The sequence below is a fragment of the Nicotiana tabacum genome, chromosome 18 (genome assembly GCF_000715075.1).
Source record: "Nicotiana tabacum cultivar K326 chromosome 18, ASM71507v2, whole genome shotgun sequence".
NCBI classification, from domain to species: Eukaryota; Viridiplantae; Streptophyta; class Magnoliopsida; order Solanales; family Solanaceae; genus Nicotiana; species Nicotiana tabacum.
In genome coordinates, this window is record NC_134097.1 from 56,366,335 (window position 1) to 56,438,423 (window position 72,089).

A 72,089-nucleotide genomic window follows, 5' to 3' on the forward strand; every position below is an offset into this window, starting at 1 on the left:
GTGTTTTTTGGAGAAGTGATATTGCTTTTCTATAGTCTTTTGCGACTGATTTTGTTTAGTTAGAATACATTGTAGGTATCTATTATAGATGATTTTGTTAGTTTTGGTTGAGTTATGTATTAATTGTTTTACAAAATTCTATAACCGTTCATTCATATAATTATTTTTTTTTAATTTTATCATTCAACCTAGTTTCAATTGAGAAATAGATCAATATGAGAAGAAAAAATCGTTCGATGAGTTCATCTCCTTATTAAAAGAGCCGGTTTCAATTGAGAAAAAGAGCAACATAAGAAGAGAAACTCAGTCGCTGAGTTTATCTCCTCATTCAACCCTGGTTTTACTTGATAAATTTATTGGTGAATGAAATATGAGAAGACAAACTCATTCCCACAGTGTTAAAGTGTTAGAATCTCGAAAGGATGTTATTGGACAATCTGAGAAAAAGAAGAGCAAAAGGGTTAGAGTGAATGATATTGAAAGTAAGAGAAAACATGTCGTGGAGGATGGAGTGAATTTAGGTGTCAAACCAAAAAAGATGTCACGGCCCAATTCCCACTATAGGCCGTGATGGCGCCCAACGTCGTCGCTAGGCAAGCCAGTGGTGACTATCCATTTAATTGTTCATTTGATATTTTTAAGTCAATGAATTTTATTTAATAAAAGTAATAAATAGTAGGTGATCGTATTAATGTAAGGCATAAACTAAACCTAAAAGTGAAGGAGTAAATTTAATAATAAAAAAACCATGAATATTACTAGAATTTTCCAAAACTCGATGTAACAAGTGCACGAACAAACTAGTAGAATATACAAAACCTCATATACTACTATCTGGAGTAAGAAAGACAAAAAAATAAATACAACAAGGAAAAGACTCCGGGTGCTGCAGGACGGAACATAGGAAGCATATCACCATTAAGTCTCTAGGTAACGGGGATACGTGCTTGACTGTCCACCAGATATACCTGCCTCAGACCCTATGCACGAATAGTGCAAAAGTGTAGCGTGAGTACATAAGTAACATGTACTCAGTAAGTAGCTAGTCTAACTTCGAAGAAGTAGTGATATGGTGTCGACATCGACACTAGAGGTCAATAAATAAAACGTGAAAATCAAGTATGCGTGAAATACAACAATAATAGTGAAATAAGAAGCAGTATATAATGATTCTTGAACAAGATATCAATTTAAAGTCTCCAACTATCACAGGCCAAGTCCTTAACACATAAGAGACACCAAGTAATTTTTCAAGTCTCAATTCAAGAAAAGAAATATCAAATATAATCGGACTCCGAACAATATCACACACGATTTATGCCGAGGTCGTACGGCCCGATCCGGAATAGTGTGTACACTGCCGAGGGTCGACCAGCGCGAACCATAGATGCATCTAATATATTACTGAGGCATTCAGCCCGACCCACAAGAATATAAAATACTTTACAAACTCCGATTAATGACTACTACATAAGAATAATACTCAAAGAAGGCATAAATTCCGCTAACAATCAAGTATTCCGCCAAAACTTAAAGTAATGAAGCTCACTCTTTACAAAACTTTTATCCAATTTCAATTAAAAATTTAGGTAATTAAACTGACAAGTTGAGTGCAAATAATACAAGTAATACATATTAGAGTCCTATAACTACTCGGACATAAGCATGATTTTTAGATACGTACGGACTCTCATCACATCGTGCACACGTAGCCCCCACTATAGGAATAATTCCCTCTTATAAAGTAAGGCAAGAGACTTACCTCATTTTCAAGTTCTCTTCCCGGTCCACAATTTACACTAAAAGCCTCAAATCAATGCCACGCAATCCGAAACTAGCAAAATATTGTATAAACTAATTAATATATGCTCAAAAGTTTGCAATTTCACTATTAGATTAATTACCCAACCCAAATTGGAAAGATCCAAAAATTCCCCATCCCCCGGGCCTACGTGAAATCTAGAAATTTTTGTAAATAAATGTTACCCATAACCTCACAAACACAAATATATAATTTCAACTCAATTCCATAATCATTTTCGTGGTCTAATCCCATTTTTCGTGGGCTAATCCCATTTTTATCAAACTCTAGGTTTTTCAACGAACTCCTAAAATTCCATATTTTACATGTTAAAATCTACTTATAATCTATGTATCTAACTTATGTTTGATACAAATCACTCACCTTATAATGTTTGATGAAAGACCCTCTCAAAAAAGCTCTAAATTTGAGCAACACAATGAGAAATGGGAAAAATAATCCTAAGTCCCGACTTTAAATCAAGACACTGCCCAATTGACCCTTCTTCGCGATCGCGACAAGGGTCTCGCGATTGCGAAGGCAAAGCTTACCCGGTCCCTATAGGTCTTCATCGCGAACGCGAGGGCAGTCTCGCGATCACGAAGGCTTGCACCGCCTGAGCATCGCTATGACGATGGTACCTACGCGAACGCGAAGGGTACTGGGTGATGGCCCCTCCCAGACCCCTTTTCTCTACGCGCACGCAGGACCACTCATGCGAACACGAAAGCCACCAATCCCAGACCTTCGCGAATGGGACCCTCTGATCATGAACGCAAAGAGAAAAATTCCTAGTCCCCTGATTCCTTCTCCGTGAACGCGACTCCACCTCCATGCTCATGAAGAGGGAAACCAGAACCAGCAACAGCAGAATTTTAAATTTAGCTCCGGATGGTCCGAAGTTCAACCAAGTTGCCCAGGACCCGTCCAAGCACCAACAAGTCAATAAACGTAATACGGACCTGATGAACCCCCGGAACACGTAAAACAACATCAAAACTAAGAATCACACCCCAAAAACAAATTAAATCAACTTTTATAAACATCAAACTTTTCAACTAGCTTCGAACGTGTCGAGTTTTACATAGACAACTCGGAATCACACCAAATTTTGCGCACAAGTCATAAATCACATGCGAGATTATTCCTAAGCTCGGAATCCCAAACGGACCTCGATAACACCAAAGTCTAATTCAAACCAAATTGAAAGAACTTGAAAACCTTCAATGCGTCAACTTTAACCACTAAGCTCTGAAACGCTCCTGGATTACCCGAAACTCGATCCGAGCACATAGCAAAGTCCAAAATCATCATACGAACCTATTGGAACCATAAAATACTGGTTCCGAGGTTGTTTACTCAAAATGTTCACTCAAGTCAAACTTGACCATCTTAGGCCACTATTAAGGAACCAAGTGTTCCGATTTAACTTAAACCCTTTCCAAACCCAAACCAACCATCCCCGTAAGTCATAAAATAGTAAAATCACATATGGGGAGTCTTAATTAGGGGAACGGGGATCTATAAAGCAAAACGATCGGTCGGTTCATTACATTCTCCACCTCTCAAACAAACGTTCGTCCTCGAAGGGGTCTAGAATCATACCTGGAGTGTTGAATAAGTTTGGATATTTGCTTCGCATGTCCTCCTCTGTCTCCCAAGTTTCCTCCTCGACTGGTTGACCCCTCCACTGGACCTTTACTGTAGAAATATTCTTAGACCTCAAATGGCAAACCTGCCTACCAACAATGGCAACTAGCTCATCCTCATAACCCCAAGCTCTCATCTAGTTGAACCATGTTGTAATCTAACACATGCGACCTGTCGGCATGGTACTTCAGGAGCATAGACACATGGAATGCCAGATGAACTCCCAATAAACTGGGAGCCAAAGCAAGCTCATAGGCAACCTCCCCAACTCGCCTCAACACCTCAAATGGGCCAATAAAACTCGGACTCGGCTTACCATTTTTTTCGAACCCCATGACACCCTTCATCGGTGAGACTTCAAAGAGAACCTTCTCGCCCACCATAAGTGATAGATCATGCAGCTTCTGATCCACATAAATCTTCTTCCTGGATTGTGTTGTGCGAAGACACTCTAGAATCAACTTTACCTTCTCCGAGGCATCCTTTACAAAATTAGTGCATATACCCTTGCCACATCGGGCTCGAACCATCTAATGGGCGAACGACATCGCCAACCATATAAAGCCTCAAATGGAGCCATCTCGATGCTGGACTGATAACTGTTGTTATAGGCAAACTCGACAAAAGCAAGAATCGATCCCACTACCCTCCAAAGTCAATCACACATGCACTGAGCATATCCTCCATAATCTGAAATGTTCGTCCGACTAACCATCAGTCTGCGGATGAAAGGCTGTGATGAGCTCTACCCAGATACCCAACTCACTCTGTACTGCTCTCAAGAAATTCAAAGTGAACTGAGAGCCTTGTATACGATGAAATTGGAGAGCCATATTTCTCAGCATCGAGGCACTTCAGAAAACCATCTCAAAGTCTCAAGGCTAAGGTTATGATCGAGTCTCCTCCCTCGAGGTTTATCGAGGCTCGATCTTGGGACAACGTTCGCCTTAGCCACGGTATAAATGGGGGGTTCCCAAGGCACGTGGATAGGACTAACAGGACTACTCTAACCCTTAATCAGGATGTCTTCTAGCTGTCCTGTCTCCATTTCTTTATCATTAATGTATTTTGTACTATGTTGGGATTCCCCTCCTATATAAAGGGGTTCCTTGTCATTTTGTAAGGGTTCGGTTTTTGCTCCAATAACTCCACACGCAACATACAAGAACATTCTATTTTCTCTCTAACATATTCTCTTGATATTATTACTTTCATTTATTATATTCATATTTGTTCATCATTTATTGTTTATCATTGACCATAAAGAGCATCCATTAATTTTATTAACTGTTAGTCGCATAGAAACTGCCTTTGATATCTCGTTGTCGAGCTCCGGGATCGACCTCGAGGCCCGTAATCGATGAGCTTGAGGCCCCGATAATTGGCCTAACGGTTTGATTTTCGCCCTATTCCTAACTCTCATTTTGTCTCTAAGTCTCAAATTCATAGCATCAACTGCTTAACAAACAAGCATAAAAATAGATCACGTATTTTTAGAGTCTCATCTACAAATTTAATTGTTATTACCATTTTCATGGTAAACAAGCCTCTATCTAAAATGATTGAAATAGGCTTTCACTCAAGGTCTGAATGAACGAAGCTCGGTGGCTTCAAAACAGTTGAAATTGAATTTGATCGAGTATCCCGCTGTGACCTGGTCGTACGTCCACTGTCGAATATCAAGGCCCAAGATGACCAATTGGGAGCCCCCTCGGGCTCAGTATACCCAAGAAGGCTCCCGACAAAGGAACCAAAGCCAAACAAAGAGAGATATCAGCCATACACCAAAGATAGGAGAAACACCCCAAGGCACAACCCACCTCGCAATGATCGAAGGATAGACCAAGGACAAGATCCTCGGGGACTCATCAACAGATCCAGATTCGATAGGAACGCAGGGCTAAAGGGGGCACCTCACATATCAGAATACAACTTCAACGTCGATGTATCGGATATTGTATTCGCCATCAGTAAAATCAGAGATTCTAGGTGGCCCAGGCCTGTACAATCAGATCCTTCCCAATCCTTCACAAAGGAATCATAACTTATTGTGTGATTTTCACAACACGCACAACCACAGGACCGAGGATTGCTATTATCTCCTAGAAGAGGTAACTCGACTACATAACAAAGGTCACCTCTGGGAGTTCCTTGGTGACCGAGACAAAAATCAGTTCCGAGAAAGAGAGGTGGACAAGAAGAACGAAACAAACGAGCCACAACATGTCATCCACATGATCTTGAGAGGCGTCGATGCCCCGCAGGAAACTGTGATGAGAAGGACAAAAATATCCATCACAAGAGAAAGGCGAACCCGAGGGTATATACCCAAAGATGCACTCACATTCAGCGAAGAGGACACCATGACCTTGTCTTAACATCACAATGACGCACTAGTTACCTCCACCCGAGCTTTTAGCTCATCATGCTCATGCCTAGCCCGGCCAACTTTATCTCGAAGGTGCTCCAGGGCCTCCATCGTTTTCTGCAACTAAAATAAACTAAACGTTATCCTCAGGAACCATGAGGCAGAATGCACGCTCACCCAAGATAGAAATTTACCTGCTCCTTTAGGTGGTTCTCGTAATTCAAGCTCTGACCCACCTCATACTGCAAGCGTTCCAGCTCGGCTTCCTTTTCATCACAAAGGAGCCTAAGGGATCTCTCCTCATCTAGAGCTTTCCGTAGCCTGGCTTCACAAAGAAGCAGCCCAGACTTAAGCTTCAAATGCCTGTAAAAGAAAACCCAATAAGGAAGGCAAGGCGCGAAGCTCGAAAGACCTGTGCCGGAACTCACCACAAAGTGAAGTCGCTGGGCTTCCTCAAAGGCCGATCACACACCTGCCAATCCAGTTCCTTCAGCCCTGACAGAATCGACCCCGATTGAAGTACAGTCGCTCTGTGTATGCGACCCCGATTTTCTAGTATCTCCCTAAATACTATCAATGGAGAAAGAAGGCGATAGCAATGGAGAAACCCTCTTTCCATAACTAGGAACCACGGACACGGCAGGCCCAGATGATGCTTTTGCTCCAAAGCCCTGGTCCCGTTCTATCTTATTTTGAGCGCCATCGCCTTGTAAAAGCATCTCTCGCTTATTGTTGTCATTCTTCAGCCCGGGAGTTGGCAACCCTTCCCCCTCTCTAGAAGAGCACGACCTCACCTCGAAAGCCTCTTCAATGCCTACAATAGAAAGCTTAATACGCATAAAGGGAAAAATGCCTCTCCAAATGAAGGAATGGAGGGGAAAGTATAACACAGCACTCACCATGATGTTTCGCTTCCCATCTGCCCCGGGACACAGCTCGCCACTTGCGCTCATCACAGGTCGAATGGGTCGCCAACTTTTGGACCCAATCTGAAAAATTAGTAATGTCGCTTGGCGCCCATGAAACTGCTGCGGGAAAAGAAAAGAAGGCACGGTTACTCAACCAGGCCTTCACCATAGATGGAACTAAAAAGGCATGAAATGCACCACTTACGTGTATAGTTCCATTCCTTAGGGAATGGCATAAGCTCCATGTGGATAATGTCAGCGGTCCGCACTCGGACGAAGCGACTCATCCACCCCCGTCTCCATCTTCCTCATCATCAATGATAAAGGGCATGTCGATCAGCATCGCAAGGTTAGAAGACCTCGATAGTGGAAGAGCCGGTACAGCCTGACAAGATGACTAAGAGTGAATTCAAGCCCCGCCTTCTCCGCAAAAAAATCTCACCATCAATACTATTCGACAAAATGACAGATGGATTTGCACCAAGGTAACCCGATACTCTAGGCAGAAATCGAGCACAACCATGTGAAGGGGTCCCAGTGTGAAAGGATATGTGTATACATTCAAGAATCCATCGGCACGATCCATGATATCCATGATGCCCTCTCCAGGGGGAAGTATCTATAACATTACCTTTTCCCCTATCTGCAGTCCTTTTTCACTAACCCAAGAAGTTCTTCTCTTATCGAAGAAGCAACCTTCAAGGCATACCCTCGTTGGTCCTGAGTGCTGGAGCCTGGGCTCCCCCCTCTCTGCTAGGAAGACCCCGATGCAACAGTCATGACTACAGCAAAATTAGAGAACTAAAGCGAGAATCCGTGCAGGTATGTTAGTACTGAAATAACAAAAGGTTTGACACGGAAAGAAAAGGGAAACTGCTTAAAATGGTGGGATCTCCAAAAGGCAAAAACATCCTTGTATATATATTCATGGAAAAAATGGCGATGATCCGCCTGCCTCAAAGCCGATTAAAAGCACCATCGCCAGCCCCGAGGTAATACCCGACCTCGAGGATCTCCATCAGGACAAGGCTAGGCTCCAGGAAGACAATAACGCCTTCGCCAGTCCCGAGGTGGTATCCAACCTCGAGGATCTCCATCAAAGAAGAGTTAGGCTCCAAGAAGCCAACAACTTTGCTAGTCTCGCGATGGTACCTGACCTCGAGGACCTCCATCAAGAGCAAGTTAGGCTCTGAAAGGCCAACAACATCATCGCTAGTCCTGAGGTGGTACCCGACCTCGAGCACCTCCATCAAAAGGGAAGGTTAGGCTCTAGAAAGCCAATGACATCAGTGTGATACCCGAGGTGGTACCCGACCTTGGGGGCTCTTGTCAAAAAGGGAATCATGCTCCAATGAAATAAGCATTTAAACTCCACCCATATGGGCTTGGCTCGGGACACCGCCTGAGCTCGGGTAAACACTCTTCCTGGATCTATTTACAGCGCCTTAAGGTTATTTACACTAAGTTCAAAGCAAGTTTCCTGGTGGTCCGGATTTGAACGAACTTCCACTCGGGGACTGCCCTCGAAAGATCAAAGGCAGTCCCTGTCCACGGGCCTCCGAGCAAAAATCTTCTCAAAGGCTACCACATAGCTAAAGTAATAAATCATGGTTTCAAGGCCCAAAGCGTTACTCTCATTCTACTAAAAGTAAAGGTCCTGGCGACCCGAGTTCATCGGCCCGATCAAGGCTGGATCCAAGGGATCGCAAAGGGTTCTCCGTGAAGCCGTATTAATCGATCAAAGGACGGGAAAAATGCTCGCATCTAGGTTTGATGTTGGTGGTAGCCGATAAATTCATGTATTCAGAATCCCACAGGGGTCATTACATACAATTAACAAAGCCCACGAGGGGTCATTACATATAAACAAAGAAGCAAGAAGGTGTACATATAGTAAAAGCCTGAGAGCCTACCCTATCCTCAAAGGTGCATCCTCGGAAGCAACATCTTTGGGAATCATCTCCTCGGTCATGCACCCTCAAAGACCATATATTCCAAGCACAATCCCCTCGGGAGTCTTGTCTCGATCCTCCAGAATGGCATCTTCAAAAGGGGAGACAATGAAGAGGAAAGCGATGGAGAAGAGCAAAGTGACGCGGAAGAGGCAGGAAGGAACGAAGAATTAGCTGGGTGAAAAATCTGGCTTGTATGGATTTCGCCAGGCTACTATTGTAAAGCCACTTCTTGGGACGTTACCTCGGCGAGGGATGCAACAGTTAGTAGATAATACCACCTCACTCCATGGAAAGCAAAGGGAGTGAGGCACCGTACTAGGTAATAGTGGGAGGTGAGCAGTGGTGTATAGTCTGAGCCCCCTCTTGAGCAGCGGTGTATAGTCCAAGTATTTCTTTGGGTCGATAGAAATCGGTCCTCTACTTCGTCGTCCCGATCCAATGATGACAGCCACGACAACAACAACAACAACAAAAAAAACGTAATCTCGCTCGGCTAGAGAAGATCCAGGAGATAGGCCGCGACATGGGTGATAAAAGTACCGCCATACAATCTTGAGGCCATGGTCCTCAAACATGGTGAACGACAAAGAACAAAGATAGTGAGTAGGGAGGAATGGATAGATACGGGAGGATACTTGGATGAAAGGCTGATCCCAGGAGGCTCCCATTTATAGAAAAGGAGGTAGTGTAACCGACGGCACCATTATTGACCTTAAAAGATATAACGTCAGGCGCATTTAATGCGTCCTTGGGAGCTGAATCGGTGGTGGCATTATGGCTTTGAAGAATGAGAAACAACAATGCTTTGAATGATCCTAGAAAAGCAAAACATTGAAACATTTCGGTAATCACGGAGGCTTGCATCATCAGTATTACGTCATCATGAGAAGCCCAAGAGGTCGGATGTCAAGGTCGTTTCTTATCGCTCCTCTCCAAGAAATACAGGGGCTATCTATATACAATGCAATCGGAGAGCCCGATTTCTCAACATCGAGGCACTTCAGAAAACCATCTCAAAGTCTCAAGGATACAAGGTTATGATAGAGTCTCCTCCCTCGAGGTTCGTCGAGGCCCGATATTGGGACAACGTTGGCCTTAGCCACGGTATAAATGGGGGGTTCCCAAGGCACGTGGCTGGGACTGATTGAACTACCCTAGTCCTTAATTAGGATGTCTTCTAGTTGTCCCATCTCTGTTTCTTAATCATTAATGTATTTTGTACTATGTTGGGATTCCCCTCCTATATAAAGGGGGTCCTTGTCATTTTGTAAGGGTTCGGTTTTTGCTCCAATAACTCCACATGCAACATACAAGAACATTCTATTTGCTCTCTAATATATTCTCTTGATATTATTGCTTTCATTTATTATCTTCATATTTGTTCATCATTTATAGCTTATCATTGGCCATAAAGAGCCTCCGTTAATTTTATTATAATTGTTAGTCATATAGAAACTGCCTTCGATAGATCGTAGTCGAGCTTCGGGATCGACCTCGAGGCCCCGAATCGACGAGCTCGAGGCCCCGAAAATTTGCCTAACGGTTTGATTTTTGCCCTATTCTTAACTCTCATTTCGTCTCTAAGTCTCAAATTCATAGCATCAACTGCTTAACAAACTAGCATAAAAATATATCACATATTTTTAAAGTCCCATCTACAAATTTAATTGTTATTACCATTTTCACGGTAAACAAGCCTCTATCTAAAATGATTGAAACAGGCACACCATGCAATCGGACAGTCTCCTGAATGTAAATCTGGGCCAATCTCTCTAAAGATTACGTAGTCATCACTGCAATAAAGTGTGCCGACTTGGTGAGCCTATAGACAATTACCTAGACGGATCAAACTTCCTCAACGTCTGCGGCAACACAACTACAAAGTCCATAGTGATGCACTCCCATTTCCACTCCGGTATAACTATTTGTTGAAGTAGGCCATCTGGTCTCTGGTGTTCATACTTAACCTGCTGGTAATTTAGGCATCTTTCTATAGGCTCAACTATGCCCTTCTCCATCCGCCGCCAACAATAATGTTGCCTCATGTCGCAATACATCTTCGTAGTACCTAGATGAATAAAATACCAAGAACTATGTGCCTTTTATTGAATCTTCTCCCTCAAGCCATCAACATTAGAAACATATAGGCGACCTTGGAGTCGTAGAACACCATTATCATCGATAGTAACCTCCTTGACACCACTGTGTAGCACTGTCTCCCTAAGAACCAGCAAGTGCGGATCATCGTACTGACGAGCCTTGATCCGCTCAAATAATAAAGATTGAGCCACAACACATGCAAGAACTAGACTGAGCTCAGAAATTTCCAACCTCACAGGTATGTTAGCCAAGGACAGAATGTCCAATGCCAATAGTCTCTCCTTTGTTGAGATGAATGCCAAACTACCCATACTCTCGGTCTTTCTGCTAAAGCCATCCGCAACCACATTAGCCTTGCCCAAGTGATAAAGTATGGTAATATCATAGTCCTTCAGTAACTCAAGTCACCTCCACTGCCTCAAAATAAGATCCCTCTACTTAAACAAATGTTGCAAGCTGCGATGATCGGTTTAAACCTCACAAAACACCCCATAAAGATAATGTTTCCAGATCTTGAGAGCATGAACTATCACGGCCAACTCCAAATCATGTACGAGGTAATTCTTCTCATGGGGCTTCAGTTGACCTAAATCAAATGCAATAACTCGCCCCTCCTACATTAATAGACAACCCAGGCAAATGCGTGAAGCGTCACAATACATTGTATATATCCTTGTACCGGAGGGCAACCCTAACACCGGTGTTGTAGTCAATGTGGTCTTGAGATTCTAAAAGCTCGCCTTGCAATCATCAAACCATCGAAATGGAGCACCCTTCTGGGTCAATCTAGTCAAAGGTGCTGCAATAGATTAGAAGCTCTCCACAAACAGATGATAATAACCTACTAACCCCTAGACACTCCAAATCTCAGTCGTTGTGGTAGGACAAGGCCAACTCTAGTCCACCTTGATCTTCCTGGGATCTACCATAATACCCTCACTTGATACGACATGTCCCAAGAATGCCACAGAATCTAACCAAAACTCTAACTTTGAGAACTTAGCATATAACTTTTGTTCCCGCAAGGTCTAAAGCACAACTCTCAAATGCTTCTCGTGCTCCTCCATACTACATGAGTAGATCAATATCTCATCAATGAAGACAATAATAAATGAGTCAAGAAATGGCATGAACACTTGGTTCATCAAATCCACCCGGGCGTTGGTCAAGCCGAAGGACATCTTTAGTAACTCATAGTGCCCATATCTAGTCCAAAAGGCCATCTTCCAAACATCCGAAGCACGAATCTTCAGCTGATGATACCCAGATCTCAAGTCGATCTTAGAGAACACCCTAGCACCCTACAACTAGTCAAACAAATCATCAATATGTAGCAACGGGTACTTGTTCTTAATGGAAACTTTGTTCAACTAGAAATAATCAATGCGCATCCGCATACTCCCATCCTTCTTTTTAACAAACAATACTGGTGCACCCCAAGGTGACACACTCAAATAGATGAACCCCTTTGCTAGCTACCATGCAAGTTGTTCCTTCAAATCTTTCAGAGCCATGGGGTACGGTAGAATAGAGATAGGTTGGGTACCTGGAGCCAAATCAATACTGAAATCGATATCACGATCAGGTGGCATGCCTAGTAGATCAGAAGGAAACACATCAGAGAACTCCCGCACCACGGGCACTGAATCAATCATGGCAGTCTCTGCAGTAGTATCACGAACATAAGCCAGACAAGCCAAACAATCCTTCTCGACCATACATCAAGCTTTCAAGAAAGAGATAACCCGACTAGATGTACTGATACATGAACCCATCCACTACAACCTAAGAAACTTTGGCATCGCCAAGGTAATAGTCTTGGCATGGAAATTAAGAATGACATGGTACAGACACAACCAGTCCATGCGCAGGATGACCTCAAAGTCGGTCATGTCTAGCAATAAAAGATCTTCTCTGGTCTCATAACCAGAGAAAGTCACAATATAGGACCGATAAATCCACAATAATAGAATCGCCCACTAGCATGGACAAAAATACTGGAGCACCCAAGGACTCACGAGAGAACCTAGATAATGAGCAAAAAGAGATAAAGCATATGAATATGTAGACTCTGGATCAAATAGTACCGAAGCATCTCTACCGCAAATAGAAATAATACATGTGATCACGGCGTCTGAGGCTACTGCATCGGGGTTTGGTTGGAAAAGCATAGAACCTAGATGGAGCTCCACCTGACTGGCCTCCACCTATAGGGTGACCCTAGCCCATTTGCCCTCTGCCTCTTGTCGGTCGGACGCTTGGTGCGGAAGCTGGTGCGATAATCATGGGTTGATGGTCCTGCTGTATTGCCTTGCCTCGAAGCCTAGGGCAGAATTTCCTCACATGACCAAGAACACGAAATATACAAGAACACTTTATTTGCTCTCTACCATATTCTCTCGATATTGTTACTTCCATTTACTATCTTCATATATGTTCATCATTTATTGCTTATCATTGGCCATAAAGAGTCTCCGTTAATTTTATTATAAAAGTTAGCCACATTTCAACTGCCTTCGATAGCCTCCTGCCAAGCTCCAAAATCAACCTCGAGGCCCCGAATCGGCAGGCTCGAGGCCCCAATAATTGGCCCATCGGTTTGGTTATCACTTAGCTCCTCGCTTTCTATCTCATTTCTAAGCTTCTCACATAGTATCAACTTCTTAACAAACTAGCATAAAAATAGATCACGTATTTTTAGAGTCCCATCAACAAATTTAATTGTTGTTACCATTTTTACGGTAAATAGTTTGGCGCCCGCTATGGGGCAAAAAATAATAGTGATTATTTTCTTGTTGATTTCGTCACGTAACACAACTTATCTTTCACACATGTTCCTGTCCAAGATCTTTAAATTTCAGGTTGAAATTCCTAATTCATCAGATAGAGGTGAAAACAACTACCTAGAAACTGGGGAGAGAATGGTGTGTATGTTTCGACCGGGGCACAAAGAGAGATCCCTCGGCATGACGTTCATATGATTATTAGAGGGATCGACGTTCCCCAAGGGCCCATAATCAAGCGGACAAAAATATCTGCCACAGTAGAAGGGTCGATTCGAGACCACGTGGCCGAAGACACCCTCGCGTTTAGTGAAGATAATCTCGAGACCTTGACTGAGCCATAGAATTATGCGCTGGTAATCTCATTTCTTCTAAACAACGTTCAAGTTAAACGTGTGCTCGTGGATCCAGGAAGCTCGGCCAATGTAATTAGGTCAGGGGTAGTAGAGCAGCTTGGGTTGCTCGACCAGATCGTACCCGCCTCTCGAGTCCTCCACGGCTTCAACATGACCGACGAAGTAACAAAGGCAGAAATCACCCTCCCAGTCGACACGGCCAGCACGGTTCAGAACACAAAGTTTCAAGTTATCAATGGCGACATAAGGTATAATGCGTTGTTTGGCAGGTCGTAGATACACAGCATGAGGTCAGTACCGTCAACCCTGCACCAGATGATTAAATTTCTGACAAAGGATGGCATAACGACCATATATGGAGAACAGCGTGCGGCTAAAGAAATGTTCGTGATTCACCAAGAAGAGTCAAGTCCCGAGGTGCTCCCGACCTTGGACGAGTCTAGAAGCATACAGACCCCGAGGATGAAGAAGAAGATTTCCTCACTCCTCGAACTGTCATTCCCCCCAAAGAGTCTGATGCAACGAAATCAATAGTTGAAGATCTGGAGCAAGATATTTTGATCGAACACCTCCCCGATCGTAAGGTATACCTGGAATGGGATTAACCCCCGAACTTAGAAAAAAATTCATTCAATTTCTTATCAATAATATCGACTGTTTCACTTGGACCCACTTAGATATGATAGGTATTTCACCGGAAATAACCTCCCACCGACTGAGTGTCGACCCTAGGTTTAAATCGGTGAAGCAAAAAAGAAGACCGCAGTCCGAGATTAAATATGCATTCATCAAGGACGAAGTAATGAAAATCCTTAAAATAGGGTCCATTAGAGAGGTAAAGTACCCCGAATGGCTGGCCAACGTAGTAGGAGTACCCAAAAAGGGAAATAAGCTAAGAACGTGCATAGATTATAAAAACTTAAATAAGGCGTGTCCCAAGGATTCGTTCCCATTGCCTAACACAGATCGTCTGGTCGATGCCACGGCCGGCCACAAGATCCTCACCTTTCTCGACGCCTACTCGGGGTACAATCAAATCCAGATGAACCCCGAGGACAGGGAGAAGACTTCGTTCATCACAAAATATGGTATCTATTGTTACAATGTGATGCACTTCGGGCTAAAAAATGGGGGCCATATACCAGCGCCTAGTCAATAAAATGTTTGAGGATCAAGTAGGTAAATCCATGTAAGTTTATATTCACGATATGCTAGTTAAGTCCCTGCGCGCAGAGGACCATTTAACTCACTTGAAGGAAATGTTCAACATCCGCAGAAGTTACAACATGAAGCTCAACCCCGAGAAATGTGCCTTCGGGGTAGGTTCGGGCAAATGCTTAGGCTTCATGGTATCAAACAGGGGGATCGAGATTACCCCCGATAAAATCAAGGCCATCGAGGAAATCATAGTGGTAAATAACGTAAAGGTCGTGCAACGGCTAACAGGGCGAATAGTGGCTCTGGGCAGATTTATATCAAGGTCATCCGACATGAGCCATCATTTCTTCTCTTTGCTCTAAAGAAAAAACAACTTTGAATGGACTCTAGAGTGCCAACGCGCCTTGGAAGATATGAAACGATATCTAACTAGCCCACCTCTGCTCCACACGCCAAAGGAGGATGAAACACTATATCTATACTTGGTTGTATCCGAGATCGCGGTAAGCGGCGTGCTAGTTCGAGAAGAGCAAGGTACGCAATTCCCTATTTATTATGTAAGCCGGACCCTGGGGGATGCCGAAACTAGGTACCCGCACCTTGAAAAGTTAGAGGGAATATATTAAAAAATGATGAGGCAACGTCCACATGCTACCTAAAGGAGACCCAACAAGTATTCGAGATTTCTTTTACAATCCACTTCAAATACTCCCCCCCTCCCCGGAAGGCGGAAGGTCATCTACTCGGGAAAGCCAAGGCACCCCAAATGGGACCTCGATAGGGAAAGTAATGTACCGGGCCAAACGATCGAACGAGTCGTGCCCGTATATAGCAGCCAAGCTTTTAGTAGTACAAAAATGTGTGCTTGTACCAGGTAATCAAAGAACACTTTTCATCAAAGTACTTCACGCTTCAAAAGAAACTCGGTGTGGAGGAACACCATATATATGTAGGGTTGTGTGCTGATAGTGATTCGTAACATTTCTGAGTCGTTTAACACGACTACGGTGGTCGTCGTATGTATGATGTAATAAGGTTGTGCGTGGACTGTTTTGGGAGGCTCAATATGTTTATTATTGATATTGTTTGGGCTGTTTGGTGATTGTTTGGAATGGTGTGAAGTCATATATATAGGGGAGGTGTTGTCTGTTTCAACGTAAAATAGGTTGTGGTCGATACATAATAGTTATGACGCTTAAATGATAACGATAGTATCGTTTCTCTTATTGTAGACTAAGGAGTTGTGACAATTGCATAGCTTGTGATTGGGGCAGTATATACAAGGTATGTGAGGCTATCCTTTTTCTTCTTTTGCACGACTCCGATTGTACATAATGTAATGAATGAGCTTCAAAAGATACTCTACTCTTAGAAGCTAGCAGTACTTACATTGCTTTCCCTCTTATGGAACGATTGATGTTAATGTTGCTTCTCTTATTCTTATGTTATCAATGTTGTTGGTACTTCCTGATTCTTATAAGGTTCGTCATGAAGAGTTGGTCCTAATAACGTGTACAGAGGATACCGACCTTACGTCACTCCGAAAGGTTTAGAATGTGATTCCATGAGTCGAGCATGCATTATATATATGTATCTATTTTACTCTACCGAGCCATGCTATAGTTGGCCGGGTACGGCACCTATTGTGCAACCACTGATCAGTTGGGTTTTACCGAGCTCCACGTGGCCGGGTACGATTCTACCGAGCCTTATGATGGCCGGGTACGTTTTTTACCGAGCCTATTATGGCCGGGTACGATATGATGATGATGATGCCCACAGAGGCGAATGTTTTAAAAGTTTATGTATACATACATATGTATCATGCATTTCATGTCAGTAGCCCTCAGAGGTACTCAGATGTTCCATGTTGTATATTCTCTATCCCTGCTTACATTACTGTTCGTATTTATGGTTCCCTACCTTACATACTCAGTACTTTATTCGTACTGACATCTTTTTGTTTGTGGACACTGCATGTTGTGCTGCAGGCCCTAATAGATAGGCAGGTGCAGCTCCCCCACCACAGTAGGTTGTCCAGTTCAGCCGTGATTGGCGAGATCCCTTCTTCGGACTTGTCGTGGTCTTGGTATGCATTTTTGTTATAGACATTATGTGTATGTCGGGGCCCTGTTCCGGCTATGTTGCAGCACTTATGTTCATTTAGAGGCTCATAGACAAGTGTCGACTCATGTATAGTTTGGTATGCCTTGTCGGCTGGTTTTTGTTGTATAGTCTTTCATAGTAGCGTGGTAGCTCATACCTTATATGTAGTTTCTTGATTGTCTGGTCATCCCCTGCTATGTATGTTCATGCCGTCATATTTTATTGCTGGTTGTCCATGATCCAGGTCTACCATTTATATTAATCTCGTCAGCCCTAAAAGATAATAATGAAGGTTAGATGAAATGTATGTTGGTGCTCGGCAAGTGTGGTCGGGTGCTAGTCATGGCCCTCCAGTTTGGGTCGTGACAAACTTGGTATCAGAGCAAGTCTGTCCTAGGGGTTGTCTATGAGCCGTGTCTAGTAGAAGACGGTCTGGGACAACTCTGAACTACCTCCACCTTCTTCGGATCCACCTTAATCCCCTCATTAGACATCACATGGCCCAAAAATGCCACTGAATCAAGCCAAGACTCACATTTGGAGAATTTTGCATATAATTGCTTCTCCCTCAAGGTCTAGCGCACAATCCTCAAAGTGTTGCTCATGATCCTTCCGGCTTAGAGAATACACCAATATGTCGTCAATGAACACGATGACAAAAAAATCAAGATATGGATGGAACACATTGTTCATCAAGTGCATAAAGAATGTTGGGGCATTGGTAAGCCCAAATGACATCACCGAAAACTCATAGTGACCATGGCGAGTCCTGAAGGCTAGATACACATCTTTAGAGAGTCGTCTCTCTTTTTCACAAATAGAACTGGAGCACCCCCAAGGTGAGACACTCGGTCAGATGAAACCCTTATCAAGCAACTCCTAAAGCTATTCTTTTAATTCCTTCAACTCCATTGGTGCCATAATATATGGTGGAATCGAAATGGGTTGAGTCCCCGACACCATGTCAATACCAAAATCGATATCCCAATCGGGCGGCATACCCGGTAGGTTTGCTGGAAACACATCTGGGAAATCTTCCAGTGTCAGAACTGACTCAATGGAAGGAGTATTAGCACTGACATCCCTCACAAAGTCTAGATACGGGAAGCACCCCTTCTCCATCATCCGGTGTGCCTTTAGGAAAAACTCTGCCCTACTAGGAAAATAATCCAATGTACCTCTCCACTCCAACCGCAGAAACCTGGCATAGCCAATGTCACAGTCTTGGCGTGAAAAAATCGGAATAGCGTGATAGGGAAACAACCAATACATGCCCAATATTACATCAAAGTCAACCATACTGAATAGCAGAAGGTCAACCCTGGTCTCACAACCCCTGCTAGTGAACAAACACGAGAGACAAACACGGTCTACCTCAATAGAATCTCCTACAAACTTAAACAATATACAAGGGCACTCAAAGAATCACGAAATATATCCAAATATGGAGTAAAGTAATATGGCACATACAAATAAGTAGAACCCAGAGCAAATAAAACTGGTGTATCCCTATGACATACCGGAACAATACCTGTTATGACAACATTCGATGCAACAACCTCAATCCTACCTAGAAAAGCATAGCAACGAGTATGTACTCCCTCTCTAGGACAGCTTCTACCCGCCAAACCTCCACCCCTAGCTGGTTGTATAGGTGGAGTGGTAACTAGAGTAGAAACCATATCTTGTGAACCTTGTGGACCCTATGGACTTGTGGAGGTGCACCCCCTTAAGTGTGGGATAGCCCATAACCATATGCCTAGTATCACCACACTCAAAACATCCTCTCTACGGGCGTGGCTGTTGAAACTGAGTCTGATCCGGTCGGCCAGACCGGCCATTGAAAGCACCCCGTGTAGGAGGTGCACTGGAAAGTGGTTGTGCCTAATAAGAGACCGAAGACCCTGAAATAGCTGGAGCATTGTGAGTAGCTAGAAGTGTCGAATGAATTGATCGACTCACATAACCTCTACCATGACGAGCCAAAACTTCAATGCGAGAACCACTAAATCCTCCAAAATCTCGAGGCCTCTTGGCCTCTCTATCCTCTCTCTCCTGGCCACGTATACGCTCCATCCTCCGAGCGCTCTCCACAACCTATTGAAATGAAGTATCTGTCTCCAATTCCAAGCCATATTGAATCTAAGACCATAAATGAGCCCCTCGATAAATCTGCAAACTCACTCTCTCACTGTAGAAATCAAAGTAGATGCATGATGGTATAACCATTGAACCTCATGCCTACTCTAACATTGTCATAGTCCCCTAACGTAGCTTCTTGAACTATGTGCACCACGCATCTCGGATGGTCTGGTAAACAAACTCCCTCAAAAATAGATCTGAAAACAAAACCCAAGTGGGTGGCACTACATCAACTGGCCTACCTGCCTCACCAGTGTTCCACAACCTATATGTCGCCCCGTCAGCTGAAATGTAGAAAAGATGACACTGCTCACCTCCACAATGCCGATGGTGCCAAGAATATGGTGGCACTAGTCCATAAGACCTTGTGCATCCTCGATAAATGTGCCACTAAAAGTAGGAGGATATACTTCTTGAACCTCTCAAGCCTCTTTTGCTCCTTCTCTGATGCCTCTGGCCTGACCTCAGACAGAATCGGGATAACGGGTTGTGTTGACATAACTCCCCAAACCTGATCATCATGGACCCACTGCTCTAGAGTATGGGCTGCGGGAGTCTGAACTCCCCTCCCCTCGGCCTAAGATGTAGTTGGTGCAACTGGGATCAATCCTGCCTGAGCTAAAGTGCCGAACATACTAAGAAAATGTGCCAAGGTCTCCTAGAGTCCAGGGGTACCAAAAGGCGCCTTAGGTGCCTGTCCCCAAATTGGAGCTACTAGTGGCTCCTTAGTCACTACTATGGCAGGTGATTTAGCTGTAGCACATGCCGCTCTTTGGCCTATACCCCAACCCCGATCTCTTACAGCTCTAGGGACGTGGGTGTCTGCTCATCCGATACAATAGTGCATGTCCTCATCATCTGTGAGAGAATAAGGCAAAGGCTCGGATTTCAAAATCAACAAATCCACACGATAAGGAATAAAATAAGTGGAATTTTGTAATAGTTTTGTAGCCTCTTGGATCTAAGAACAGACGTCTCCGTACTAATCCACAAGACTCTACTAAACTTGTTTATGACTCGTAGAACCTATGAACCTAGAGCTCTGATACCATCTTTTCACGACCCCAAATCTCACCTTAAGAATCGTGATGGAACCTAGTCTCTAAGACTAGGTAAGCCTAGCACATGCAAAGAAATAATAGAAGAAACCAACTTAACTATTAAACATTAAACTGACATTTGAAATAGTGTAGCTAAAACCGAACAATGGTCATACAATCCCAAAACCGATAGTACAAAGTCATAAGCTCTACCGAAATACTCTAAGAATATCTATTACAATACTATTTGAAAATAAAAGCAACAATAGCATATGATCACTAGAAGGTGACTCGGAGGCCTGCGAGCGCCAAGCAGGTATACCTTGAGGTCTCGATTTACCTTGAAAATGGTAATTACAATTAGATTTGATTTAGTGGTTCTAAAAATACGTGATTTATTTTTATGCTAGTTGTTAGGCAATAGATGCTATGTATGAGCTAAGAAAGTAAAGTAAGAGTAAGAGGCAGTGCTGTTATTCAAACCAAATGATCGTGAATCAGGGTGAATTGTGGTCTCGAGTTGGCCTAAGCTAGGTCTCGAGGTCAAGCTAGAGTGCTTGACTAGGGGTGACCAATGAAGGACTAACAGTTCCAAGGGCCTCAATAATGGCTCTTTATGATCAATAATGGCTCTTTATGATCAATAATGAGTAATAAATGAAGAACAATCAATAAAACACAATAAATCAAAGGAGAGACAATGGAGAATGTTTAAGTTAGAGAGCAGAGAATGTTCTTGTTCTTGTATTCAATATCATGTATGCAAGAAATAATAAGGGTCCCCTTTATATAGGAGGGGGAATCCCAACATAGTACATATGCATTTATTACAAAGATATGAAGCTGGTACAACTATTTAATGTCACGGTATGGACTTGTACTATTCTTGTAGACCTGTTCGGCTTTAGCCACGTGCCTTTTGGGAATTTCCCGCTTGTCTGAGATAGTCACCAATTTGCGCTGCCCCGAGGTCGAGCATTGAGAACCCTCAGGGCCGAATCTCGAGCTATGCTTCAAGGCTTCTAAAGACGGGCTATGAAATGACCTATGATCACAAAATTGGACTCTCCAATTTTAGCTGTATATAGATAGTCCCCGCGTTTCTTAGAGTGAAATGATAAGAAATAGTCTTGAATTTTTGCCTCCTCAATATTCCCATTATGACGTCAGCCCATCAGAGCATTAAATGTCATGACTCAAAGGCTGCGCAAAGGTTGTTGTCGACATGATTATCGAGAAGCCATGAACTGCCATTGATTTGACTCTTCTACTTCTCAAACGTCACCCAAACGGCTTCTACAAATACTCCAATTCATTTGCCATTCGCTATTTTACAATATATTCAAGTTTTTAGAGCTAAGTTCACAACCTTTTGCATCCATCTTCTTTCAGTGCTTGTTTCTTCATCCTCTTTCTTTGAAATTAAGTTATAATCATGGTAAAAACTTCAAAAATGGTACCCTAGAAAGAGGGTGCCGCTTCTTCATCACGCCCGTCCAAGGGCAAACCAAAAATGCCTCCGAGTGTTAAGCAATGTACCCCCCATCCATTTTGATACGATCTCCGATTTTACCATAGAGGGACCTTTCTACACCAGGCTAATGCGAGCCCGTGTCTCAGTACATCAGTGTGGTACCGATACGAAGAGAGTAAAGATAGATTGTCGATGGGAAGAGGTAGTGCAAGTAGAGATAGCCAAAGCTGAGGAAAGCATAGTAGAATACAAAGCTGGCTTCCTCAACGTGTACACATACCCCTTCACTCTAGTCCCGGTATATCCTTATTCCCCATAGATAGATCCGGTGATTCTTGACTTTTGTCATGAATACCGAGTGACACTTGGTCAGATCTACCCCTCTTTCTGGAGGATTGTTTACATGCTCAAATATTTCTCCAACCGGGTCGAGGGAATGCCCTTCACCCTTAATCACTTGGTTAGATTATATAGCTCCCGTCTCTTCCGAGGTTTAATCAAGATTCATCCTCGATCCACCAAGATATTCTTTTTGAGCATCGATGAGGACAAAGACCGGGGATGGATGATCTGGTTTGTCAGAGTAAGAACCTCGGACATTATCCCTGCAGATAGAATGCCATTCCCGGAGGAATAGAATATGAAGCATAAGTGTTCTTACCTCGAGTACATTTTATTGCCCCTCCTTCCCCTCCTGAAATGATCTTTTCTTCATTATGCAGCCACTGTTTGGTACACCGGCATGGTTCAAGACCTCCCGGGATGGATCAGACAGTTAGACTCTGCTTTTCCTTATAGCTATTGTGTTTCCTCATGATTTGGCTAAAACGCAGTGGCAGGTCAAGAACCACGGTATGCTTCTCATTGTCATCATTACCAAGTTCCTTATGAGTATTCTTTGTGGCGATGAGTTTAATACATCATGCTTGTGTAGGCCTCGGGTAAGGCGTGTTGATGAGATCGCCTCCCCCTGGTGAAGAACAAGCCTCGAAACTCGGCAAGGGCAAGAAGAGGAAGAAGGAGGCGTCGACCGATTCTCCAACTAAGATCAATGCCACGATCTTGACTTCAACTGCTGCAGCAAGTCTATGTGAGGATGATGATGATGATGATCGCCCTTTGGTACAAAGGGTAAGACGGAGTGTTGAAGCTCCACAAGTTGTTGGTCGGAAAGCCAACGAATTGAGGGTGGCCGATGTGGACCAAACTCGTGCTAAAGAGACCCTCGAAGAAGGTTTGGGCGTAGTCCCCGAGCCTCAAGTTGGACATGGTACAGTCCGTGCCAGCGAACCCTCGATTGGAAATTTCGGAGGGCCTGACTCCGAAATTCTTCGGTGTTGAGAAGAGACCCCTATAGATTTTGATACCATGGGCGGCTTTGAATCGGTCCCTTCATTTTCTCCGGAGGAAATAAGGGACACGCAGAACAAAGGTGATGCCAATGTGGGGGCCTCTCAGGGAGAGGATGATATGTTCAAGGACTACTTCCTCGGCATCGATGTGGACACAGACCTCGATACCCCCGTCGCTCTCGAGGAGGTCGAGAAGCTTCAACAGCAGGTAATATTCTCAACATACCATTTGCTCTTCAAGTTTTTCCCTTGTCTTTCTAACTCCTCTACTTTTGTTGTAGGTCGAGAAATTGTATGACTGTGCATTTTCTAAGCTCCAAGATGAGCTTTCATGCCATGAGAAGGAACTCAAGAAGCTCACCTCGAAGCTAAATAAGTCGAAGGCTTCCTCTGCCCGAAAGGAAGAGCAGTTGAGTGAGCTTTGGGCAAGCCTAGAGGGGGTGCATGATAAGTTGGTATTTTACCAACTTATCTTTTCTTTAAACCTATACTTTTGCTATGTTTGAGTGATAAAATCGTGTATTTGATGTCATTTACTTCTATTTTACAGGTTGTATGTGATTTAGAGGTAATGGTGAAGAAACCAAGTAAACCAAGTCCAAAAGGAGCTAAAATGGACAATGAGAAACTGCCCAGTGGTTTACTCTTCGTGAACGCGAAGGTACTACGCGAACGCGAAGAAGCAAGCAGCTAGACCTTCACGAATGCGAAGTACACAACGCGAACACGATGAAGCAGAACATGAAACTTCGCGAACACGAAGGTGTTAACGCGAACATGATGACTGAGGAAAGCAACCCTTCGCGAACGCGAAGGCGTGACCGCGAACACGATGAAGAAACTGGGCATAAAAACTGGGCAGTTCTGGAATTTCACATTTTTTACCCCAAACCCTTTAATACCCAAACTAGCTCATTTGTAAAGGATCTTTGGCAGATCTTTGGCTTATTTTCAGTTCTTAGGGCTAGAGAGAACAAGTTTTGAATGCTAGGTCCTTGCACACACACTTTGATCTTGAAGATTTGACGCTTGTGGTTAAGATTTTCTTACCCATTTATGTTTATTTCTCCATTCCTTGCTTTGTATTGTATATCTAAGTGTGTAGTATTTTATTCAACACTTGAATCATGTTTATGGAAATATTCATGTTTAAAGTGTGGATTAAATACATTGTTGTACTTATGTATTGAATGATTTTTATCTTTTTATGAAGTGAGTTGTTGTTTCTTTAATTATTCTTGTTCTTTAATGTTTCCAAAGGGATTAGCTAACCCTAGGACTCGCCCATTAACTCCGTATTAATTTTGGAAAAGATAATTTGGGGTTGGGAAAGAAATTAACAAGAACTTGAGATTTTAACCCTCATTTTATAGATTCTACCTAGGGATATGATCGAACTACTTGTAGCCATTCTGGGTGTGCTTAATCTCTTAATTGTTTTAGGTATAATTCAATTAGAAAGTCTTGTTAGTCTTCGGGAGAAGCTAATTAAGAACTATTATGCGTGGCTAATTAACATAGACTCGCTCATATTTGTAAAATCGTGAAATACATTAGATCATTACTTGAGTGTAATTCCCGATGCATCCATAATTGTAGCCATTGATCATTTTACTTGCTTTCTAGGTTAGTTTACATTTTCGCATTTAGGTATAATACATTTTCTCAAATCAATTCTTAGTGTTTGTCATTGCGTGAAAAGTGATAATTCTCTTACATTCCTAATCGCCTAAGTATTGTTCTCTATAGGATTCAACCCCGACTCATAGTTGGGTAAATTATATTGCATGCGACCATGTCCATTTACTTTTTAGTAGTGGATTTGGACGTCATCAGAATTTCCACCGTTTCCGGGGAATAATTTGGCGTAATTTAGGTTGTTTGAGAAATAAGGGTAAGTGCTTTGGTCCAATCTTGTGAATATTTGTGTAATTATTTTTCTTACCTTGGTCTATTTTTATTGTTGTTTCTTGTTTATTTCTTAGTTTTGAAAAATGGCATCATATAATGAAAATTGGTCGGATGGTAGTTGTTCATACTTTGATAACCCTTGTCCTTATTGTGGAGGACCACACTCGTGGAAAAATTATTTAAATTCTCCCGAAGGTGGATTGTGTGCACAATCTCAAACCCATGAGTGGAGTATTTGTGATAAGTGTGGTTTTCAAAATGGTCATTGGGATGATTGCTTATTTGTCCTTCCCTTCCCCAAGCCCCCACTATGATGATTCTACCTTTTGTGATGAAAGTTATAGGGCTATGGAAGTGGAAGAAGTTGAGCATGGCCGAAATAGAGAGTTAAAGCTCATGTTGGAGTGCCTACTTGAAGGAGGAAACAAAGAACAAAGTGCCTTGGAGGAGCTTTTGAAGAGTAGTCTCCAAAATGACTTGGCACTTGAAAGGTTGCACCCCCAAATGGGGGAAATGCTTGAAGCTTTAGAGGTTCAAAAATCCTCGGAAGTTAATGATAGCCAAGAATTTTCCTTAGATGTGGAAGCCAAAAATCCTTCCTTGACACTTGATCAAAACCAAGAAGAGCTCTCAAATGCTCAAGATGAGAAGATGATGCTCATGTTGGAGACCATGTTTGAAAATGAGGAGGAGCATAACTTTGCGCTCGAGGACTTGAAACAAGGCTTGACTTACAATGATGAACATATCCGCACTTTGGAAGATCAAATGAAAATATTGGTTGAGGCTCACTATGCCCACCAACTTGAAAGTGTGGAAGGAAGTCAAGAAGAGTCATATTTTGAGGAAGAAAGTGAGCTCTACTTTGAGGAATTAAGAATTGAACATTCACCAACCGACTCCATGAGTGTTAATGAGGCCAAGAAAATATGGAATTAGATTCAACCGGTGTAAATGAAAATTTGGTTGAGATTGACTCTAGTTTGGAGGAAAAGAGGATGTCAAAATCCGAGAAAAATTGCAAGTTGGAGGTTTGAAATCACATTCCAAGCATTTTTCAACATTGAAATTGTGTGATGATATGAGAATTGAACTACACGAGTCAATAAGGGATTGCGAAGAGGAAAGGCAACAACCATACATATTACAATTTGAGGAAACAAGAAAGCAAAATGGCATTCCTCACATGAGAGCCAAGAAGTGCAAATGAAGAATTTAAGACTTGGCTTGATCATCGACTTACCACCCCCCCATCGCTCATGGTCACAAGCTTGATTCCAATCTAGGTGCCCAGTTCATCTCATCCAAGTGGCGAGAAAAGTGGTAAAGTTGACTTGCGTCGTGTCACGACGTTAAATGCAGCGCTTGATGGGAGGCAACCCATCGTTTTTTCAAACTTTTTAGTCATTTTTTTAATTTTCTTTTTTAGAATAGCTTATTATATTTTTTCTAACCAATCTGCCAAGTTTTAGATTTTTTGGAGTTGATTTGAGCAGGTCGGAGTGGTCCGGAGAGCCAAAACCAGTAGCTGCAAGAACTATTAAAGTACAGAAAAACTTAACTCTTCGCGTTCGCGAGTACCTCTCGCGTTTGCGTAGGGTAAGAAAAATTTAACCCTTCGCGTTCACGTACACAGCACTCGCATTCGCGCCCATTAACAGTCTTTACCCTTCGCATACGTGGACATCCCTCGCGAATGCGTAGGGTCGGGTAAGTGTATATACAAATTATCTACTGGAAACGAGAAAATTCACCCCTTTTGCTCAAACAACTGTCCCCTCCACTCCTTAAGCCCCAAAATCAGTTCATCCATAATCTTCATGTTTCTTGCAAATTTTCCATCTCCACTCTCAAGGTACTTTGGGCTTCAAATGGAACCGGAACGCGATGAAATTGCGCAAGAACATGTCTTTGGACCTAGACAAGAGGAAGCCTTTGATCATGAACGGTTTCTATCTGCATCATGTGAGCGGAGATATGATGAACTCTTGTCCAAAACCATCATCCGCGAAGAGGCATAAACATGGAAAAAGTTGAAGCTAAAATGTCGAGCTTCTACACGCGCTTGGTAGAAAGCAAGTGGATTTGTTTTTCCAAGCAACAAAATAATGCCAACCATATAATAGTTCTGGAATTCTATGCAAACGCCTTGAGGATCAACTTCCAAGGTGTCTTGGTTACTACTGTGCAGGGTGTGCAAGTCCACTTCAGCTTTGAGATAATCAATGATATTTATGGTCTTCCCAATGTTGATAACAAGGTCTACAGAGACAGCGCCAAAGCAGAAGGAAACCAATGGCTAGTGGATAAGTTACATGATGGGGTAACCCCGAAGTGGCTTACAGTGCACAAGGGAGTTGATTCTCATGATTTCATGGTTGAGGCAAAGACATGGCTCTCCATTATCTGTTCAAGAGTGTCGCCCTCTACAAATGACACTGATGTGACACCAGACAAGGCACTGATAATTGCTGCTATCATGGATGGACTACCTGTGAACGTGGGGGAACACATTGTCCGAGAAATTGAGGATGCCACTCAGGGGAGGTCCAAGAGCCTTTTCTTCCCTTCCTTGATCACTAGACTTTGCTATGATGTTGGGGTGCCTAAACACCCCAATGATGTTGAGAAAGGTCCAGGAAAGCCGATGATCCATCCCTTGCTGAAAAGGGGACCCGGTGACAAACAGAAAAAGAGGAGAATTGGTGTTGCTTCCTATTCATTTGGGCAGTTCTCTAAGGCCACCACTGATCCCGTCGGATCCTTTGCACCTTCATCAGGGTCTTTTGACCCCATGGGACCACTTCAGTCCGGTCCTCACACTATGCGCCACTTGTCCAGCTAGATATTTGGGGTAGATGTGCATGTTAGGCAGCTTATAGCTGGCCTTCCCACTGGCCCACCTGGGGCTGGCACATCTACTAGGACTGCTGCCCCACCATCCATGGAGGATGTGGTAAAATATCAAAAGGAAATCACGGGCAAGATGGAGGCCATTAACACCAGGCTGGAGAACATGAATCGCTGGCAAGGAAAGATTGAGAAGAGGCAGAGAAAGTTCAAGGAGCATGAGAAGAAAAAAAGCAAACTGATGTCCAAGATGATGCAAAAGCTGAGTACATTTTGTGGTTCACATGAATCAGATGATGATGATGATGATGATGATGATGATGATGATGCGGATGTGGAGCTCAAATTTCCCACCACCTCCAATTCCGACTGATGCAGTATTCAGGGAGCACTTTCCACCATTTTACTCTACCATGATTAGTTGCATTGGGGACATTGCAACATCTTTAGTTGGGGGTGGCTTCTTGTATAACTATTTTCTTGCATAATTGTGGATAATTGTGGACATGGCAGATTGGTACTTTGGTTGTTTTCATTTTGTTGTTAGTATATTTTTATGTGATGTGTGATATTATTATGCTTAGTAGCTTCTTAATTTTTTGTTTTTTTATATACATTATGTTTTAGTTACTTGATGTTTATTAGCTTTTTAATTTTGAATATTAGCTTCTTAAATTGTTTTTTCTATATAGTATGCTTTATGTTAGTGGTGATATCCTTGGTTTTCTTTATACATGGTTCTTTTTCCAAGGATGCCAATTTTCTTTTTGAACCGGGTAATTGTAGAAAAGTTTTGTCGACTTTTCCTGATGATGGATAGATAGACGACTTTCTTAAGGGAATTAGTCTTGTAGTTAGATATAGCTTATGTTAATTTAGGAAAAATAAATGGTTTGAGTTGGGGTTTGTGCCCATTGACCAAGTTGTGGCTTTCTTGGTACCAACATGATTTAAACCTCGGCATATGAATTTTTGGGTTATTGAAAAAGAAAAATAATTGAAGTAAACATGTCAGGACTTTTAGACTCAAATTTTGGCTCTTTGATTCACTAAATAGTTTCCTATGCTATATGCAACCTCTTTGAGTCATTGGTTTCAATAGGCTTTTGGATTTGTATTCCACTTGAGTGTTCGTGTGCCATGTGTGGTGAGATTTATTGTGATTTCTTTTGCATTACTTGTAGTCTAGAACTTGCCCGGAATGCGCTTCAAGGCGAAACTATAGACTAACTTGGTTTGAAAAATGATATTAGGCCTTCCTTGGACCACTATTGTGCCCTAAATTTCCTACCCTTGAATATTTTCCCTAGTCAACCCATTTTAAGCCTTTAACCTTATTCTTTGGCAACCATGTTACAAACTTTAATCCTTTGTTCTTTATTGATCTAGCTTGTGGCACCCTACCTCCCTAAGTACTTTGAAAGTGTAAACATAAGCTAAAAGCCTAAGTTTGGGGGTGAAGGTTGGAAAAGTTGTGATATGGAAGTTATTTGAAAAGGTGGAAGGTAGAAAAAAAATTGAAAATTTCCTTGATTTTGAAAAAGAAAAAAAAATAGAATAAAATGATAAGAAATTGTCAGTAAAAGGAAGACTAGGTGTGGAATGAAAAGTGAAGAAAGGATGGAGAATGTTTTCGAATGAAGTGGACTTTGATTGTAAATTTTGTAGTGCTTGGGGAGGTTTTGAGTCACTCTAACCAAAATTGTGCCCTACCTTAACCAAAAGCCTAAACTACAACCCTTTAAGTCCTAATTGATTTTGAACCAAGTTGTCTACATTAGTGGAGGAATACATGAAGGGCAAGCCTATGGTATTACTTGTATGCATTTGAACATCTTTTTGAGAGAGAGTTAATTCTTTCCATTTGATATCCCATTTTTGTTTTGAATTAAGATTTATGAGTGTGGGATCCTCTCTTAAATGTGAGGGCATATGAGATTTGAGTTCTGAATTTAATCTCATTTTCAATTGGAAGGAATGACAAAAGAAAGTTAATTGTGCTAGAGAGGCAAATTTTGAAGCTTTAGTGTCATGACTTGATTGCTACTTTGATTTGCACTAGTGTTTGGTCACTTGAAGTGTAATGGAGTTCATGAGAAGTGCTTGATAATTCATATGCTTTGAGTAATTGTTGGTACCAATCGAAGTCATGTTTTTGTGCTTATGGTAGACCTTTGTGGCTTGGCATAATATGGATGCATTGTTGAGTTAACTACTTGGGAGGAGATTTTGTCGCTTTTATTGCTTGAGGACAAGAAATAGTTTAAGTTTGGGGGTTTGATAAGTTGGTATTTTACCAACTTATCTTATCTTTAAACCTATACTTTTGCTATGTTTGAGTGATAAAATCATGTATTTGATGTCATTTACCTCTATTTTCAGGTTGTATGTGATTTAGAGTTAATGGTGAAGAAACCAAGTAAAAACATGTCAAAAAGGAGCTAAAATGGACAATGAGAAACTGCCCAGTGGTTTACTCTTTGTGAACGCGAAGGTACTACGCGAAGAAGCAGGCAGCTAGACCTTCGCGAACGCGAAGTACACAATGCGAACGCGATGAAGCAGAACATGATCCTTCGTGAATGCGAAGGTGTTAACGCGAACGCGAAGACTGAGGAAAGCAACCCTTCGCGAACGCGAAGGCGTGACCGTGAACATGATGAAGAAACTGGGCGTGAAAACTGGGCAGTTCTGCAATTTCACATTTTTGACTCCAAACCCTTTAATACCCAAACCAGCTCATTTGTAAAGGATCTTTGGCAGATCTTTGGCTTATTTTCAGTTCTTAGGGCTAGAGAGAACAAGTTTTGGAAGCTAGGGCCTTGCACACACACTTAGGTCTTGAAGATTTGAAGCTTGTGGTTAAGATTTTCTTACCCATTTATGTTTATTTCTTCATTTCCTTGCTTTGTATTGTATATCTAAGTGTGTAATATTATATTCACCACTTGAATCTTGTTTATGGAAATATTCATGTTTAAAGTGTGGATTAAATACCTTGTTGTGCTTATGTATTGAATGAGTTTTATTTTTCTATGAAGTGAGTTGTTGTTTCTTTAATTATTCTTGTTCTTTAATGTTTCCATAGGGACTAGCTAACCCTAGGACTCGCCCATTAACTCCAAATTAATTTTGGAAAAGATAATTTGGGGTTGAGAAAGATTAATTAACAAAAACTTGAGATTTTAACCCTCATTTTATAGATTCTATCTAGGGATAGGATTGAACTACTTGTAGCCATTCCGGGTGTGCTTAATCTCTTAATTGTTTGAGGGATAATTCAATTAGGAAGTCTTGTTAGTCTTCTGGAGAAACTAATTAAGAATTATTATCCGTGGCTAATTAACATAAACTCGCTCATATTTGTAAAATCGTGAAATACATTGGATCGTTACTTGAGTGTAATTCCCGATGCATCCATGCTTGTAGCCATTGATCATTTTACTTGCTTCCTAGGTTAGTTTACATTTCCGCATTTGGGCATAAAACATTTTCTCAAATCAATTCTTAGTGTTTGGCATTGCGCGAAAAGTGATAATTCTCTTACATTCCTAATCGCCTACATATTATTCTCTGTGAGATTTGACCCCGACTCATAGTTGGGTAAATTATATTGCATGCAACCGTGTCCATTTACTTTTCAGTAGTGGATTTGGACGTCATCAATGCACCAGGAACGGACTAGCTTTGCGAGCAGGTAACACGGCATTCGTGTGTTCATCTTTTCATCCCTATAACTTGATGCTTACTATCATTTTTCGCCTTTGCAGATTGGGCAAAAAGATGCCTTGGTGGGCCAACTTCGGGAAGAGGTTGCAGCCAAGGACACGGAGATCCTCAAGCTGAAGAGGCATAATGAGATTGTGACCTCGGAGAGTTATCGTTTACGGGGAGAGTTGGCCTCGACCTAGGATCTTCTTCGAAGTGCTTAGAAAGAGGTCACTGCGTTATCTGTGGCCAAGACTGAGGCCAATGAAGATGCGTCCTTATACAAGAGAGATGTCGCTACTGCAAATGATCAAGCCAGGGAGATATCCGAGAAGGTCGAGCAGAAGTTGGCTCGGTCTATTGCTTATGCTCGTCTGCAAGCTAGGAGGCAGGCCTTCGAGGAAGCAAGCACTGAAGGTGTCGATCTCTCTATTGAGATTGAGAAATCCAGAACCTTGGAGGAAGAATCAGCACCTTCAACTACTTCAGATGAGGACTCTGGAAGTGGTTCAGATGGTAGTGAGGGTGAGGAATAGTCTTGCATCGTCCTTTCTGCTTCTTCTTTTCTTCCTTTTGTGTATGGGCTTTTCGGGGGAGTTTTGTAAAGACACATCTGTAAATGTATTTTTGAGAATGCAAAGAGACTCTTTTGTTTCAAGTCTTCAAATTTTATTTTTCAGTGCTTATGTAAAGCTAGTGTGTTGAATTTTGATGTCGGCTCTTTTAGATTCCCTTTTATAGTATCAGAGATCCTCGAGATTGGGCACCATCGCGAGGCTAGATTGACATTGACGGCTCCTTAGAGCCCATAGTTATTGTAATGGAGATCCTCGAGATCGGGCACCATCTTGAGGCTAGATTGATGTTGATAGCTCCTTAGAGCCCATTTTTATATTGACAGTGATCCTCGAGATCGGGCACCATCTCGAGGCTAGATTGATATCGATGGCTCCTTAGAGCCCATAGTTACAGTAACCAAGATCCTCAAGATCAGGCACCATCTCGAGGCTTAGACTGACACGGGAATCTTGACCCCTCGAACGTTGTATGACAATCCATTTGTATGACATGGCCACGAAGTGACTGAGGTAGTCCCACCGGTACACTTCCCTAAAAGTGTTAATGGCCTAGTCTGAATTAATTAGCCTTCAAAGTAGGCGAACAGTCGCCGCTTGCCCTAGATATGAGCTTTCTTTCCTCTCATTTGAGGACTTTGCTATTTTGATCAACTATTCTTTTTGTAGGGCTTTTCTTCCTTGCATCAGTTCTTTCATCATTTTAACTCAAAGCTTCCGCCTAAGTTTTCATTTACCTTTTCTCATTTCACCATAGTTATGGATGTTACACCAGAATCCATTCACCAAGAAGAGGAGAGTTCTGCCTTTGCTTCTCGCTCGATCGGTGGCACACCGCCGGCGCCTGGTGAGCTAACTTCGAGGTGATTTTTCTCAAGGAGGGATTTTACATTAGAGAGACCATCTAACGTTCAGGGCCACTGGGAGCATGCATTGAGGTTCATCTCATTAATAGGAGAGGAACACCTAGAGGTGGTTAGGAAAGACTGCGGATGGGGAGAAAAGGTTGTACTGCAGGTACCTTCCATGGAAGAGAGCATCATGGCACATGTAGAGGGGTTTTTGAATGTATACACGTACCCCTTTACATTGGGCCCAATCATGCTTAAGTTTTCCAGCAGATATCGCGTTACCCTAGCACAGGTTCACCCATCGTTTTGGAGGATAGTATTAATGATAAGGTACTTTGCAGATAAAGTCGGGCTTGGGTTCACCCTCAGCCATCTTATTAGATTGTACCGGCCCTTGCATTACCGAGGCCTGATTACTCTACGATGTAGATCCACTCGGCCCATTGTTGCCAGCAATGAAGAAGACGAGGACCGAGGGTGGATGAGTCGATTTTTCCAAGTGCAAACTGTCAATATTATCCCCGCAGAGTTCCTGCCATTTCCTGAGAAATGGAATTTCACACGTAAGTGGTACACTTGTCTTCTTATCTTTTTTGCTCATGGTGGAGGCAAACTCTATAAAGATGCTCTCCTTTGCTTTTGCTCTTATTGATCCGGGGTCCTCTTTGTCTTATGTCACCCCATTCATTGCTTCAAGTTTTGGGGTAGAACCAGAACAGCTTCATGAGTCGTTCTCTGTATCAACTCCGGTTGGTGATTCTATCACAGCCGCGCGAGTTTATAGGAATTGTGTTGTCACGGTATGTGGTCGTGCTACCACGGTCAATCTTATTGAGCTTGGAATGGTGGATTTTGATGTGATTATGGGAATGGACTGGCTTTATTTGTGCTTTGCTAAACTTTACTGCCGAACGAGAGTCATGAGGCTTGAGTTCCCTAATGAGCTGGTTATTGAGTGGAAGGGAAATGGTGTGGTGCCGAAAGGTAGGTTTATTTCCTACCTTAAGGCTTCAAAGATGATTAGGAAGGGGTGTATCTACCATTTGGTCCGGGTGGCAGTCACCACTTCAGAAGTGTCTGCCCCCGAGTCCGTGCCAGTCGTGAATGAGTTTCTAGAAGTGTTTCCGGACGAGCTTCCAGGGATCCCACCAGATAGGGAGATTTATTTCGGGATTGATTTATTGCCAGATATGCAGCCAATATCTATTCCACCATTTAGGATGGCGCTAGCGGAGTTAAGGGAGTTAAAGGAGCAGCTGAAGGATTTATTAGAAAAGGGGTTCATACGGCCAAGTGTGTCGCCGTGGGGTGCTTCGGTTCTTTTTGTCAGGAAGAAGGATGGGTCGCTCCGGATGTGTATTGATAATCGGCAGCTTAACAAGGTCACCATCAAGAATAAATATCTTTTGCCTCGGATAGATGATTTGTTCGACCAATTGCAAGGTGCAAGGTTCTTATCCAAAATTTATCTACGGTCCGGGTATCACCAATTGAAGATCAGAGAGCAGGATATTCGTAAGACCGCTTTCAGAACTCGCTATGGTCACTTTGAATTCTTGGTCATGTCTTTTGGGCTAACCAATGCCCCGACAGCTTTCATGGATCTTATGAATCGGGTCTTCAAGCCATTTCTAGACTCCTTTGTGATTGTTTTCATTGATGACATCCTTGTTTATTTGCGGAGCCAGGAGGATCATGCCGATTACCTCAGGGCAGTTCTGCAAACCCTTTATCAGCACCAGTTGTATGCTAAATTTTAAAAATGTGAATATTGGTTGGAGTTCGTTACCTTTCTGGGCCATGTTGTTTCCAATGAAGGGATTCAGGTGGATCCCCAGAAGATTGCAGCAGTAAAAGATTGGCCTAGACCCACGACCCCGATGGAGATCCGTAGCTTCTTGGGTTTAGCGAGGTATTATCAGAGGTTTGTGGAGGGATTCTCTACCCTCGCCTCCCCTTTGACTAAGTTGACGCAAAAAGCAGTTAAGTTCCAATGGTCCGACGCTTGTGAGAAAAGTTTTCAGGAATTGAAGTCGAGATTGACCTCGGCGCCGATATTGACCTTACCGGAGGGCCCGGAAGGATTTGTGGTTTATTGTGATGCCTCCAGGGTCGGTTTGGGGTGTGTGTTGATGCAACAAGGGAAGGTTATAGCGTATGCTTCAAGGCAACTCAAGAATCACGAGAATAATTATCCGACGCATGATTTGGAGCTTGCGGCAGTTGTATTTGCCTTGAAAATATGGCGGCATTATTTTTATGGGGTTCATGTGGATGTGTTTTCGGACCACAAGAGTCTCCAATATTTGTTCAAGCAGAAGGAGTTGAATTTAAGGCAGCGGCGGTGGTTAAAATTGATCAAGGATTATGATATGGATATTTTATACCATCCAGGGAAGGCGAATGTGGTGGCCGACGCTCTCAGTCGGAAGTCCATGGGTAGTTTGGCTCATTTGGGAGCGGATCAGAGGTGTTTGGCTCGGGAGGTTTATCAATTAGCCTGTCTGGGGGTTTTTATTTCGACCTCAAACGAGGGGAAGGTTATGGTGCGTAATGGAGCAGAATCGTCACTGGTAGCGGAAGTCAAGGAAAAGCAGTTCATTGATCCAGCATTGGCACAGATGAAAGAGGCAATTTTGAATAACAAGACTTCGGCCTTTTCACTCGGTGGCGGGGATGGTGTATTACAATGTCAAGGTAGGCTATGTGTTCCAGATGTGGATAATCTTCGGGAGAGGGTAATGGCGGAGGCTCATAATTCCAGGTATTCGGTGCACCCAGGTTCTACAAAAATGTATCATGATCTCAAGGAAATTTATTGGTGGAACGGTATGAAGAGGGGTGTGGCGAACTTTGTGACTAGATGTCCGAACTGTCAGCAAGTGAAGGTCGAACATCAAAGACCTAGTGGATTGACTCAAACCATAGAAATTCCAATGTGGAAATAGGAGTTGATCAATATGGATTTTGTAGTAGGGCTGTCGCGCACTCCGCGCAAGTTCGACTCAATTTGGGTGATTGTTGACCGACTCGCAAAATTAGTGCACTTCTTGCCAGTTAATCTTCCGACATAACAGAACAATATGCCCAGTTGTATATCAAAGAAATAGTCAGGTTGCATGGCACTCCAGTCTCAATCATTTCAGATCGAGGGGCTCAGTTCACGGCCAACTTTTGGAAGAAATTTCAGCAGGGCTTTGGCACTCAGGTAAATCTCAGCACAGCTTTCCATTCTCAAAATGACGGGCAAGCAGAGCGGACTATTCAGACGCTTGAGGACATGTTGCGAGCTTGTACTCTTGATTTCAAAGGTAGTTTTGATGACCATTTGCCACTCATATAATTTGCTTACAACAACAACTTCTATGCTAGTATCTATATGGCACCATTCGAGGCGCTGTATGGTAGGAGATGTAGGTCTCCCATTGGGTGGTTCGAGGTTGGAGAAGCAGAATTGATAGGGCAGGACCTCGTGCATTAGGCCTTGGAGAAAGTCAAAGTTATTAAGGAGAGGTTACTGCTCAAAGTCGCCAAAAGTCTTATTCAGACATTTGTCATAGAGATTTGGACTTCAAAGAAGATGATTGGGTATTTTTGAAGGTTTCCCCCATGAAGGGAATCATGCGATTTGGGAAGAAAGGGAAATTAAGTCTGAGGTATGTCGGACCATACAGAATCATTCAGAGGATCGGTCAAGTGGCATACAAGCTCGAACTGCCACCCGAGATGTCGTTGGTACATCCGGTCTTCCATGTGTCTATGTTGAAGAAGGTAGTGGGAGATCCGTCCGTTATTGTGCCAATTGAAGCTATTGAGGTTAATGAAGAACTATCTTATGAAGAAATTCCAGTTGCCCTTCTTGATAGGCAAGTCCAGAAATTGAGAACTAAGGAAATTGCCTCTGTAAAAATGTTATGGCGGAACCAACAGGTTGAGGAAGCCACTTGGGAAACCGAGGAAGAAATGAGAAAGAAGTACCCACATTTGTTTGAATAGTTATGTAATAGCTTTCATGCATTTGGTTCCTATAAACTCTTATCTTTTGATTTGATCTATGTTAAACTATTCTATTTTGACTATGTATGTTGCCTATACAGCCATAGTTGGTGTTGAACAAGTTATGTTATGTCTATGGAACATGTATATACTGTTAGGATATGTATCTAGGGCCCTCTGACAGGTGGATAGTCCTAGTTACAAAGGAAACTCTGGCGAAATTCTCGAAAATTTAAGGAGTTAGCCAAATTTGGGGCTGATGATATATTTCATAATGTGAAAAGCAGAAGTTACATAAGGATGGATAATGGATGAAACTTGATCCTCATTCGAGGACGAATGATCTTAAGCGGGGGAGAATGTAAAGCCCCAGAAAAAAATTTGCTTAGTAATTTAAGATTTTGTGGTGCCAAGGTAGGCCAAATATTTTATCTTGCGTGCAAATGAGGATTAAGGAAATTATGGATATCAATTGGATATGTTAAGAAGTGTATAAGTCATATTAGAGGTGAATTGGTGTCTAAGGAGAGGCCTAAGTCTAAGCCAAGTTAGAAAAGTTTCATATTAGATGAAATCTGTAAATAAGTGCGCACAAGACCTCACTTTGAACGATCATATCTCCAGTTCTATAAGGCGTTGTGTGATGCATAACCTATCAAATTAAATCCATTTGAGTCTAGTTTCCAACGCAACAAATTGTTCGTCATTTGTAGGTGTATACGGAAAGTTATGACCATTTTACTGGGCAGGTGTCTTTAGCGCGAACATTAGCGCGAAGTCGCACATTATGCGGAGTATTCTGCCTCCCGCGCGCGAACATAGCGCGAGCTCGCGCGCCTGGAAGGTTTTTAAATATCCTAAAGACCGGAAATAAGAGAATTTGAGTCATTTCTCAAGCTTAGGGCTTCCTCTACACCCCAACTCGACCAAGGCATCCAATTGCACATCTAAGGTGAGTTTTTAAGTGTGTTTTCATGGTGATTTCACTTCTCAATCACTAGTTACAACATGATTTTGATTGGGTTTATAGGGTTTCTTCAAAACCTCAAGAACACCCCAAATTTGTCTTTCAAGATTTGGTCTACAAGAGGTAATCCTACATCTTAGACTTACATATATGGAGTTAGTGTGGAAATATGAGTATGGATTAAGTATTGTAACTCATGGGATGGGGATTTGAAGTCATAGGTGCCTAACCTAGGTTGTGTTGGTATTGTAGAGATTGTGAGGTGGGTTATTGGGGTATGATTCTTGGGGTAATAGTATTATGTATACATGCATGTACAAATTAGGTTTGTGGGAAGATTGATGAATATAAATAAGTAAAGATTGGGTTGGGGAAAGAAGAAAATCTTGTAAAAGGAATTTAAAATCAAGATGCTCAACTAGTGTTTGATAAAATGCTCAAATGAGCTGAAACCATGAATACCTTCCTAATTTGTGTTAATTTTGTTATGTCTCAAGTAGATTGGGATTGCTAGAATTTTTGAAACGTCGTAGTAACTTAAGGAAAGCTCAAACAAGGTATGTATGGATAACTTTGACCTTTGTAAAGTCACTTTGTTTGGTGTACGAATATTTGGTATGTGATATCTACGTGGATTATTTGTGGAATTCTTGTGATTGGTATGATTTGATTGTTCGTGGTTAAGTCTCCCGATATAATGGTGTACGTAATTGGCAATAAACCAGATGTGTGATTGTGAATGTGTTATGTGGTAAGAGTTGAGAAACAAATGATGGAAGGAAATCGTAAATGATGCAGTTGGAACAACTGTGGTAAGAACATATATGGCTTGTATTGGCAATTATCGCAGTGACATAAAATGCATATGAGTTGTTGAATATGATGGAAATAGTATTGATAGCTATAGAAATTCTTTGAGAATTGTTGTTGTTGTTCTTTGTGAATTGTTGTTGTTGTTGTGTTGTTTGTGAATTGTGATTGTTCGGTGGGATCGGGTTGCGCGCCGCAACACGAAGTAATAAGGTGTGGGTTGTGGTGATAAGGGTGGCCGAGGTAATAAGGGTGGCCAAAGTAATAAGGGTGGAAAAGTGATCGAAATCACTATTGAAATGAAAATATGAGAAAGTTTTGAAATCATTGATGTGAAAATGTTGAAGGGGAAATGGAGAGATTGTAACTTGTTTGGCTTGATGGTTTTCTTTCATGTGTATTTGATTGTTGGTTCCATGACTACTTGTTACTTGTGCATGGTTTGAGTTTACTTAGGGCAAGTTTGTTCATACATACCAGTACAATTCAAATGTGCTGACGTCCCTTTTGCCGGGGGCGCTACATTCGTGTTATGATTGTAGGTGGATCCATAGCAGGTACTCCAGTCCACCGACCGTAGCTCCCCTTCACTTTCAGCCAGAAGCATTGGTGAGCCCTTTTCCTCCTAGGGCCTTGCGTGGCTCATGCCGCTTTTTATTTCGGAGTCTTGTTTTGGTTTTTGAGGTAAGGTATAGCCGGAGCCTTGTTACCGGCAAGTATTGTATCACTCTTTTGTATCCCTAGAGGCTCCGTAGACAGGAAATGTGGGTTATGTACTTATGTATTTTGGGCAGTATAACTTGTAAGCCACGCTAAGTAACTATGTATTCTATGTAAATCTCGTAAGAATATGTTTAAATTTATAAATGGCTATTTCACTTGGTTAATGGGAAATGGAAATGCGGGGTAACACGTGGAATAGGAAAGGCACTCAGGTCCTCTTGGCTGGGGCTGCCCGGTCGAGCGCCGGTCGCGCCCCTCGGTTTTAGGGCGTGACAAACTTGGTATTAGAGCCAGGTGCACAGTTACCCCGCGTCCTCTACACCCCCAAGCTTAGGGCTTCCTCTACACCCCCAACTCAACCAAGGCATCCAATTTCAAACCTAAGGTGAGTTTTTAAGTGTGTTTTCATGGTGATTTCACTTCTCAATCACTAGTTACAACATGATTTGATTGGGTTTCATAGGATTTCTTCAAAATCTCAAGAACACCCCAAATTTGTCTTTCAAGATTTGGTCTACAAGAGGTAATCCTACACCTTAGACTTACATATATGGAGTTATTATGGAAATATGAGTACGGATTAAGTATTGTAACTCATGGAATGGGGATTAGAAGTCATAGGTGCCTAACCTAGGTTGTGTTGGTATTGTAGAGATTGTGAGGTGGGTTATTGGGGTATGATTCTTGGGGTAATAGTATTATGTATACATGCATGTACAAATTAGGTTTGTGGGAAGATTGACGAATATAAATAAGTAAATATGGGGTTGGGGAATGAAGAAAATCTTGTAAAAGGAATTAAAAATCAAGATGCTCAACTAGTGTTTGATAAAATGCTGAGCTGAAACCATGAATACCTTCCTAATTTGTGTTAATTTTGTTATGTCTCAAGTAGATTGGGATTGCTAGAATTTTCGAAACGTCGTAGTAACTTAAGGAAAGCTCAAACGAGGTATGTATGGCTAACTTTAACTCTTGTAGAACCCCCTTTGTTGTGACGAGCATATTGTCTGTGTACCTTGTATGAAAATATGTGAATTGATTGCCTTAGTTGATATCCATACCACCAAGTTATATGTGATTGTGAGAAGTGATTTGATGTGCCTATCTTGTTATGTGCAAAGTTTGTAAAAGCTCGAGGATGTCGACATGGAAATATGTGTTTACTTATGTGAACTATTTGTGAATTCTTGTGATTAATGTGCCTTTGACGTTGTTGGTTAAGTCTTCCGATATGATGGTGAAAGTAAATGGCAACCAACCAAATGTGGGTGTGTGATTGTGAAAGTGTTATATGGTAAGAATTGAGAAACAATGATGGAAGGAAATCGTAAATGATGTAATTGGAACAACTGTGGTAATAACATATTTGGCTTGTTGTGGGTAATTATTGGGGTGACTTAAATTGCATATGAGTTGTTGAATATGATGAAATGGTATTGATGGCTACGGAAATTCTTGTGAATTGTTGTGGTTGTTCTTTGAGAATTGTTGTTGTTGTTGTTCTTTGTGAATTATTGTTGTTGTTGTGTTGTTTGTGAATTGTGATTGTTCGGTGGGATCGAGTTGTGCACCGCAACACGAAGTAATAAGGTGTGGGTTGTGGTGATAAGGGTGGCCGAGGTAATAAGGGTGAAAAAGTGATCGAAATCACCGAGATCGGTTCAACTAGGGTCGGGGAGACCAGACCAATAGATGTACGCTCAACTTTTGAGGAGGCTCAGCGGCTTTGTTCTGTGGTGAGTTTTGGTTGACTTTGTTGGTTTTTTGGTTTTGCATTTTCATTTTCTTATTGAGCTTCCTTTTTATAGGCCTTTGACAAGCTCAAGTCCGAGTTGCTCCGTCGTGAAGCCAGGTTGCGGAAAGCCTTGAACGGGGAGAAATCCCTCAGGCTTCTTTGTGACAAAAGGGGAAAGGAGCTGAGACACCTTCGGTACGAGATGAATTGAAGCCTGACCTACGAAGGCCGCCTCAAGAGACAGGTAACCTTCGTTTCTAGGGGATGCATGTTTCTCCTCCTATTCTTTGGTGATTAATATTTTGATACTTCAGTTGTAGAGTAAGACAGAGGACTTGGAACGCCTTTGGGGCAAAGTTGGTCAGGCCGAGTACGAGTGTAATTAGCTAAGGGCTCAGATAGATGCCCAAGTTGCGGCCAAGAAGAATGCTTTAGCCAAGGCTTCTGCCCTCGAGGTGCAACTCCGGAACGCTCATGAAAATAGCTTGGTCCAGACGAGTAGGATTGCAAGGCTCGAGTCTAACCTTTTGAAGATGAAGGCCGAGGTCATGGACGCCCGGGCTGAAGCTGAAGAAATTTGGGCTAAGGCTGATAAAAAAGTGGTCGTCTATTTAAAAGATGTTGCTGACGCTCGAGCTAAATTGAGAGGGGCTTCCGATTGGGAGAGCAGAATCAATGAATGTGCCCGGTGCAAATCTTGGAGGGAAACCCTCGAGGAGATCCATGCTAGGGGCTTCGATCTCTCGGAAGAGATAGAGCAGGCTAAGATGGATGAATACGATGCCAAGTTCCTCGTATCTGATGCCAAAGATAATGGGGATGAGGCCGATGGGTCCGCAATCCCCGAGGGGAACGTAGGCTAGGCCTATCCTTTCTAATTCCGCATATAATGCTCTTAGAGATCATTGTAAATTAATCTTTGTATTTTTTCACATATACATATAAAAAAAGCCTTTCGGTTTTCTCCTTTCATGAATTTCTCTTTCCTTGTGTGTGTCTTTTTTTGTCTTGTATCTTGACGTTTGCCAATGATTAGCCAGATGAATTGGCCTTCGAGGAAAAAACCCTTAGTTTTACAAATTGGCCCTGAGGCTTGTTAGGTTGGCCTGTAGGCTCTTACGCATTTGCCCTTAGGCATTTTTAATTAACTATTTCGGGCTCAGTTTTCAAGTCAGGTTTGACTCGAGCTCATCGACCCTTAAGTCTTTGAATTTTAAGCTGGCTCTTAGGCTCTTACGTGTTGGGTCGGTACGACCTCTAATATAGGCTGGCGCTTAGGCTTTTACATGGTGGGTCGATACGACCTCTAATATAGGCTGGCAGTTAGGCTCTTACGCGGTGGGTCGGTACAACCTAATATAGGCGGGCGCTTGGGCTCTTACGTATTGGGTCGGTACGACCTTTAATTTAAGCTGGCGATAGTGGCTCTTACGCGTTGGGTCGGTACAAGCTTTAATTTAAGCTGGTGACAGTGGCTCTTATGCATGGGTCGGTACGACCTCTAACATAGGCTTTTTTCCCTCGTTGAAGTTTTTGTGTTCGTCTGACTCTTCGACGGTTCGATGAGAACCTCGATTATGAGCCGTTATGTGATGATAGATGAGTACCTCGGGAGGTTTCGCTCGATAGCCAAATTGTTTTGAAGTCTTTTTATTGTTTGGAGGTGATGTGATTGAAGCTCTTTTGCTTATGACGACGCTAGCCTGATTAACCGGTTCTTTTCGAAGTATTTTTGACGTAATTGAAGGCCTGTGATTTTTTGGCGACGGTCGGGCGTCCCCGATTCACGTTAGTTTGGCCAGAGCCTTATAACCATAGTCAGTATGTTTGGCCATAGCCTTTTAGTCCCCGAGTGAGGTAGCCTCAGCGTTTATATCGAGGGTATGCCTTTTTAGGGGTCTTACAAGTTCGAATATATAGCCTTGACTTTAAGATCGGGACTATGCCTTTTGTAAGGTCTTATAAATTTGAATATGCCATACTTGAGGTCTTACAGATAGGTTACTTGGTACAAGTATAATTCATGCCTAGCTTGAGGTCTTACAGGTTTGGTATTGCCTTATGGAGGTCTTTCGGGCTCGAGGTTTCCCATTTGGGGTCTTACGGCCTCGAACTTTTCATAGCTCGATGAGATGACAGTCAGCGACAGTCCCTGAGACATCGAGAGTTTTTGGCTTAGGAGCCGTTCTTTGATGTTTCCTCATTGAGGACTTATGAGCTTGAGGTTTCCAGCTCGGAGGTCTTATGGCTTCGAGTTTTTGACATCATGTCATGACCCTAAAATTGACCCGGTCGTGATGGCGCCTATCGTGAAACTAGGCCAGCCAACACAATTCCCGAATTAACCATCATTCAATAAAAGATATTTTTAAGCCTTTAATTAATCAAATATCTCATAATATAAGTCTAAATTAATAGTGCGAAATAAATACACAAGCCCGACATCAGGGTATCACTAGTCACGAGCATCTACTAAGGTCTGAATACAAGAAGAGTCTGAAAATATACTAAAAACAATCTAAGGGAGACAAGAGGGAGAAGAGCAGAGCTGCGAACATCGGGCAGCTACCTTGCTAACTCCGATTAATCTACCACTGAGCAATCAATACCCACTACCGGGTTAGAAAATACCTGAATTTGCATAAGGTGCAGAGAGTAATATGAGTACGTTAACTCAGTAAGTAATAAAAGTAAATGAAAGCTGAGCAGTAAGAAAATACGTAAACAACGTCATCACGCTACAGCAAATGCAATACATTTCTAAAATAGTACAGAAATAATTTACTTCGTAAATCAAGCTCACTTTCAGTGAAACCTTTTAAAACAACTTTCAATAGTTTCAAACGAGTGATAAAATAGTGAGTAAAAAATAATAGAAACGTAAACAGCCCCTCGGACAAAACATATACCATACACCGCCCATCGGGCAAAATATCAACAAAACCAGTTGTAATGACCCGGTCAGTCATCTCATGAGTTACCGCTCCATTTCCCCCATTTTTGCTTCTTATTGCTGTGTTTATCGGTGTTATGTGTTATCGGGTTGGTTGGCTCGGGTTCGGAAAGGTTTTGGTGAGGTTTGAGACACTTAGTCTCTTGTGAGTGAGCTTAAGTTGGAAGAGTCAATCGGAGATTGAGTTATATGAAATAAGGCTCGGATGTGAATTTCGATGGTTCAAATAGCTTTGGGAGATGATTTGGGACTTATGAGTGTGATCGGAACGTGTTTTGGAGGTCCATAGTAGATTTAGGCGTGAATTGGCGAAATTGGAATTTTGGTATTTTCCGGTTGATAAGTGAAATTTTTATATAGGGGTCGGAATAGAATTCCGGGAGTTGCAGTAGGTCCGTTGTGTTATTTGGGATGTGTGTGCAAAATTTCAGGTCATTCGGACGTGGTTTGATAGAATTTTTCATCAAAAGAAGAATTCGGAAGATTTTGGAACCTTAGGCTTGAATTCGATGTGGTTTGATTGATTCGATGTTGTTTGAGGTGTTTTGAAGATTGGTATAAGTTTGGATAGTGGTATATGACTTGTTTGTGCTTTTGGTTGAGGTCTTAGGGGCCTTGGGGCGATTTCGAATGGTTGGCGGAAGATTTGAGTTGGGTTTTTGCAGCTGAAGTTTTAGGACTGCTGTCATAACTGCATCTGCGGTTGGGAGGCCACAGGTGCAACCCCCGCAGATGCGGAAGCAAGTCACAGAAGCGGAAAGGGCTATGGGGAGCTGGAAACGCAGAAGCGGCTAGGTGAGCGCACCTGCACTATCGCAGGTGAGGATATCTTATCACAGATGCGAATTTGGGCATTTAAGTGAAAACTGCAGGTGCGGTGGTCAAGACTGCAGAAGTGGGACCGCAGAAGCGATAATGGGACCGCAGGTGCGAAAAGCCTAGGTCAGAAGGTATAAAAGACTTCCTTCGCGATTTTTGAGTTATTCTTCACCATTTTCATGCGGGTTTGAGATTGAGGGAGCTATTTGAAGAGGGATTTCATAGAGGTAATGTTTTTGGACCCTAAACTCGTTTCTACGGTGTTATTTCACTGATTTGACTTGGAATCAATGGGAATTAAGGGTTAAAAATTGGGAACTAGGGCTTGAGATTGGAGACCTTTGAGTAAGGGTTTGAGGGGCCATTTGTTGCTAGATTTTGGTACTTTTGATATGAATGAACTCGTGGAGTGATAAGGATTTTATTGATATAAGTTTTATCGGATTCCGAGACGTGGACCATGGGGTCAGGTTGGGCCAATTTTGGGATTTTTGGTATAATTTGATTATTTTCGCATGGGCTTCATTCCCTTAGCATATTCTAATGTTATGATTCTAATTTTGGGTAGATTCGGTGCGAGTTATGGCCGAGGCGAGAGGTAAAGGCATCACGGAGTAGTAATTCATCCGGTTTGAGGTAAGTAACCAGTGTAAATCTATAACTGAGGGTACAAAACCCTGGTATTTCGTATTGTTTTGACAAATAAGGTGACGCACATGCGCTAGGTGACGAGCGTATAGACGTGTACCGGTAGGGATTGTGACTTGGTCCATCCCATAGTGACTTTTAAGCCGCGTATTTGATTTGAAATCTTATGATATCACATATTTTAGAGGTTGATACTATATTATGGGTTGTATGCCATTCTTCGGGCCTTGTGCCGACCTGTTGAGACCCTCAGGGGCATTTTACTGTCTTCCTCACTGTATTTGTTTGAAAGCATATCCTCAGTCACGTTTTACCTGTTTATTATTTAAACCTGGTTTTATCACTCTAATTCTTAAAATGTGAAAACTGTTTGGGCTGAGTTTCCTTGATTTCCACTGTTATGCCCGAATGGCTGTGAAGTTAATGACTGAGAGAGGTTGAGAACCTAATGGTGAGGATTATACATAGATTATGGATCGGGCTGCACGCCACAGTAATACTATATGTATATATTATGGATTGGGTTGCACGCCGCAGCGATACTTATATGGATCGGGCTGCATGCCGTAGCGATATATATATTGGATCGGGTTGCGCGCCACAGCGATATGACGTTTGGGCTATAGGAGCCCCTCTAGAGTCTGTACACCCCTAGTGAGCATAGTCGACTATAAACTATGGATCGGGCTGCACACTGCAGCGGTTATTATGATTATTACTGTTATGAGAGATTATTGAGTCTGAGGGTGGAGTGTGAGTACTGTGTGACGAGAGATGAGTCACGAGTGACTGAGAGGTTTGCCCGAGAGGCTATATTTATGAGTGATGCCTTGACCGAGGGGCCCATTTATGGTATTTTGCTGATTTCACTCTTCTTTTTTATAATAAGCCTCTGTTGAAAAACTGCTAAGTAAACGATTACAAGTATTTCAACTGAAACTGAAGTTTTACGAAGAATTTGGATTTTAAACTGCTGAGTTTGATTTGATACTCTGTTGTGTACTCTTATATATGATTTTTAACTGCTCGTCACTACACTCAGACCTTATTTACTTTAGTTACTTACTGAGTTAGTGTACTCACGTTACTCCCTGCTCCTTGTGTGTAGATCCAGGTGCCCAAGCGGCAGAGTGAGGGTCCTCAACATTATCGGAGTTTGCCGGAGACTTCAAGGTAGCTACATGGCGTCTACAGCCCTGCTTTCCTCCTCCCTATCCTTGTTTTTCTGCATTTTTAGACTTGTTATGTAATAGACAGTCGGACTAGTTGTATTTAGAGGCTCTAGATTCGTGACACCAGATTGTTGGGTTGTGTTGGTTTAATGTTTTACTATCTTCCGCACCTTTCAGTGGTTTAAATATTTCTTATGAAAACAATTGAGACTTAATTAATGTTAGAAAAATGTTTTTATTAAAAGAAATTTATTGAGGATACATCATTGGGTTGGCTTGCCTAGTATTGTGATAGGCGCCATCACGACCGGGTATTTGGGTTCGTGATACCAGCCCCTCGGGCTACCTCACAATCACTCGTAATCATCCCCTCGGGCATAACATGAATCAAGAACCGCCCCTCGGGCAAAACATAAATCAAGAACAGCCCCTCGGGCAACAATATGAAACAACAACAGCCCCTCAGGCTACATCATATCACTCACACTGGGTACCCGCGCTCACTAGGAGTGTACAGACTCCAGGAGGGGCTCCTACAGCCCAAGCACAATAACAAGCCATCTCGTGGCATAATCAAACAGGCCCTTGACCTCATAACAAGCCACCTCGTGGCATAACTAATCAGGCCCTCAGCCTCAAAATCATAAATCGGTACAACATTGTTGTGGCGTGCAGCCCGATCCCATAATATCCTCACAACATAGGCCCTCGACCTCACTCAATCAGAAATCTCTCAAGCCACTCGGGAAACAGTAAAACATGATGCTCAGCCCAACATATCATTTAAAATATAAAAAACGGAGTGAATATGGCTGAGTTATGAAAATAGTAGAATACAACATGACTGAGTACAAATATGAAGTCAAAACAATGAGGAATAGTAGTAAAAAAAACCTAAGGGTCCAAAACAGTCGGCACGAGACCCAAATATGGCATTCAGCCCAAAATATGGTTATAATTTCCAAAACACAATGATATGAAACAATTTTGATTCAAATACGTGACTTAACAGTCATATGGGATGGACTAAGTCACAATCTCTAATGGTGCATGACCCTACGCTCGTCATCTAGCATGTATGTCGCCTCAAAGTAGCACAACAATGTGAAATCCGGGGTTTCATACCCTCAGAACAACATTTACAATCATTACTTACCTCAATCTGGTCCAAGCTCTAGCCCGCGATGCCTTTGCCTCTCAACTCAGCCTCCGAATGCGCCAAATCTAACCAAAAACAAATTCATACCTGTCACACCTCCTTTTTGAGCGCCCGGCCCCGAGGGGTTAGATGCGCGGACGGGGTTTTTCCAATTTAAGTGACAATATTCGAAATGGGATTATTTATTTAATTCAGAGTCGCCACTTGGGAAAGGTTTGGTTTTTGGTGTCCCAAGTCACCGGTTTATCTTGAATCCCAAATCGAGGAAATTTTCGACTTTTCCAAATGAAGTCTGCGAACCAGAAATTCTAAGTAAGGAATTCTGTTGACCCGAGGGAAGGTGTTAGGCACCCTCGAATCCCGTGGTTCTAGCACGGTCGCTTAAATTGTTATAATGGCTAAATATCTGATTTAAATACATGTTATGACTTAAGTGCTTTTATTAAGTTTAAACCGCTTTTATCATTATCACTTATTTTTATAGAATTGCAACGTCGTGAAAATGCATCTCGAACCACGTCACAATCAATGCGCCCGTGATCGTCAACACATTTTGACTTCATTGAGATTTGGATTTGGGTCACATCAATGTGCACCCGAATTTAAGAATATGATTTAATTAAGCCGCGCTTAAAGAGTCTAACGCGTTATTATTTTTTTTTGAGAAGGCCATGAGATTCACTAAACGGCCTAGCCTGAATTCTAAATATTATGATTAGTTGTTGAGGGCCCTGCAATTTGCATTTTTATTTGGCGAGGCTCGTCTCATTATTTTAGAAGAGTATCCTACAGTGACTATATTTCTAGTGCATTTGTCTCTAAATCTAGAAGAAAAGGTATGTGCTAATTCAATTATATGCTTTGGCCTGATCCGGATTCTTATGATTAATTATCTATAAAGTTAAGAAAACATTATACTTTAATGGAACAATGCTTTTATTTGACAAGGAATCACATACGAGCTAACGAAATATAACACTTAATCCGAACATTTCTTGAGCTGAACTTAACCAAACTTATTTAGACTAGATTAAAGGATTTAGTTACTGGACATTGTTACTAATGGGACTTTGAGCGTGACCCTATGTACTGCCTAACGGAACCAAAAAGATTAAATGAAACAAAAACAGCATTGTATAAGATTGGAGTATACATACCCCGTATTAACAAACAACTACCAAACTAAAACACAAAGAGCTAAACCCAGTCGAGTGCCAGTACATGCTTTCAAACTATTGAATTGTAAACTAATCAATTTTTTTACAAACCCGTTAATGTACCATAAATATCACAACAAATACTTGAACTTCTTCAAACCTTTTCATTTCATGCTTTCGAACTGTTTTAGTTACATCAATACGGGACTCGAAATGTGTACCTGGAAGGCTGGAAGGCTGAAATGCAAAGAAGAAGAGGAGAATAACAGGGAAGATCAGCAGCAACAGGAATCAGAGTAACAGCAGCAACAACAGATGAAACAATTGGGGTAGAATCTAGATCCCAGCTAGACCAAATCTCAGAATAGACCAACAAACGACCAACAGACTCAGTTGGATTTAGAAGGAATCAGTGTTGGACAACATATCAAGACCAGTGAAATCAAAACAGCAACTAAGAATGCAATTTCTAGTTTTTGTCTGTCTGTGTTATCAAACAGAGTTCTTTCCCAGTTTTTCTGTTTGTGTGTGTATATTTATCTCTCAATGTGTATTCCCCTCCCTCTTTCCAATTCTCTTATATGCTCTGTGTGTATCTATTTGTATGTATTCCAGCTCTCTCTTTCAAAAACTCCTCACAGTCTCTGTATTTTCTTTCTCCCCTCTAATTCTGTATATGTCTATCTCCTAATTCTGTATCTCTCCTTGTCTATCAGATCTCTCTATGTCTGTCTGTCCATGTCTCTAAACTCTAATCCTCTTTTATAAGCCTAAACCTCAGCCCTTTATCAGCCTGTTGGATTAATCAAATACCCCTCCCATGTGCTTTCCATTTTCAATTCCAACTTTAGCTAATTAAGTATTAAACCCCATCAACATTCCCTGGCAGATTTCACTTTTAAAAGGTTTAAATACTTCTTTAAACTAAAGCCAAGTATGGGCAGTGGAATGTATCTGACAGCATATGCTGTCAAATTGTTTAAAACTTAACAAAGGCCTTTATGCAGGCCACAGGCTGTGCACAAAGCACATGAGGTGCACCAATGCACATGAGGTGCACCAGTGCAAATGCTGTGCAAGAGTGCACATGCCCTCCAATTCAGCATTTAAACCAAACATCCCTTTTACATTACTGATCCAAATCAGCAGCTATAAGTAAACAAAATTGGTTCTTAATTGATTCAACAAATGTTCAACAGAAGCAAATCGATTTACTATGCTCAGACAGTTGAAACTAATTGACGACTCATGTCGACTCGACTATATTAGCATTAACATACACAATCGTAGCCAAAAATCAGACATTCAGAAGTATGGGACACATGACTCGACTTATACTGATTAAAACAGAATTGTACTTCGAGGAATCAGTTAGTCAGTACAAATTTGGAATACAACCAATATGCATGCCTTATCAGAATAGGAGGAGAGGGATTCAGACAAACACAGAGGTTCAAACAAAGTGGACAAACAAAAGTTGATAAAATTAAAACAAATATGAAAAGTCTTTTAAAACAAATCACACGGACTAAAAACAAATAAAGGAAAAGAAAGCAGACTTACCTTAAAACTTGAAAAGTTTAACAGTTTGAACTCGGATTTGGACAAACTTTTCTTAAGGCTGAATGGACTTTAATCGAAGTGTTTCTCAGATGAGAAACACTTTGATTGAAGTCCATTAGACCTTAATCTCTTCGGTTGAACCAGTGACGGAACATGCACAGGGAAAACTAGAGTTCAAAAACTTAGATCTGGGATTCGTGTTTCCCTGGTTAGATTCGGACCAAACCAAGTATGGTTTGGTCACGAGGAGGGTCCGGGGAGTGTCTGGTATGAAACTGGGGTTGGTTGGGTTAGATCGAGTTTTGACTCGAATCTTCAAATGAAGATTCGAGGACCTGGGGGGTGATTCGAACCAAACTGTTAACAGGTCTATGTTCAGGGTGGCGAGGGGGTTCTATGGTGTTCAAGTGGAGGTCACCGGCGTTCAGGCCGCCGGGTTTCTGGTGAAGGTGTGCAGGGGCGGCTAGGGTTTGAAGGGGATAGGTTCGGTGAAGACGAAGGCAGGGGTGTTAGCTAGGGGGGGCAGGGTATGGTGAAGGGCTTATGTAGTTAGTGGGTGGGTGAACCTCGACCGTTAGATCAATCTAGATCTACGGTCTGGATCTGAAGGCTTCGGGGAAACGATGTCGTTTCAACTAAAAGGGGTTTGGGTTGGTCCGGGTGGAAACGGGTCGGGTTCTGTTCGTGGGTATAGGAAATGTGATCTTGGCCGTTGATCAATCTGAGATCAACGGCCCAGATCAAACTGTATCCATACGACGTCGTTTGGACTCTCTAGGCACCATCTGGACTGGACCGGGCAGGCCTGGGTCTTGGGATGTTTGTTTGGGCCAATTTTGTTAAAATTGGCCCAAGTCCGGAAGAATAAAGGGACCCTTTTTTCCTTTTTTTTTTATTTTATTTATTTATTTCCTTTTTATTTTAAAACAAAACTAAGCCAAAAAATCAAATTAAAATTAAATACACACTCAATACAATTATTTGCACACTAAAATATTTCAAACAAGTAAAGTTAAACAAAATAAAATCACGGACGAAGATGCCTATTCATGATTTTCTATTTAACGACCGGATTACGGTTTGAATTATGCAGGACACATATATTTTTGAATTTTATTTTTAATAAAGTAAATAAATAAAAATGGGCCGAAGTCACGAATAAATCAACAAGGTGCCGCACAGAAATTCAAAATTGTACAGCAGGGCCAATTATTATTTTTTATTTCTTTTTGGAGTGATTGTCATGTGAAACAAAAATCACGTGCTCACAATACCATCAAAATATGCTAAGGGGACAAAGCCCACTCGAAAATAACAAATTTACACCAAGAATCCCGAAATTGGCCAAACCCGACCCCCGGGCCACGTCTTGGAATCTGATAAAAATCACATCAATAGAATCCTTATCCTCTCACGAGTCCATACATACTAAGAACATCAAAATTGGACCTCAAATGGCCCCTCAAATCCCCAATTTACACTCTCTAATTTCAAGCCCTAATTCTCCAATTTTAGGCTTTAAATCCCACTAATTTTATATTTAAACAAGTAAGAATCAACATAGGATCGAGTATTGAGTTCAAAAATCTTACCTCCAAGTGTTTCCCTTCGATTCCCTCTTCAATCCTTATCAAAAAGCTCAAAAATCGCTCAATAATGGAGGAAAAAGACCAAAAATTGCGGAAACCACTTTTAAAACATTCTGCCCAGGGATTGTTTTCCCTTCTTCGCGAACGCGGCCGCCCTCTCGCGTTCGTGTAGACCAAATTACTGCCTATCCACTTTACCCTTCGCGAACATGAACGCGATGCTTCACCAGCCCAAGCTTTCGCGAACGTGACACTAATCTCGTGAACGCATAGAACAAGGACCTGGGGTCCTCAACGGTCTCACTCCTCTTCGCGAACGCGGACCTAATCACGCATCCGCGATGCACATGCTGCCTTAACCTTCGCGTTCGCATCCTCTCCTTCACGAACGCGTAGAACAAAATCACCATCACAGAAAACACCCTTTGCAAACGCAAGGCACCCTCCGCGAACGCGATGAACAAAAACTCTGCAACAGAAAACCAGCAAAATATGCAACTCTCAAAACTAAGATTTGGTCCGTTAACCACCCGAAACTCACCCGAGGCCCTCGGGACCTCAACCAAACATGAAAACATATCCCATATCATCGTTCAAACTTGTTCCAACCTTCGGAACCCTCAAAACAACATCAAAACATCAAATTAACCACAGATTCAAGCCTAAGAACTCCAAAAACTTCTGAATTCCGATTTCGATCAAAAAGTCTATCAAACCTTGCCTGAATGACCTGAAATTTTGCACACACGTCCTAAATGACACAACGGACCTACTCCAATTTCTGGAATTTCATCTGGACCCCTATATCAAAATCTCCCTTACCAACCGGAAAATGCCAAAATTCCAATTTCACCAATTCAAGCCTAAATCTACCACGGACCTCCAAAATACATTCCGGACGCGCTTCTAATTCCAAAATCACCTAACGGATCTAATCAAGTCATAAAAATCCAAATCCGAGATCGAATACTAAAAAGTTAAAACTTGGTCAAACCTTTCAAATTTTAAGCTTCAAACTGAGAACTGTTCTTCCAAATCCATTCTGATTACCCTGAAAACCAAAACCGATGATTTACATAAGTCATAATACATCACATAGGGCTAGTCATGCCCGAGAACTGGCGAGTGAAGTGCAAAGGCTTAAAATGACCGGTCGGATCGTTACATCCTCCCCCACTTAAACATACGTTCGCACTCAAACGTTCCCAGAGTTGTTCCGAAAACCATCAAATCGCTGTGTAACCTTACCATGCACATACTTGGGGGTGATCCCACGTCACCCTATCTCATATAGGTCTGATAACATAATGTAATTGAAAATTCGCAATCCAACCTAGCCCATAAACCTTAGAACTACATTTCCACTTCTGAAATCATCTACAAGATCAGAATCTCACATCTATACTCTAAATAAGCCCGAACAAGCTGTAACAAACCATACTTGTAGCCTTAGATGCAATTACATGATATACCACATAGATCAAACTCTCATAGCGACAACTTCTGATCACAACAATTGCTCAGAACAACCGAATATCGATAATAAACCTCTTATCAAATAAAGCCTCATCCCAACACTTCCGTATACTGCCAATGATAAATGAAACATGTAGAAAGTCATAACCGTTCCTCCGATCAACCATTCGTGAAGCCACTTCTCCTTGGCAAGGACCATAGCAAATTTTTTAGCCTAACATCGATATTATTCTAACATGCTAAAACTGAATCTGTTTGTATTCATTCTAGATCCCAACGATCTTATCTAATCCCACACAACTACTCTGGTGACATGACACATCAATACAATCCAAAGCCACAACTCGTGCAATTCGCGCACCAATAAGCAACAATCCAAACGTACTCAAATCATGAAAAATGACTCAAATGAGAGAGTTGTACCGCAAGCTCACCAGTACCACCACACACAATGCTGAGAACCCGTCACACATCGTATAAACAGAACACACGAATCTAACCCGAAGGGTCATACCTCTACATAACTTCGCTGCAATGCGCGACCCTATCCAAACACTAGTCCACATGAAACACCTCAAGTTACTATGCTTAAAATTGACAACCACGCACAATTTGATGTCTAGGACCAAAGCAAATCATCATAACCACGGCGAAGCAATTGACATAACATTACTCCAACCCGAAAGGACACAATCGATACGCCATCCGCCGAGAAATGCCCAATACTCTTCCCGCTCGAATTCCACTGAGAGACCCCAATTAAACCGCACCATATGTGCCTATAACCAACAAATCCTAATGCCTCGCAACCTGGAAAGGTAACTCATAGATCTCCCCAGATCACTAATAAGCTCAATAACAATCAAATCAACACTGCCCTCAACAATACAACTCGAAGTCAACCAAGCCGACTTGATGTAGAACACACATCCCTATTAGCCTACCAATGAACCCCTTATCAAGGAGTTCCTGAAGCTACTCCTTCAACTCCTTTAACTCCGCTGATGCCATACGATGTGGTGACCGGCACCAAATCAATACCGAAATCAACAACCCTATTCGGCGATATGCCCGGCAGCAGGAAACACATACGGAAAATCCCTCACCACTAGAACTGAATCAATGGTAGAAGTCTTTGCACTGACATCCATCACGAAGGACAAATAAGAAAGACAACGCTTCCCAGCCATCCGCTGGGTCTTCAAAAATGAAACCACCCTACTAGGAACATAATCCGTCGAACCTCGCCACTCAATCCGTGGCATTCCCATCATAGCCAACGTCGTTGTCCTAGCGCAATAGCCTAGAATAACACGACACGGAGACAACTAGTCCATACCCAATATCACACCAAAATCTAGCATACTAAGCAACAAGGATCCGCTCGGGTCTCTAAACCTCCAATAGTTACCACACAAGACCGATACACGTGGTCCACAACCACGACCTAACCTATTTATGAGAAATCCTAGTCTCCAAATCCATATAGCACATGAATCACCATATTCGATCCCAATTCCGCCGTCCAAATACATACCACACCTCTAATACCCAATCATTCCACGAGAAGTACTCCAAAAATTCTCCTGTGCCACCAAGCAAACTCGAATATCAGCAGTCGATCTAACAAGAGAGAGCCGTGATACCAATGATGTATTATTAACTCAATCACATTGCCCCTTTCTGACACGTATGCCCTCATCAAGCCACACCAATTAGCAATATCATTTGCCTAATCATCTGAAACTGCTCATGTTGTCTAAGAGTTTATGACCCTTCCCTTCAAAACTGAATCGTTACCTTACACATGCAAATCTTAATCCTACACAACATACCGCATATACCATACCATCCTAGAATAAATATGAGAACTTCATAACCCCTTCCGAGCCACAAGCAACCACGTACTCAACTCGCCAAGAACTTTCCATTGATCCTATCTAGAAGAAAATCACTATACATCCCATGCTCCTCACGCTCGTAGAAAATATACATCTCTAACCGTAGTAGCAACCATCAAGAACTCTCTGAATTCCATTTGCACAAAACTATACCGTCAGGACTAAATCCTTCTAACTCAACCAAACTATGCAGGCCACTAAAACCCAAGAGCATTTCCGCGAAACACCTGTAGAAACTCATTACCTCATAAGCACCCAAAGAACTAATCATATCCTTACCATGCCGATCCGGCCTACTACCAAGCTATCCCATCTATCCAAGTTCCTTCTAATTTACCTTCAACTTGATACTTCTTCTCGCTATAACACCACAATCTTCGACCCATACTCACTGTAGACGTGTGATTTTTGACCCTCCCCGGGAATTTTCACATTTTTAGCGTGAATATTTAAATTGGGTCTAATATAGCTATTTTAACTATTCTACTTTATTTCGTCGCAAAAGAAAAATTACAAAAAAATATATATATAAATTTTAGCTTATGTATTTCTCATAAACTTGAAAAAATACAAAAAAATAGTACTGTATTTTTGTACTTTATATAATTTCGAAAATTATAAAAAAATATAGTTTTATTAATGTTTTGTAGTCCTTCTAATCTTGAAAAATACAAAAAAAAGTACTTTATATTTTTATCGTTGTATAATTTCGAAAATTACAAAAAAAGTTATTAACGTTTTGTAGCCATTTTAATCTTGAAAAATACAAAAATAGTACTTTATATTTTATCTTTATATAAAAACGAAAATGACAAAAATAGTTTTATTTATGCTTTGTAGCTATTTTAATCTTGAAAAAATATATATATTAAAAAATAGTTTTGTTTTAAATGACAGTCTTATTTTGGTAGTTATTTTGCTTACATAGGATTAGTTGAACAACGTCGTGTTCTTATTCTCGGGTCCGGGTAAAAGAATAATATTTGGGTTCAAACTATCCGTTTTTAGGCCTACTTTTCGGACCTAGCCCATAATAATCCGAGCCCACCACACACGAGGGACACGCATGGGGAACACGGACGGAACACCACACACGGAGAACCCCACCATGCATGGGGGACACAAGTCTTGGACCCCTACACACGTGAGGTCCATTTCTTGGGATAGTGTAACAAAGAACGTGAGAAGGAAAAAGGGAAAAACTTTAAAAAGCAAGATTTGGAAAAAGAAAAGAGGACAGAATGTGAAAAGGGGGGAGAAAACAGATTTTTTGGAAAAACAAAATTTTGGAAGGAGGACTGTTCACCTTCTTCCTCATCTTTGGAGGAAAACCCTAGGAGAAAAAAAACCTAGTCCCTTTGTTTTCTTCTTCTTCACGATAACAGGCCACACACGATCTTCCCCACCTCCAAACCTCTCCACGACCACCAGAAAATGACCCCTTTCTTCGCCGGAAAAACCAGTAGCTCGTCGCTTCCTCGCACCCAGCAGTGAACCAAACAGCCCGGCGACCAAAACCAGCCTCCCCGTCGCTTCCTCGCGTCCAGCCTCATCGTCTCACATAGTCACCACACCAGCCCAACTCCCCCATCGTCTTCCTCACCAGCTGAACCAGCAAGAACCCCACGCCTCAGCTTCTATCAAGCAGCAACTGCTGCTGCTTCCCCGTCGTCACTGCCCCTCGACCCTACTGTCACTCACCAGCGAGCAGCGCTACTGCTGCTGCTGCATTGCGTCGTCCAACCCCCTCACGTCCAAACGATCACCTGGAAATACCAGTAGCAGCCACGACCCATTCTCCGTCCGTTCGCGTTCGAGCTTATGGCGCGAGCTATTCCGTTTGAGCTTTGATGACTGTTTCTATGGTTTCCCGTTTGAAGTTCGTTCGAGTGCCGATGTGAGGTTCTAGTTCGTTGGTTTCGTTGCTTCATTTCGCCGACTATGGCTCCATTTCGGTTTGACGAATGAGTTGTAAACCCCCAGCAGTGTTTATCATTAGAGGTTCGTTTCTAATCTTTGTTTGAGTTGATATCGGTTACTATCATGTCCGAGCTTGAATACATGTTATGTTGAAGATTTTGCTTAAATCTGTCGAGTTTTAGTTTTGTGCTTACGTTACTGCTATCTCAAATTGGCATGCTAGACGAAACGTTGTGCAAAAGTTTTCATGTTCGTGACTAGCTTGCCGAATTTGTAGTCGGATTGATTTAATAAGTTCTATCATAATTTTGTTAGTCATTATTCTGTTGGTTGCCATATGGGTTAGTTCTAAATGTAAGTTCATGTTTAATTATAATTTGTCAAGCTTGAAACACTCTTTATTAGTCGTACATCCTACTAGCTTCCATTGTTCGATTAATAAATTAGGATTTCTTTTTAGAGACGAACAAAGTAGAAAATTGTAGTTGGCTTAAGCTTACCTTTTTAAAATAAAAATGAGACGAGCCTCGCCAAATAAAATGCACAAACTGCGGGGCCCTCAATAATTGGTCATAATAAATACTTAGAATTTGGGATGGACTGTTTAGTGAATTTCATTGCCTTCCCCAAAGATAATAACGTGTTAGACTCTTTAGACGCGATTTAATAAATCCTACCTTTTTAAACTCGGATGCACATTTATGTGACCCAAATCCCAATCTCAACGACGTTGAAATATGTCTTTAATCACGGGTGCATTGATTGTGACGTGGTTCGAGATGCATTTTCACGACGTTGCAAATTCTTTAAAAGAATAACGAATGAGATGAGCCTCGCTAAAACAAAACACACAAATTACGGGGCCCTCGTTAAATGTATATACTTTAAATGTATATATTAAAGTACTCAGTGTCTAATTCCCAATTTAGAACGAGGTTGGATAAGTTGCAAAGCCGGTGAAGCTTCTGTATTCCCGGTACGCTGCCTCCCCCTCGGCTCGAGTTGTCTGCTCAGGTAAGCCAAGTCTAAAACAAACACCCAGGTTCCGAACCTAGAATAACTCAACTTCATGCCGGATCCCTAGTAGGAACGTTTATTTGCATCATGTGCATTTGACTTAGGGGACTCAACACAGGGGTTGGGTCTGTCTAGGACAAGCAACCTGAAAATAATAGACCATCTTTTGGCATCCTATGTGCTACATGTTGTATTTATTCAAGGGTGAATGGGTCATTTGGCGGACCAATGATAGTTGCGGACAAATGACACACCTGGTTATGCTGATCACATTAAATAAGAAGGCCGCACGTTTTTTTATAAGTATGGTGTTATTTTAATCAAAAGCATGGGGAACAATTGTGGAGTCCAAGAAGTCTTGGAATTCCCTATGTCCCCCATGCTTCATTTTTGGGAAAAGCACATGGGGAACATTTGTGGAATCCAAGAAGTCTTGGAATTCCCTATGTCCCCCATGCTTCATATTTTGGGAAAAGCACATGGGGAACATTTGTGGAATCCAAGAAGTCTTGGAAATCCCTATATATCCCATGCCACATTTTTAAAAAAATAATAATAAATAAATAAAAAAGAGCATGAAAATTCAAAAAGATTTTGTATTTCGTCATCATTTTCCGAAAATCAAAAAGGGAGGAAAAGAAAATTCAATTTTTTTTGGTATGTTTCATCCATTTTCAAAAAAAATCATCAAAATTATTTTCCTTTACTTCCTCTCTAGAAAAGTCTTTTTCTTCTACGCCACCATTTTCAAAAATCTAAAAATATTTTTTATTTGGTTCTTTAGAAAATACAAAAATATTTTCTTTTAAATTCTTCTCAAAATCCAAAAAAGTATTTTCATTCTTTTTTCAAAGTTCGAAAAGAAAATTCAAGATTCAAAAATATTCCAAAAACAAAATCCAAAAAAATATTCTTCTTTTTAAGTTTCTCTTTCGAAAAAGTCCAAAATTCAAAAAAAAGAAGATCTAATTTGTTTACTTTATTTTACTGGCCCGAACTACGCGGGTTTGATTCTCACCGGATGTGAGATACGTAGGCAACCCTCATCGGGTCCAACCCCACTTTTTGCTAAAATAGCCAAAACAAATAAATAAATAAAAAACATGTCAAAATTTTAATTCTGTCATAAAGAAGTCGGGTGACGCTGTTTTGTCAAAACATAGCCGAATGTTCCCGAAAGGGACGCCGGAAGGCTGACTTTGCATAAACAGCCACCTTTGGGTCATTTTTTAAGATTTGGTCCAGTTGACCCACACAGCCTTAAAAATCTTCGTTCCCGAGACGTTGAAAGGCCGTGTTTGCAATATTGAGTTTTCTAATTTGAAAAACGATAAAAAGAGTCATAAATAAGTCAGGTGATGTTGTTTTGTCATAAATAGCCGAATGTCCCCGAAAGGAACGCCGGAAGGCTGACTTTGCATAAACAACCACCTTTTGGGTCATGTTTAGGATTTTTGGTCCAGTTGACCCACACAGCCTTAAAAATCTTCGTCCCCGAGGCGCTGAAGGGTCGTGTCTGCAACACCACGTTTTCAAAGAAAAAAAAGAGTCAGCGGTCAGGTGATTACCGTTTGGATTTTTAGTCAAAAATAAGCCGAGCCAGCTTCGGCCGCGTCTTAAACCGTTCTTGCCAAAATAGCCTTAGAGTATCTTTCAATTGTCGAAAGGCTATTTTCGTAAAAGAATGGACAAGTTTGTAAAGTGTCATAAAATAATCCTCCCCCGGCCTCAAAATTCATGTGAAATTTGGAAGGGGCCACATTTGCAAAAATAACCTGTTGGTTGCATTGGTCAAGCGCAAAAAGGGAGCTAGCCGTTTGTTTTTGAGTTTGTAAATATTTTGATTAGAATATGTGGGTTGTTTGATTTTCGAGTTTGTAGGTCATCTTTAAACCTTTGAAACCCAGTTTGTTTTATTATGAAAATTGATAAAGAAAAAATGTTTCATTGCTATTACCTTTCATTTTGGTCGAACTACGCAAGGTCTGATTCATGCGGGGTCATGATACGTAGGCAATCTTCATAAGATTCGACCACAACAAAAAAAAGTGAATAAATAAAAAGGGGAAAAAGTGGAATGGAAGGTTTCCGAAACACTTGGAAAAGGCACAAATAAAAAACAGCCGGGAGGATGCACGCGGTAGGAGCAAAAACATGTTAGAAATGGTTAGGAGCAAAAACATGTTAACAATTGCAATATCTGTTAAAACTCTAACGCTAACAAGTTTGTTGTTTGTCCAATTCCAAACAGTTAGTTGTTAAAACGTACTGGCACCATACCATTATCAAACAAGATCAAAAGGGATTATACCAGAAAGCATGACTGGCTCAGAAAATAGTGTTGAGTCGGAAAGGACGGCACATCAGATGCTGAAGGAGGCGATGGCCAATATAGAAAAAATGAGATTGGAAATGCATGAAATGCAGCTAGCCATGGCTAAGGTGCAAAAGGGGCCCGAACCACTCATCACTCCTATTTCCCCACCGGGACACACACCGGAATACCCTTCACCCGGCCCTTCAACAAGCTTCCCCATTGCCCAATACTACCAAGGGGAAACTTCCTATAATCCCCAAGCTCCACCACCCAAACAAAACCCTCCTCCGCCAATCGTCCCCGTCTTCGGGGCACCTCCACCAGCCACACTACAAAGATCCTCCAGCGAGCCGTTGTTTCAGGCTCATGATAACCAGTATTATCCTCCTAAACCAACCTTTAAAGCACCTGAACCATACACTTACACCTCCCACCTCCAACTCCTAGCAGAAACTGAGAGGCCGACTAAGAATCCGGAGCAGGATGAAGTGCTTCGTAAAATGAAAAGCCTGGAACAATCTTTCCGGAGTATTCATGGATTGGGCAGCCAGGTTAGTGTGGCCTACAAAGATCTGTGCCCTTTCCCTGATGTGCAATTGCCGGCACGTTTTAAGATGCCCAAATTTGATCTATACGAGGGGCATGGTGATCCCATGGCACATCTGCGGGGCTTTTGTAGCAAAATGAGAGGACCAGGGGGAAAAGATGAGCTACTGATAGCTTACTTTGGCCAGAGTTTGAGCGGGTCGGCATTGGAGTGGTATACAAGACAAGATCCGAGCAGGTGGTACACCTGGGATGACTTGGCACAGGCTTTCGCAGGACACTTCCAGTACAACCTTGAGATAGTCCCGGACCGTCTCACACTGTTGAAACTTGAGAAAAAGCCTGGAGAGAGCTTCAGGGAATTCGGATTCCGTTGGAGGGAACAAGCAGCAAGAGTCGATCCACCAATGAGGGAAGGTGAAATGGTGGACTACTTCTTACAAACTTTGGAGCCAACTTACTTTGGTCACCTAGTGACATCAGTTGGTAAATCTTTCAACGAAGTAGTAAAATGGGTGGTATGATCGAAGAGGGACTCAGATCCAACAAAATCCTGAGCTATTCGGCGATTAAAGCAACCACTCAGGCCATCCAGAGCGGCGCGGGAAGTGCCCTCGAGGTCGCAACAGTCGAAGCAGGTACTGGGTCCAAATTCAGAGGTCCTTCCCCTCATTACCAGCCCAGACCCTGACACCCGAATTATCCACACACTCCATACAACCTTCCACAACCCTACTACCCACCATCAAAGCCACTCTTTTCAGCCCATCATGCCCAAACCTACCCCCGAGCTCCATATAATCCGCCTCAGTATTATCCTCCGAACAATGTCCAGTCACAGGTTCAACCATCAGGTCACCCCCTATGGCGAGAGCCAGCACCACATAATGCATTCTTGCCATCACAACGTTTTCGAGCACCCAACGACCCTAGAAAACGGGGGCATGAAGGGGAACAAAGGCAAAGAAATAGTTTCACGCTGATTGGGGAGTCCTACACAAGTTTGTTTGAAAAGTTAAAGCTTTCTGGCCTGATTGAGCCGCTCCTTGGCTATACTCCAGACCCATATGCAAAAGGATTTGATCCTGATGTACGATGCATGTACCACTCTAATGTCCAAGGACATAGCATTGAAGACTGTCGTTCTTTGAAAAAGGAAATAGAAAGAATGATTCAGGAAGGGGTAATTGCGATCAATGACAGCGACAGGGAGCACGCGAATCCTCTTGAGAACTTGTTGACCGATGTTGATGATACTGAAGTGGGTGATGGTCTTGGCAATGTTGATATAGAGCTCAATGGCTAAAATGTCGTGCTTGGTAGTTGGAAAGACACTCCATTTTGGGTCAGCCGGAGAGGATCTTTGATGGTTTATTTTGTTGTCATTTCTGTTGTCTGGATTATTCCTAGGGTTGTAATCCGGATATTTTCTTGTGTCAAACCCTCTTGTCCCTCCATTTTTGCCACAATGGTTTATTTAGTTTGGTCCAGGTTTGTTTCATGGTGTACTTTGGTTTGTTTTGCTTACTTTGTTATTCGAACCATTCCACCGTTAGTCTAATGAAAATTTCGGTCTTTTATTATTTCCAGTAATTTTCTTTGTTTAGTTCTTCTATCCTTTTGTTGTGTCTGTTGTTCAAACACCGATTCTAGTGACATGACATGTGCACACAATTTTGGCCCAATCTTAAAAGCTGATCATTAAACCATTGGGAGGTGATCGAAATGTTTAAAGGAAATAAGAACGGTTTGAGATTATTTGGAGCCCGAGTTATGTGGAACTGGGGCAAGTAAAACATAAAGAAAACCGTTAAATGCAAGGTTTGCCAAATTGACATGAGGGTCGTTCATGATAATGCGAGTGAGAGTGTTGCCCAACGGTGCTTTAGAGATGACAAATGAAAAAGTAAATGTGTGATTATAATTGTCAAGTCCAGCACCATCAGAAGAGGCTACAAATCTTTGTTTAATTGTGTTGTTTGCACTTGGCATGTTTTGAATACTGGAATGACGAAGGCATTTTGTTCTGCTACCTAAACACTTTATCCTTTGTTACCCCTTTTGAGCCTTATTTATTTTCTTTCATACTCCTCTTTCGGAATCAGTAGCAAAGAGTGGAAACACAAACAGAAAAGATAAGAAAAAGAAAAAGAAAAGAAAAGGAGAAAACAACAAAAACAAAAAGAACAAAAAAAAACAAGAAAAAAAAGCAAAAGAGAAAAGGAAAAGGAAAATAAAAATAAAAATAAAAGGAAGATAAGAAATGAGTCGCAAGAAAAATGAATCAGTTGGGAACTACGTTTGACCTGATTCCTCAAGAGGATACGTAGGAGCTTCACGGCTCGGTCATAGTTTTGAAAAATGAGAAGAAAAAAATCAATTAAAATATCCCCAAGCAAGAAACTGGGGCAAAGGTTGCGTTTGTTGTAAATAAATCTAGTTCCGAAGGTTGTAATTAATAACCCAAAATCGATGCATTTTTGAGCCTTTAATACCCTCCTTTCTAGCCTATCCAAAATCCCATACTACGGTCCAAATAAAGACCTTCTGATCAGTCTTCAAAAGATGCCAAGTCAGACAAATGAGAGAGTTTTATCAGAACATAACATTCTGATCCCCATGCATAAAAGACTCTGATCTCCATGCAGAAGAGACTCTGATCCCCATGCATAAAAGACATTGATCCCCTGCGGAATGAGGATCGTGAGTTGAAGGAGTGGATAACCAAAGGAATCCCTAGTAGAGAGAATCTTATCGGTAGCACTCCAATCCCCAGCTGAGAAAGAAAAATGAGAGAGTCTTATCGGTGAAAACCTTCACAGGCACCATAAGGCGAAGAAAGCTGAGAGAAAAACCGAAATGAGAGAGGCTTGATAGTGAAAACCCTCCGGGGCACTACTAGTCGAATAAGGATTGAGAATCAGATGAAAATCATCAGACAGAAATGGTGAAAGGCGATGTGACGACGGAGGATAGGCCACATGTGCATGTCATGACCGTTAGAGTTGGTATCCGTGTTTGATAGGTTTTACTTATAGTTTCTCTTGTTAGAGAGTCATCTCTTTCTTTTTGTCTTTTATTCCGTCCGTTTTTGTCTTTTTCCTTTCATAGAAAATTCCCCAGTAGAGTCTGTTTGGTCAAAGCAAGTGAGAAATGACTTCAAAATTATCCATCAGCTTTCCAATAATGCAAGATGAGATCTGACTAATGCACCCAAGTGGTATAAGTCAGGAAGGAACAGGCGCAAAGCCCGTGTCAAGAAGGGTATCCCCATCAAGATGAGATTGATAAAAGGGATGGGCCAGTGTCAGCAATTAATATCATCCCCAGCAAGTTTTGATTGCATAATGGAACACAAAGCGAGGAAAGGAGAAAGAGGAAACCATCCTCAGCAGGAGTGGCATGACCGCTTACCATGTTTTTAAACTAACAAAATTTTCTTTGATTTGAAACAGGGAAAATGAATGTTATTGATGGCGGAAAGACAGGCCATAAAGAAGATCATCAAACCGAGGCAGAAAATTTTCTCATTGTGAAAATTTTCTTGAAGGCAGGCACCCATTTGGGGAAGAAGAAAGATAACACCAGTTTCAAGGGAGCTGATCTTTGAACCAGTGTTATCCCAAGTTTTAATAAAGGAAACTGTATCCCCAGTGGACAGAACAAAAAGATTGAAACTTGTGTTCGGAAAGGCAAAGGACCAGTGTCGCTCCCAGCAGGCTTTAGAAGAGTGGAGCACCAATTTTGAAGGAATGAAAATCCCCCAATAGTGCTATCCTCAACAGAGTTATCTCCAGTTGATAACATTTTTATCTCCCGCAATGTTGAGAGAAAATAAAAGTTTTGAAGGAAGTAGTTTTGAAAAGAAGGGGGGAAGGAAAGAAGATTCCCCCAGCAGTATCATCCCCAGCAGGTAAGTAAATAATTCCCAGCAGTGTTATCCCCAGCAGTTTCGAGGGAAGACAACATAGGTAAGTAAATAGTCAGGAATAAGGAAATGGTTCACGCATAGGAGACACACTTCCTAAATTATTTTCATTCACATGAGACGCACTTCCTAAGTATAGTTTTACCAATAGGAGACGCACTTCCTAAGTTCATTTTACCAATAGGAGACGCACTTCCTAAGTTCATTTTACCAATAGGAGACGCACTTCCTAAGTTTAGTTTTACCAATAGGAGACGCACTTCCTAAGTTCATTTTACCAATAGGAGACGCACTTCCTAAGTTCATTTTACCAATAGGAGACGCACTTCCTAAGTTTAGTTTTACCAATAGGAGACGCACTTCCTAAGTTAATTTTACCAATAGGAGACGCACTTCCTAAGTTAATTTTACCCATAGGAGATGAACTTCCTAAGTTTAGTTTTACCCACAGGAGACGCACTTCCTAAGTTTAGTTTTACCAATAGGAGACGTACTTCCTAAGTTCATTTTACCCATAGGAGACGCACTTCCTAAGTTTAGTTTTACCAATAGGAGACGCACTTCCCAAGTTTAGTTTTACCAATAGGAGACGCACTTCCTAAGTTTAGATTTACCAATAGGAGACGCACTTCCTAAGTTTACTTTTGCCAATAGGAGACGCACTTCCTAAGTTCATTTTACCCATATGAGACGCACTTCCTAAGTTTAGTTTTACCAATAGGAGACGCACTTCCTAAGTTTAGTTTTACCAATAGGAGACGCACTTCCTAAGTTCATTTTACCCCTAGGAGACGCACTTCCTAAGTTTAGTTTTACCCATATGAGACGCACTTCCTAAGTTTAGTTTTACCAATAGGAGACGCACTTCCTAAGTTTAGTTTTACCAATAGGAGACGCACTTCCTAAGTTCATTTTACCCCTAGGAGACGCACTTCCTAAGTTTAGTTTTACCAATAGGAGACGCACTTCCTAAGTTTAGTTTTACCAATAGGAGACGCACTTCCTAAGTTTAGTTTTACCAATAGGAGACGCACTTCCTAAGTTTATTGTATCCAATAGGAGATGCACTTCCTTAAGTTTAGTTTTGCCCATAGGAGACGCACTTCCTAAGTTTACTTTTACCCCATAGGAGACGCACTTCCTAAATTAAGATTTCACGCATAGGAGACGCACTTCCTAAATTATTTTCATTCATAGGAGACGCACTTCTTAGTTCAAAATCATTAAAGTTTCACCCAGAGGAGACGCACTTCCTAAGTTTATTTTATCCCTAGGAGACGCACTTCGTAGTCCTGGTCGTTCAGGTTATATTTTTGCTCTAGGAGACGCACTTCCTAGTCTGGTTCATTTAAGATTTCATTCGTAGGAGATGCATTTCCTAGTTTAAGTCATTGAGATTTTACCCGTAGGAGGCACACTTCCTAAAATTGATAGTTCATTTATAGGAGACGCACTTCCTAGTTTGGCTTTTTTCAGGTTGTATTTTATTTCAGGAGATGCACTTCCGGAATTGAGATTTCACCCTTAGGAGATGCACTTCCTAGTTTGATTCATTTTAAGTTTGACTCGTAGGAGATGCACATCCTAGTCTAGTCTTTAGTTTACTCTCATCATTGCATCGATAGTATAAGTGGGTTACAATTTTGCTAACGACTCACAAATCTTCCCAGTGCAAACTGGGTTAGGAAATTTCGTTTGTTTTGTTTGTTTTTGTTGTCAGGAGCCCGCCTGGAGAATGGAGGTGATAAATTTTTGAAAAGTTGTTGAAGTCAAGAGCCCGCCTGGAGAACGGAGGCTAAATTATTTTTAAGAAAGTTGTTGAAGTCAGGAGCCCGCCTGGAGAATGGAGGCTGAATTATTTTGAGAAAGTTATTGAAGTCAGGAGCCCGCTTGGAGAATGGAGGTGATAAATTTTTGAAAAAAACTCACAAATCTTCCCAGTGCAAACTGGGTTAGGAAATTTCGTTTGTTTTGTTTGTTTTTGTTGTCAGGAGCCCGCCTGGAGAATGGAGGTGATAAATTTTTGAAAAGTTGTTGAAGTCAAGAGCCCGCCTGGAGAACGGAGGCTAAATTATTTTTAAGAAAGTTGTTGAAGTCAGGAGCCCGCCTGGAGAATGGAGGCTGAATTATTTTGAGAAAGTTATTGAAGTCAGGAGCCCGCCTGGAGAATGGAGGCTGAATTATTTTGAGAAAGTTGTTGAAGTCAGGAGCCCGCCTGGAGAATGGAGGCTGAATTATTTTGAGAAAGTTGTTGAAGTCAGGAGCCCTCCTGGAGAATGGAGGCTGAATTAAATTTTAAGAAGTTGAAGAAGTTAGGAGCCCGCCTGTAGAACGGAGGTTGTTATATGTTGAAGATGATGAATTCAGGAGCCCGCCTGTAGAACGGAGGTTGTCATATGTTGAAGTTGAAGAAGTCAGGAGCCCGCCTATAAAACGGAGGTCGTTAAATTCAAGATTGAAGAAGTCAGGAGCCCGCCTGTAGAACGGATGTTGTTAAATTCAAGATGATGAAGTCAGGAGTCCGCCTGTAGAACAGAGGAATATCTTTCAAGATCAAGCAGTAACCCACTGGAAGGCAGAAGGTTACAACAAAAATCCCCAGCATTCAATCCAAGTTAGAAATAGCAGAAGCTCGCCTCAAGAATGCGAGTCAACAGTCTGAAATGATCAACAGAAGCTAGTCACAAAAACAAAAACAATAAAAGAAAAAAAACCAAGCATAAAAAAAAATCCAAAGTACGGAAGTGGAGAACAGATGTGGTCTGCTCAAGAACTAGCACCTACAACTAGCAAGTATCAAGGTTTAAATCCAAAGTCTGTATGAAGCACCATTCAAGACTCAAGACCAAGTTTCAGAAGACTTATAGATAGGAATCCTTGTAACTAATAGCTGATAGGCTTAGTTAGTCTTTCTCATTTTCCATTTTTGATGTAATGACAGGACCGCGGACCGGAACCTCAACGGAATGGCACCTCGATCGGCTCTTCACCTCGGTACACTCTACCATCTCTCTCAGCTCCGAACTACACGTGGCATGATTCCTTTATAACCAAGGATATGTAGGCAGCTCAGATACCAGGGCTCGGTCACATTCCCTTCCTTTCCTTAGTGTAGTCCCTCCAAATAATGGTCGGGTCAAAAACATGTCTAGTCGTTCTTTGTCGGAGAACTCTTCGTGTTTCCAGTCAAAGAGGGGCAGCTGTAGACGTGTGATTTTTGACCCTCCCCGGGAATTTTCACATTTTTAGCGTGAATATTTAAATTGGGTCTAATATAGCTATTTTAACTATTCTACTTTATTTCGTCGCAAAAGAAAAATTACAAAAAATATATATATATAAATTTTAGCTTATGTATTTCTCATAAACTTGAAAAAATACAAAAATAGTACCTTATTTTTGTACTTTATATAATTTCGAAAATTATAAAAAAATATAGTTTTATTAATGTTTTGTAGTCCTTCTAATCTTGAAAAATACAAAAAAAAGTACTTTATATTTTTATCGTTGTATAATTTCGAAAATTACAAAAAAAGTTATTAACGCTTTGTAGCCATTTTAATCTTGAAAAATACAAAAATAGTAATTTATATTTTATCTTTATATAAAAACGAAAATGACAAAAATAGTTTTATTTATGCTTTGTAGCTATTTTAATCTTGAAAAAAAATATATATTAAAAAATAGTTTTGTTTTAAATGACAGTCTTATTTTGGTAGTTATTTTGCTTACATAGGATTAGTTGAACAACGACGTGTTCTTATTCTCGGGTCCGGGCAAAAGAATAATATTTGGGTTCAAACTATCCGTTTTTAGGCCTAATTTTCGGACGTAGCCCATAATAATCCGAGCCCACCACACACGGGGGACACGCGTGGGGAACACGGACGGAACACCACACACGGGGAACCCCACCACGCATGGGGGACACAAGTCTTGGATCCCTACACACGTGAGGTCCATTTCTTGGAATAGTGTAACAAAGAACGTGAGAAGGAAAAAGGGAAAAACTTTAAAAAGCAAGATTTGGAAAAAGAAAAGAGGACAGAACATGAAAAGGGGGAGAAAACAGATTTTTTGGAAAAAAAAAATTTGGAAGGAGGACTGTTCACCTTCTTCTTCATCTTTGGAGGAAAACCCGAGGAGAAAAAAAACCTAGTCCCTTTGTTTTCTTCTTCTTCACGATAACAGGCCACACACGATCTTCCCCACCTCCAAACCTCTCCGCGACCACCAGAAAACGACCCCTTTCGTCGCCGGAAAAACCAGTAGCTCGTCGCTTCCTCGCGCCCAGCAGTGAACCAAACAGCCCGGCGACCATAACCAGCCTCCCTCCTCGCGTCCAGCCTCATCGTCTCACACAGTCACCACACCAGCCTAACTCCCCCATCGTCTTCCTCACCAGCTGAACCAGCAAGAACCCCACGCCTCAGCTTCTATCAAGCAGCAACTGCTGCTGCTTCCCCGTCGTCACTGCCCCTCGACCCTACTGTCACTCACCAGCGAGCAGCGCTACTGCTGCTGCTGCATTGCGTCGTCCAACCCCCTTATGTCCAAACGATCACCTGGAAATACCAGTAGCAGCCAAGACCCATTCTCCGTCCGTTCGCGTTCGAGCTTATGGCGCGAGCTATTCCGTTTGAGCTTTGATGACTGTTTCTATGGTTTCCCGTTTGAAGTCCGTTCGAGTGCCGATGTGAGGTTCCAGTTCGTTGGTTTCGTTGCTTCATTTCGCCAACTATGGCTCCATTTCGGTTTGACGAATGAGTTGTAAACCCCCAGTAGTGTTTATCATTAGAGGTTCGTTTCTAATCTTTGTTTGAGTTGATATCGGTTACTATCATGTCCGAGCTTGAATACATGTTATGTTGAAGATTTTGTTTAAATCTGTCGAGTTTTAGTTTTGTGCTTACGTTACTGCTATCTGAAATTGGCATGCTAGACGAAACGTTGTGCAAAAGTTTTCATGTTCGTGACTAGCTTGCCGAATTTGTAGTCGGATTGATTTAATAAGTTCTATCATAATTTTGTTAGTCATTATTCTGTTGGTTGCCATATGGGTTAGTTCTAAATGTAAGTTCATGTTTAATTGTAATTTGTCAAGCTTGAAACACTCTTTATTAGCCGTACATCCTACTAGCTTCCATTGTTCGATTAATAAATTAGGATTTCATTTTAGAGACGAACAAAGTAGAAAATTGTAGTTGGCTTAAGCTTACCCTTTTAAAATAAAAATGAGATGAGCCTCGCCAAATAAAATGCACAAACTGTGGGGCCCTCAATAATTGGTCATAATAAATACTTAGAATTTGGGATGGACTGTTTAGTGAATTTCATTGCCTTCCCCAAAGATAATAACGCGTTAGACTCTTTAGACGCGATTTAATAAATCCTACCTTTTTAAACTCGGATGCACATTTATGTGACCCAAATTCCAATCTCAACGACGTTGAAATATGTCTTTAATCACGGGTGCATTGATTGTGACGTGGTTCGAGATGAATTTCCACGACGTTGCAAATTCTTTAAAAGAATAACGAATGAGATGAGCCTCGCTAAAACAAAACACACAAATTACAGGGCCCTCATTAAATGTATATATTAAAGTACTTAGTTTTCGGGACGGGCCGTTTAGCGAATTTCACGGCCTTCCCAGAATAATAACGCGATAGTCTCTTTAGGCGCGTGTTTAATAGTTTACTTTCTTAAGCTTGGGTGTGCATTACATGCGACCTAAATCCAAATCTCAAAACATCAAATAAAATGTGTTCCGGATTGTGGGTGCATTTCATGTGACGTAGTCCAAAGACGTGTTTTAAGCGATGTTCACATTCTTTTAAAAATTATAATAATAAAGTGGTAAGAAGTTAAAATTGGCACATCGGTTCATAATTGTATTAAAATCAAATAAATAAGCCGAATATGACAGTTGAGTGACCGTGCTAGAACCACGGAACTCGGGAATGCCTAACACCTTCTCCCGGGTTAACAGAATTCCTTATCCGGATTTCTGGTACGCAGACTGTAATATGGAGTCATTCTTTTCCTCGATTTGGGATTAAAATTGGTGACTTGGGACACCCTAAATCTCCCAAGTGGCGACTCTGAAATAAATAAATAAATCCCGTTTCGATTGTCCTTTAATTGGAAAAAACTCATTCACCCCTCGCGGGGGCGGAAAAAGGAGGTGTGACACTCACCACACGAGACCAAAGCATAAAGCCACACCATCCTACGGTTCATAAGCCGCTGAGTACTCTCTTAAATATCCTCAAAAGCACCAAATTCCAAATGCTTACCCTGAAGAGACTTCCTACGAATCTATAGTCATTACCTTCAACTTCCTAATACTGATGTGTAGAATCCATGATGATATAGAAATACCACGAGTCTTGCTACCCTCCAATGTAAACCTCAGTTTCTAGCCAAATATACACCCTAAAATCTCCAATTATTGCATGTAAAATCTTGAACCCATTAGAACCATTATTGAGAGTCATCCACTTTACTCAAACCTCAATTAGATCGATCAAACGGACCAGACGACATGTTCTCCATTAGCACCCTGACACCGCAGAATGTAACCTCACCTTAATGCAATC

The 72,089-nt window shown here is 41.7% G+C and overlaps 1 protein-coding gene across 1 annotated transcript; it reads left to right on the plus strand.

The window, feature by feature from the left end:
- Positions 1-33,687: 33,687 nt before the first annotated feature.
- LOC142172512 (uncharacterized) lies at positions 33,688-41,533 on the plus strand. The gene is made up of 3 exons (XM_075236144.1): positions 33,688-34,072; positions 34,277-34,404; positions 41,396-41,533. Exons 1-3 carry the CDS (start codon positions 33,688-33,690, stop codon positions 41,531-41,533), a joined length of 651 nt encoding a protein of 216 aa, XP_075092245.1.
- Positions 41,534-72,089: the final 30,556 nt, after the last annotated feature.

What these genes read in the sequence shown, in the direction of transcription:
- LOC142172512 (XM_075236144.1), top strand. Translation starts at nt 33,688, where the DNA reads ATGGTGGAGGCAAACTCTATAAAGATGCTCTCCTTTGCTTTTGCTCTT. An exon ending in AAATGGTGTGGTGCCGAAAG is followed by an intron (nt 34,073 to 34,276) that starts GTAGGTTTATTT and finishes ATTTATTGCCAG; the next exon opens with ATATGCAGCCAATATCTATT. An exon ending in TGTCGCCGTGGGGTGCTTCG is followed by an intron (nt 34,405 to 41,395) that starts GTTCTTTTTGTC and finishes TCCTTTTTATAG; the next exon opens with GCCTTTGACAAGCTCAAGTC.